Consider the following 72,089-nt stretch of genomic DNA (forward strand, 5'->3'; position numbering starts at 1 on the left):
AACTTTGCACATTCCACATTCTCCTTATTTTCTAAGGTATCAACAATTGGAATATCTCCCATTGGCAATCCATATGTCATATGAACATCAATTTCATCAAAGAATATTTCTTCTTCTCTTCCCGGTAGCATCAAGCAACATCTTTTGGGATCAAAATTCATAAGAAGTTGTTCTGTCAACCTAGATTCAAATTAAAGGTTTAGAATAAAAAATTCATATAGATTAGAATAGAAATAAAAATAAAAATTAACATAATAATTAAACTTTAGAACATTAATTAGAACCTTATAAGAATTAGAACATAATAGTCAATCTTTAAAACATAAAAATAAAAATAAAACTTAGTGCTAGTGCTTACCAAGAATCGGCATGATGTGGTACATCCAATTTCAAAAAAGCTCCAAATTCAATTTTCTTAATTGCTTCTTTATGCTTATCAGAAAGATTTACCAACACTTGTTTCATCACCTCCTTAGTTGTAACTCTTTGATAAGCTGTTCTCTTATTTTTTTCCTCTTTGATTACTTTGACATCCTCATCCTCATTTTATTTTTCAATCTTTCTTTTCAGAACCACCTGAAAAAAGTAGAACATTAGAAAGAATTTTAAGATAATAAAAACATGAACTTTAGAACATCAGCATAAAGTATAGAACATTAGCATATAATTTAGAATACATGTACTTGTTAAAAACTTATACTTTAGAACATAAGCACATAGTTTACAATGAGTGCATAGTATTAACATGAGCACATAGTTTTATAACATGCACAATTATATCAGATTATAAGAATACAAATTAGGAGAAAAAAGATTTAAATTAGAACATAAACTTTAGAACATAAGTTCATTGTTTAGAACATGTAACTTAGAACATAAGCATATAGGTTATTGTTATAAAAATAAAGTTTAGAACACATGTATATACTTTAATTTAAAACATAAACTTGGAAATGTAAGCATGTAACTTACAAAAATAAAGTTACATATTAATTAAATCATTTACTTTAGAACATAAGCATGAATGTGGAATGTAAACATGGTATTTTTGACATTAGCATATAATTTAGAACATCAACAAATAATTTAGAACCTTTTTTCTATCATCTTTCACGTCCTCTCTTTTATCTTCTTTTTCCTCCAACTTTGGTCCATCCATTTCTTCATTAGTATCATCTTTTTCCTCCAACTTTGGTCCATCCATCTCTTTATTAGTATCATCTTTTTCCTCCAACTTTGGTCCATCATCATTCTCATCATCGTCATCATCTTCTTCTTCCTTTTTTTTTCATTTTTCTAGGTGGTTGAATCCTTGATGGAAGCTTGCTACTTTTTTTTCGTTTTAGACTTTGCACATGTTTCTCAAATTCATCTTTGTTAATTACTTCCGCTTCATTTTCAACAACTTTCCTTTAAAATCAAATATAAATTATTTAGAACATATATTCAAAAGTACTTTAAAACATTGACATGTAATATAAATAATTTCAAACATATATAATAATATTTAGAACATAATAGAAAACTTTAGATCATAATAATAGAAATACTTTAGAACATAATAGAAAACCTTAGAACATAATAGAAATACTTTAAAATATAATAGATATACTTTAGAACATAAGGGAAAACTTTAGAACACAAGGGAAAAATAATACATAAACTTTAATTACCTTTTTCTTCCATAAGTAATTTTATCATCTGGTATAATAGTAATTTCTTCTTCTGTTTTTTCTTCATTTTGGCCTTCCATTTTGCTGCAATTTTAAGAAATCAAAAACATTAGTAACATTCCAACATTAGTAATATATTTTAAACATAGGAATAATTTAGAACATGCTGAAAAATAGTTTAGAACATGCTATGATAGTTATATCACTAACAATTAAGAACACAGCAAGAGGTAAATTTAATATTTGTTCTCTTGTTGCACTAAATTTATACATTATCCAAATAGTACTTGATTATTAATGGTCCACCATTCCCTTGCAGACACCACCATCTCCACTAAGCTACCACCCCATTTGGCCACAACCTAGCCCCACCACCTGATTTCACCCGAAACAAAAGCCCACCACCCAAAAAACCGGGCCACCCCCACTGCCTTAGCCCACCCCTTCACCCGAAACCAAACCCACCACCTGAAAACCCATTCCAACCACCTAAACTATCCCACCCCTTCTCCCGAAACCAACCACACCACCCAAAAACCCAGCCCAACAACCTAAACCGTCCCACCCCCTTCACTCTCTGGTACCCAAAATCCCACCCTAACAACCTAATTCGCTCACCCTCATCCCCAAAAACCACCTACACCACTTTGAAAACCCACCTCACCACAAATTTTTCCCTAAAGTAAGATACAACTTTCTGTATCAAACACCACATTGAGCTTGCTGGTTTCAATCAGTTTACTCGCTGACAATAAGTTGTGTTTAAATTCTTCAATACACAGTGTATTGCGAAGAATCAGTTTGCTTGACATCTTAACTTCTCCTATTTTCTCAACGAACTTGATAGTTCCATCTGGCTGGTTTCTTTAGCAATTTAAGACATAAAAAGGAAAAGGTGTTTTTGTAGCAAAAATCGAACTAATTCGAACAAAAAAAATTCAAATATTGATATTAATTTGCAAAAACGAACTAATTCGAACATAAAAAAATCAACAGATTTATATTGTTCGAACAAAAATCGAACTAATTAATTCGCAAAAATTGAACAAAAATTGAACTAATTAATCTGAAAAAAATTGAACAAAAATCGAAAAGAATAATTCGCAAAAATCGAACAAAAAAATTCGCAAAAATCCAACAAAATAATTCACAAAAAAATTCGAACCCTAAATTTGCAAAACTCGAACTCAAAAAAATCGCACTTGAACAATCATGCTAATTCGAACCAACAAAAATCGCACTTGAACAAAAATCGCACTAAAAAAATGAACCTTAAATTCGAACCCTAAAATCGCAAAAATCATATCGAAAAATCGCAAAATCCAATTTATCATCATGATAATTTCATGAAAATTTGAACAAAATTGAAAAGAAAAACATACTTGAAACGAAAATCCTTCAAATTGCAATTTCTATGGAGATTTTTGGGGGTTTGAGGAGAGAGAAAATGAGAGATGCGTGAGTAAGAGAGAGAAAGTTAGAGGAGAGAGAAAAATTTGGGCGGTGGGTAGGGGGTTAGAGGAGGATACGTGTTCTAATCTAAACCGTTTAAAATAACTTAATCCTACGGCTAAGATGGGTTCTTATATAAGTAGGGTTCTTACCGGATCCCTCCCATATATATATATATATATATATATATATATATATATATATATATATATATAATAGCCCTTATATATATATATATATATATATATATATATATATATATATATATATATATATATATATATATAATAGCCCTTATATATATATATATATATATATATATATATATATATATATATATATATATATATATATATATATATAATAGCCCTTAAACCCTTTTATTTTATTGGGAAATTCTCTTTGGTAAACCTCTAATTTTCTTTTATTTTATTGGGAAATTATCTTTGATAAACCTCTAATTTCCTTTTATTTTATTGGGAAATTATCTTTGATAAACCTCTAATTTTTAAAATTCTCAGTGGTAAATTGCAAAAAAAGTTATTATCCTTGGTAAACTCCATTTAATTAGACTAATCCATTGGTAACATATGATGGTTATTTGGGATTTTAAGCTTAACCATGGTTAACTAATGACCTAATGACAAATTTGACCCTATTAACAAACCTGACTTTTCCTCCAAATCGATTTCCTCCTTCTTATATATCCCTAATTGATTTCCCCCTTTTTATACAAACCATAATTTTCACAATTTTCCCCAATTTCTCTCTGTTATCATGAAGAACACTCGTTCATCTTCCTCGGTTAAGCCAATCACTATGGACGATCGGATTGCTTGGGTCAATCATGTGCGCTGCGATTGTGTTCCCCCCCCCCCCCAAGTTGCTGCAGTGATGGTTTCAGAGACCACGAAGAACCCTAGAAGACTATTTTCAAGAGCACCTTGTTCAACCTCGCGGCGGCACTGAATTCAGGGGCACCGCGCGCCTAGATAGGCGCATGAACACCCCCACCAGAGGAGGACTCACCTCTTTCAAACTGGCGAGGGTTGCGACCAGTCAATGGCGGCATTGCCTTCAACGGCCGATTGCGCCGAGGGACCGGCGGAGGAACTTCTTCTCCTTCCTCAAAATTCACTGGCCTTTTACCTCGATCTCCGGCCATCTCAGTCGTCGGAAAAGTTGAAGGGATTGGAAAAGGGGAAAAATTCGAAAAAAACAAGGGTACGTTGGAAATCAAAGAAAACCGAAGAAACTTCGGGGAAATTTACCTCTATCTAAAGCGGAATTCGCCGATCTTCAAGTTCGGAGCAACGAATTTCTGTTTCGGAGTGCTAATCTCGGACAATAAGCAAAAATTGGAAGTCACACAGCGGTTAACAGCGGAATTTCGTGGAGTTTAAATTAAGTTTGGCAAAGAAATGAGGAGAGAGAGTGGGAAGAGTGGTTTAAATATTTCCAGAAGTGGAATTCTGGGAGTCCGCGCCACTAAAACCCCCACTAACTCACCTTAAACAGCCGTTTAACACATTTCTCTCCATTAAACTTCCCACTAAACCTTCCAACTTCCTTAATTACTTTCTAAACTGCCGTTATTTCACTAATAAATGCCAAATTCAAATTTTAATTAAATCATTTACTTCCCTCCATTTTGCAAGTCAAAACCCGACCCGTCATGCTTCCAAATCGGGGCTGGGGAACAAGTTGTTTGGTTCCAATTTACTCCAATTGGGCCAGTCCATAAATGATTCAATTACAAAGCCCAAGGTCAAAGGTTCAACTCTCCAACCCATTCAAAGTCAAGTCAGAGGCCCGGTCAACGTGGCAAGCCTACTTGGCTTAAGGCTCATTTCTCCCATTATGCTAAGGTATAAAACCAATCAATCCTCTCTCTCTACATTCATTCACTTCAAGCCTCAAAGCAATTAATACTCTTGCATAGCTCTCTCTCTCTCTCTCTAAACACTGTACTGACTTCATCATCAAAGGGGCCTTCCTCGGCACAACCCCCGAGGCCAGTTTACGTGTGTTTGTTGTGCAGGTAATCCTCGGCCCAGTCATCACTTGGACCGAGTTCATTCTTCAGCCCACTACAAATGACCTATCCGAAGGTCCCGTTGTTTTCACCCGAAACAAGGGGTATGAATTAAAACTGATGTACTTGGTTATGCAAATGGTTGAATAAAATTGGTACTACTACTTTTGTGCACAATGAATGAGTTTTTGCAATGTCTTTACTTAATAATAATGTTGATATTTCATTGATTTGTCAAAAGCAAAACATTACATCAACCCATAAGCTGTCCAAAAAACACACCATATGAATGTGTGACGCATACAGTTAACTAAGAAGCAAAATAACTGTCTTAATACTTAAAAATCCATGCACTGTTTTGAACAATTTTTCTAAAGACACTAAGATACAAGATGTGATGCTGAGACACCTCCCTTAGCTTTCTTTGACCTTGGTGAGACTCTTAATGGTTGTGATGATGATGCCATTGTTGCTGGTTCTGGTTGGCTCATTGATACCCTTTTTTCTGCTTTTTTGCTTGCTTTTCTTTGGGGTGAGCAGTTGAGGTTTCACCTAAGGAAGCCTTTTCTTTTCCAGTCAAGCCACCATAGCATGTTTGTGAGTTATGCCTAAATTGTTGGCATTTTCCACACCTTACAGTCCTGGACCTCTTCCCTTTTGCTTGCTCACCTTCTTCCCTCTTCTTGTTCCTAGCAGGTCTTCCTATTCCTCTTTTCATTGCTGGTGAGGCAATCTCTGGATAATTGTTGTCAGGCATTGCTCTACATCTGGTATGCCCTTAATAGAGTTGGCATAAGCCAGTTTGTACCTTCTGACAGAGTACCACTCACTGATGTAGGTCCTAGGGTCTTGATTTTCATGAAAGATGGCCCTTATAGCATGTTTACAGGGCAATCCAGTCAGTTTCCAAGCATTACATACACATGTCTTTTCCCTTAGGTTGACAGGAAGCATAAATTTCCCATCAAGTACTTCAAATTCTCCATCTCTAGATTTCAAACACTTGCATGTCCTTGATTCATGGCTAATAACTTGCAGCCTTTTCATGATATTAGGGCAAACATCATCTCTCCAGCTCTCACATGCCTCCCTTCTGGTTGTCATTCTAACCATAGTTAGTCTTCTAATACCTGCGGTAACAGTGATGACAACAGATCAGCATTGGGACTACAAATTAACACTAAATCAAATTAGGCAGGGCTAGTTAATTACCTTTAAGCAGAGTCAGCACTAGTCTGCATCTATCAATGCCCATGGTAGCATTGAAGTTTTCAACAAAGTTTGATTCTTTGCTATTTGTAGACACCCAAATGTGTCTCCCCAAAACCAAACCCAGTGATAAATACCTTTCACGTCACTTGATTATCGAACGAAGTGAAAGTGTGAAAAGTCTAGTGATGCAGTTGTTTTTATTAAAATATCTCTCTTTCTGTTTTTGAAAATATTTCTTTTTATACTCTATTTATGAAAATAGCCAGTCCAATTTAGTTTAGTCCATGATAAGGGTCCAATAATAGTGTAGTTAGATCAGGCTCGAAAACAGTTTTCCAACGATATATTATAAGCCCAATTCCGATGAATAATGAGGAAGTTATGGCCTAAATACTAAATTGGGCTCGAAATAAATTTTATATGCGGCTCAATGATCTAGAGGAGGGCCTATTAATTATTATTCCTAAAGTTATTAGGATTGATTTTAATCTTCTAGAATATCTAGGAGGTTCTTTTAAATTCTAATGGAATTAGGATTGATAATTATTATTTTAAAGAGTTTTATTTGGAATAAAATAAGTGTTTTATGATAAATCCGATTTTAATTTGATAAACACGGAATTTGCTGCTCAATCATATTAAGAAAAGGATTCCGTACAAAGCGCGTTTTATCTTTTAATTAGCGCCAAATGTCAGAGTTTGTCGCCTGGCGCTAATGTATGTCGCCTAGCGCCGGTGCTTGTCGCATGGCGACAGATGCCAGTTTTATTCCGTATTGAACTTGAAGTATTTTCTATCGTTTTTGGACTGTTTTCCTATGAATAGGGTCCTAGACCTCCGTTTCTAATCATTCACAACCATCTAATTCTATTCTCTCTCTAAAAGCTAGAAGCTTTCTCTCTCTTCTTTTTCTAAACCTTCACTCATACAAAATTCCGCATTCACAAGCTCTAGACACACCTAGCCAAGTTCGAAGGTACCTTCGCCCTAGACGTGAAAGGTTTATAATTCCTGAGGGTTTGGTCCCAAATCCCTATTTCAATTATTTGATTTAATTGTTTGTTTTATTATTTTCCTTGAAGTTACTAACGCGTGTATTTTTTTATTAGAAAGAGATACGAGGCATCCAAATAAGTAATTTAATTGTTATTCTTTTGATATAGAAATCATGCTTTAATTATTTTGATTCCTAGTATCATGTTAGGATGTCTTTATGATTCCTAGTATCATGTTTAGGGTAATAACTAATATTTCTAATATCATGCATGTTTCTATGATGCTTCCTATTCTTTCCTAATATCATGTTAGACTCATGTTAGGGATAAAGATTTGATCCTTAATGTTTAGTGACATGCTAGGATTTGTTATTAATCTTGTTATTATCATGCCTAGGATCTTGCTAATAATATTATTATGCTTTAATGAGATTGAGGTTATTATTATGATGATGATTGTGATGTTGCTTGATATTATTATTGTTATTGCTTGATCACGCCCTTTCTTGCAGGATTAAAGGGAATTTGTACTTGTAATCACGCTTAATAAGATAATGAGGAGACCCCCATTATTCTTCATGAGAAACGAACTTTGTTTCTCTAGTGGCATTATTGAAAATTTCTCCAACTTTTTACCTTGTTGGAATGCTAACTGACTATAGCTGGGGACATGGTTACCTGGCAAGTAATGTTGACTTTGGTAACTTGACGAACGTTTTCTTCTCAACTGGGACCACGCAGTAAACCCAAAAAAACAAAAGAATGCTACTTCTCTATATCAATGGCGAGAGGAGATAACTCACATTCTCGTTGGTGATTCCAGATCCGGCTTAGCTGATGCTCTGTGGCGATTTCCAGTCTTAAATATCTGTGAATGGAAGTAGAGGTTAGTCAATTGGTTTAATGTTGGTCATTGTTTTATTGCAGTAATATATCCGTTCTAGGGTTTATGAAGTTGGGTTCTGCTAATTTGTAAGGAGTACCGAATGCAGCAGATTTTGTTAATTGAACTATAAATTGTGAATTAAATTGCAAATATTAGGGTTCGTTTGGCATCACCGTGGTTTTCTGTTTTTTGGTTTTTTGTTTTTTAAAAGTATATTTTATATGTCACATAATGAATTAAAAATTATTTAGACTTATTAAAATCATGATAATTTTGAAAACTGATAACAGAAAAGTGGAAACACCTTTTTCTTGTTTCCTGCTTTTGGTTTTTAGTTTTCAAAAAAACAGGAAACTGAAAACAAAAAATGATGCCAAACAAGCCCTTAGTTAGTGGTTGATATATTGTTTGGAGTTTGGTTGTTCGGAAATCGCAGATTTTTGTAATTGGACCTAAATTTGTGAATTAAATTGCATATATTATTTGGAAATTGGTTGATGTAGTTAGTGGTGTAATTTGTTCTCTGTGATTTTACCTGATTGTTCTTTAAATATCGATTGTGAAAATTTGGTTTTGATTTGTTTGTAAAATTGAAAAATATAGTGCTAAATATGTCAATTTGGTTTCGTTTGGAAAAATTGTGTTGCTTATGAATGTGAAAATTGAATTGCTGCATTGAAGTAACCTGGAAGATTGAATAGCTGAAAATTGAATTGATTTGAGGCTGTAGCATCTGTATTTTGTTAATTGGCTGGCATGTTAAGATTGCTACTGTTTCAGTTGCACCTTTGGTTATTAGAAATTGTTTGTTTCTGTTGCACCTCTGACATGGTAGAATTTGCTAGTTTCTTTGTTGAATCTGTCTTGTTAATTTTGCTCACCTGCACCTTGTTGTTAGAGTCACATAATTTTTGGTCTTGCTAAGATTGCTAAAGTTTAAGTTGGAATGTGAATCTATGTTGTTTTGTTGTGTGTGAAGGAGTAAAAGGTTGTTATGGGGACTGATATTTTTGACACGGAAATGGAACCGGTTATAGGGGGCATTGAGGTTGGTGTTGTTGATCGGGGCAGTGGAGTTAAGTTTAGGAATAGTATCGATGTGGAGTGGAAGATGTGGAGGTTGAAGATGTAGAGGGTGAAGGCATAGAAGATATAGTAGTTGAGGATGGTGTAGTTGACACTGATAATGTCACTGGGCATGGTGGTCAAACTGATGACTTGAATGCAGCTTCTGTTAGGTATTTATCCCCCATGAAAACAATTCATACGACACACACACAGTTGTTGGTAGCAACCAAATGATTGTACTCACAGTTGAGGAGCCTAAGCTTGGGATGGTATTTAGGTCTTGGCAAGAAATTGAAGCCTACTATAAGGAGTATGCTGAGTAGATGGGGTTTGGGGTGACAAGGGTGCAGGGATTAAATTCTAAGCAAGACAAGAGTAAGATAATTGCTACCACGTGGAAGTGTGAGTGTTGGGGAAAACCCAACATGAGGGCTAGGAGGGAAGCTAAAAAGAGGGCAAAGGCAATGGGAGTTGGAGGTTCAGGGGGATTAGTTGAAGGTGCCGTATATGAGAATGAGTTGAGTCGTGCGAAGCGGACTTTAAAAAAGTGTGAATGTTTGGCCCGAATTTATGCTAGTCTTAATGAAGATGGTGCTTGGGAATTGAAGACTGTGCACTTAGAGCATAATCACTTGATAGGTCCGGCTCAAGCAAAGCTTGTCAAGGACTATCGCAGGAAGCACATCACCTCAAAGGTAAAGAAGAGGTTGATGGATTAGTATGAACAAGGTGTGCCGATATCTCAAATACACGGGTGCATGGCAACTGAGCGAAATGGAGTGAATAACATGCCGTTCACTGTCAAAGATATACAACATGAGGTCTACAAGGCTAGGCGATTGAAGATGGTTGGAGGTGACGTAGTGGCAATAATGGAGTTTTTTGGAAAAATGCAAGCCGACAACCAAATTTTTTTCCATGCACAACGTTTAGATGAGGAGGGGAGGCTTAAGGATGTGTTGTGGGTGGATGCTAGAAGTAGAGTAGCTTATGAGGACTTTGGTGATGTGGTTTGTTTTGACACAACGTACCTAACAAATGAGTACGAGTTCCCTTTTGTTAACTTTGTTGGTGTGAACCACCATGGGCAAACGTTGTTGTTGGGATGTACACTTATTTCACATGAAGATTGTGATACTCTTGAATGGATATTCCGGCAGTGGCTAGCATGCATGAACAACCGAGCTCCTCAAGCCATTTTGACTGATCAAGCGGCAGCCATGCGGAGGCCCCTACTTGAAGTCATACCAAACACTATTCATCGTTGGTGCATATGGCATATTATGAGCAAGATCCCTGAAAAACTTGGCAAGTGTGCACGGTTAGTTTTTTTATTAACCCTGTTTAACTATTTAATAAGGATATGTTTCTGTTGCTTGTGAAATTTGATTGACTGTTCTACTGTGATTGTCATGATCAACTTGATAAATATGGCTATAGTTTGTTCTGCCTGACTGCATTTCAAATATCTTTAATGTAGTATGCCATTTCAAATATCTTCAATGTACACTGTCTAACTATGATTAGTTTATATGTGGTGTTGTACCTGCCATGTTGTGTTCCTGCTGTGTTTGTTCCTAGGATTAATTACAACTGACCCCCCCACCTATGATATGTATTTTCCTGCCTTGTCACCAATGATGTCATATCATCCTAGTAGTTCATGTAAAGATGCCTGTGTTCTTGCTCATGGCATATATTCCTGCATTTGTGTCTCTTGTGTTAAGTGCTTGTGTCTGCCCGGTCATATTTAATAAGAGGCGTTATTCTGTCTCAATTTGTATTTGATTAGTTACCAAGAATTTGTTAACCCTCTAAAAGAGGTGGTGTACGAGAGTTTTACCCCCGTGGAGTTCCATGACCAATGGGCAGAGCTTATATTCGAGTATAAGTTGGAGGACAATGAATGGCTGCAAACCCTCCACAAAGAGATTTATATGTGGGTGCCGTCTTACATGAAGGAGTTCTTTTGGGCTGGTATGAAGACCACACAAAGGGTAGAGAGCATACATCGGTTTTTCGATGGCTATGTGAACCGCAAAACCAAACTTCATGAGTTCCCTCAAAAGTATTGCATGGCGTTGGACAAATGGCTTCAAGATGAGGTGAGTGCAGATGACCGTTGCTCAAAGTATCTGAGAAGGTTAGTTAGTGGGTTTAAGATTGAAAAAATCTTTCGAAAGTTAGACACAGACAACAAGTTCTAAGAAGTTCAAAAAGAGTGTTCGAGGATGATGTATTGCAGCATTCGAGAGGAGAGGGTTTTGTCTGAAAGCCATATTCATTATTTGGTGCGGGATCGTGTATGGATTGTACCTCTCGGTGCTAGTGAGGATATAATTATAGATAGGCGAAGAATCTATAGTGTTTCATTCTTTCCGATCACAAAGGAGGTGCAATGTGAATGTAGAATGTTCGAGACACATGGCATACTTTGCAAACACTCCATTAGGATCCTCGATGAAAATGATGTGCAAGATCTTCCGGAAAAGTACATTTTATCACGCTGGCAGAAGGACATTCCCCGGAAGCACACAAGGGTCAAGGTTACAGATCATGATCCCGACGAGACGGATTATGTGAAGAGATTTGACAAGATGATGAAAAAATTTGAGCCTTTATGTGAAACCGCTGCGATGGTGAACGATGAAACGGTCCAGATCGTAATTGAAGCACTCTCGAAACTTCAAGCAGCAGTTAACGAGTGTAGGGACAAGAAGCTTGAAGAAAATGTTCCTGTAGTGAGCACACTCTCATCAGTAGGAGAAGATGGAACAACCTCCTAAGTTCAGAACTCTATTCATTCTGATCACGAAACTTGTCCACCTTCAATGGACCCTGTTATCAAAGATCCTGTTATTAAGAAAAGGCAAAAGGGAAGGCCAAAGGGTTCAAGGCACAAAAGAATGGCTGAAACCGGGTACAAGAACGCTAACACTAACAAGAAGCCCAAACATGTAAGTGCAGCCCTGAACACTGACAACTATTATACAATCTTTTACTAACTCTCTGAGAAATGTTGTTTTTGATATTTTGTCGTAGGGTGGTGTAGGAGATGATGCAACTGCTAATGCTGAAACTGGGAACAAGAAGACCAATAGTAAGAAGAAGGCCGGTCATGTAAGTGTTTTTGTTAACCGTGAACATCAACTAAAGCTATTACACCTTGAACCCTGTGGTCACTGCCTGAATATTGTAATTGTTCTGTAACTGCTAATGATCTGGAACAGGATGCAAATGGTAAGAATCAGGAAACAGGTTCTGGGGTAGTTGTGAGGGGGAAAGGCAGAAAAGGTACTACAATCAGGGGAAAGGCAAAAATTGCTAAGGGAAAGAGTAAGCATACTAAAGCTAAGGGACAGAATGCAACTAAGGGACATTCCAATGCATTCAAGGGAAAGCTACTGGTAAGGGACATAAGATAATATATTTAAGGTTTAAAATTCACATTATATGGTATTAATCTAATTTAAAACACATAACATGCCCGGGTGAAGCGAAAACGGCTCGATGAGTTGCTGGGATAATGGAGACCTGACAAATTTGCCCTTTTGAGGTTCTGCTGGAACGATTAGTAAATGATGTCCTTTTGTTAGCATGTGATCAGTTTGTGACGTTCTTAAGGTTATGCAACCAAGATCAGTTAGTAATGTATTTCTGGTTAAGCTAGCACTGAGTAGGTACTTGTATTATGCCTTGTTATTGGCTTTTTATGGTGATCAATTTGTGTTTTGTAAACTGAATGGTTATGTTAGTCATACCCAAACATTATAAGCTCTAGGTGGCGTGTTAGAATGCGTATTGTTTGATGGATTGATGTTGATTTTTTTTTTTTTTTTTTTTTTTTTTTTTTTTTTTTTTTTTATGGTATGTATTTATTTTTGGACAAATTTTTTTATGGTATTTATTTTTTTTTGGACAATGGTGTTTGTTTTGATTTTAAAGGTTTGTGTGTTATTGGTCATCTTTACAGGTTCGCAAATTTACAGGTTTTTGAATTTAAGGGTTTTTTAAGTAAAGGTTTGTGTGTTACATGTTATTAAAAGTTTGTGTGTCACATGTTTGTGCCTTTTTATAATTTTCACAAAAATTGGTTAGTCATTGCTTGAATGTGTCTTCATAATCAAAGTTTTATACGTATGTAGATCTCTTTCTTTGTAAATTACTTTTCCAACTAACTTTCAGAAGCAAGTAGGTTCCCTTACCCACATTATAAAGTTTTGTTATTGAGTTTTGTTTTTTTTTTTCGTGGAAATATTTAATTTGAGGAAAAACAAATAGTTTATGAGGAACGTTGTATTTAATTTTATTAAAAAAAGTCTTTTTTCACTTTTGGAAATATGTGTACTCTGAGTTAATTGAAGTAAATCCAAAGTTTTTTTTTTGTAAAAGTTTTTTTTTCTTCTTTTGGAACTACTGTGAGTACAATATTACTTGAAACTTTTGTTATGATTACTATTTAACTAAACCAATGTTTTGGTAAATATATTATTTGAGGAAAAAGAAAATGTTTTGAGGAACTTTTCTTTATTTTAAAGCCTATCTAATCAAAGTTTTTTTTCTCCTTTTTGGAAATTTGTGTGGTTGCATAAGTTATCGAAGTTCCTTTTCTTTTTTTTTTTTTTGGGAAATATGGGTTTGCTTAGCTAATTATTAAATTGGGCCAACCCATCTTTCATGTGCGTGGACTTATTAAATCAATATGGCAACCCAACTACTGTTACAATGCTTTTATAATCAGATTTATAATAGGGGTTATATCACATTTACTAATATAATACTAATAACAGCTTAAATAAAAAACACAATACGTGATTCTCACCTCACATTTATAACATAATACTTCATTCATAATTCATTAATCAACCTAATATATTACAAGAGTGGCTGATTATGAAAAACACCATGTCTTCCTAATATATTATATGAGTGCGATTGATCTTGCCCACCACCACTGGGGGTTCCAGTCCTACAAAAGACAATTGACAGCCCAATTCAACCTTCAAAGAAGACATGGACATACCCTTAACAACAGAAATTAACTTAAACAACCCTATTTAACTTAGACAACCTAGACAAACATAAACAACAAATAAAATGACTGAAAACTTCATAACACTTATCAACTTAATTGATTCTTCATGACTCCCATGACAAGGACAAAAAAACTCTTACAACAACTCGATTTTGGACTAAATGTTTGTCCAACAAAACACTTCGTCACCATTCCTTAGACCCACACCACTAACAGTCATAGTTGGTTTCACAAGCAGATTCTCATGGATCATTGTGATGTGGTCAGGTTCCACCTCAATTTCATCAGCCCAGGTCTTGAAAAGAACATCCATTTGCTCATCCACGTGTACAATCACCGTCTTCCTGCGAGGACGGGTTCGAACCTCGCGAAGGTACACCAGCGTCGTGCGCACGTCCATGTTGTCCTCCTCGTTCTGGACCATAACATCAAACGTAACCATCGTTGATAAATTTGTGTACATGGCACAAAACAATTACATTTTTATAAAAAAATACGAATAAATACATTTACCTGACCACGCACAAACAGGATAGACCCTGTGTGAACTGCGGCACGAATAGGAGTGTCACTCAAGCGAATGATGCCATGAACATTCCTTATAGTGATCTCATCAGTTGTGCGGTCCACCTTCTCTGCATAGTTGGAGTAAATTTGGCTGAAATCCTCATTGAGGGCAAGGGTGTACTCAACTCCTGGGTCCCTTACAACAAGCTACGAACCGTAAAAGTTATCCTGGGGATAATACACACGGGGAGGTTGAGTTCCTCATGAGCAACATGGGGTGGGGTTTGCCTCTCACCAGCCACCTCCACAGTTCCTTGTGGCTTGATTGTGACATCATCAATCACAACAGGCCCGTCATCTTCATTTTCCTTGAGTGTAGCAGCTCGTGCTTGAAGGGCCAAGGATCTGCCAACAACAAACATGGCCAGAAGACTATGACGACCGAGTTGGGTTCTTGCTCGCTTTGGAAAAGGAGGCATGGTGAGGATATGACTCGGAGGGGTTAATAGCGGAGAAGGATCTTTGTTAAGTGTTCAATGAGGGTTAGAAGATGGAGGATAGATGGATAGGGTTACAAGTTAGACTAGTAGTACGTCCTTTTATATAACAATGTGAGTGTGTGTGATTCTAGGGCATGCTTATTGGAATAAAGGAATTGTATATTGGAATAAATGGAAAACATACACAATGCAACAATGAATAAGTCCATTTTTAATAAAAACAAGTATTGAATAAGACAAAGATAAAATTAAAATATTTTATATTAAGTTATCATAACGTTTCCAATGAATAGGGTGTCAGTTATTGTTGACGAGTTAAGAGTAACATGATTCTACAATGTTACTACGTAATTTAAAATTTTATTGTCGAAAAAATTGTTAACCTGTTAACAATAATTTGAGTAGAATATCACACATGCAAGATTAAATGATGGACGAGTAATTGAAACCGTCACATAACTATGTTATTAAGTTATATTAGTTTAGTGCCTCACACAATGTTACTTTAAAAATATGTTGAGCGGCAAGGTTATTTTAATACAAAGTGCTTGATAATTTTTTTTTTTTTTTTTTTTTTTTTATTTATGAAATTAGTTTTACCCTCAAAAATAGGACAGTTTTCAAATAGCCACAATAAAATTGTGGCTATTGTATTAAATCAAATCGCAACCGTTCATTTTTATTGACTAATGTAAACCGTTGATATATTTTTAAAAAAATTTACTAATGTGAACCGTTGATATATTTTAAAAAAAATTTACTAATAGTAGATAAGAAGGGCTATAATTTAATTTAATACAATGGCCACAATTTAATTATGGCCCCTCAAAAGTCATCCCCTAAAATAATGACAATTATTTACGCACATAATAGATTGCTTCATAATCCTACAAAAATACAAACAAACAAAAAAAAAAAAAAAAAAAAAAAACCAAAACTTAACAGATCCATAACACCAACATAGTAACATTATTTCGTAAAATTATTTCTAAAAATCAAAAAGTACTTCTGATAGGGACAATTGGCTGAACAGGGGGACAGTTGGCTGAACAAAAAATGTCATTGGTTCTTACGAAAATTGTATGATCAATTTCTATTGAACAAAAAATATCATTGGTTCTTACACCATTAAGGTACCTGCATCAGCACGCTTATAAGATAAGGAAGAGCCATATTTATCTATGTTCTTTGGCCAATGACCAACGGATATTAATGGTTGATGTGTTATCGACATTTTATTTGCCTTATGTTGACCTATTGCAATTGTTCAAAAGCCAAGTCTTCATAATCACCGTAACTAAGGATTTTATCACAGACTTTGTAATTTAGCCTGCATTGTCAAAGCACGTAGCTGCATGTAGCTTTATACCAGGTTTCCTAATCCATCCTTTTTTATTCACTCTCCCAAACAGAAAAACTAAAGGAGAAAGTACTTATGCTATCAATATTTGATTCGATTTACCTTTTTCTATTTTAACCGTGGTAGATTGATTCAATTTCACACCAGAATCCTACAAAATCAAACAAATATATTGCAAAATCAGATATATTTAACTACGAATACAAGTGGACAATTAGGAAGGTTTAAAAGGGTTAATGATGTGCATTGTATATAACTCACTTTTAACCCTCATAAAATAATTTTAAAATTCCCAAATACATAAGTATTATTTCTTTGGAAACTTCCATAACAGCACTTTATAATATTGTTAATGAGGACCACCATAATTAAGGGCATGTTCACATTTACTTAATTTCAGTTCAGTTCAGTTCAATTCAGCTCTAATCAGTTCAGTTCAGTTCAGCTCCTAATTTCCCACTCTCATAAAATATTCATTTCAGCTCAGCTCAGTTTAGTTCAGTTCAGTTCAGTTCAGTTCAGCTCAAATCAATTCAGTTCAGATTAGTTCAACTCAGTTCAGTAAATGTGAACTGGCCCTAAGTAAGTTACAAATTATAGCCATGAAAACATTAATAGAATAAATTAAAAGATTTAAGTAGCAACATGGGTTTAGACATTGACCGGAACAAAAGGTTCTTCATACTTTGGAAACCAAAAGCATGAAGTTTGGGTGGCAAAAGGTTCTTCATACTTTACTTGCTAATTCGTAACATAATTGTTTGAGGTTTTCCTTACATACATAATGATTTTGCATTTTACTAAATATTACAACAATTAGTTTGGAATAGAAATTAAGTCTTCAATGAAATTAAGTCTTCAATGTTTACCTTTCGCCTAGTCGTACCAATCATGAATAGTCGGATCATCATCTAGCCCTACATTTGAGAACCAGTCCGATACATACTCCTCCGAGTCAGAACGGGCGTCTTCTAGAACGTAAATACTTTTTGAAACATACTCCAACACCGATTCTAATGTGGGCTTGGGCTGTTACAACAAACAATTATTAGTTATTCTGTAAAAAAAAATAAGTTCTTAATTTTCAAAAGAAAATTATCTAAATAATTTATTTAATTTTCGAAAGAAAACTCTCTAAATCATTACTTTATGCCAAATTATTAATGTCACAAAGAATACCTTCACATAAAATAATGAACTTTCAACATTTATCATACAAGAAAAGTAACCACAATGACATGGACATAAAAATTAAGTAAATCATTACTTTATGCCATATTATTAATGTCACATAGAATACTTTCACATAAATAATGAACTTAAAATATTATATTAATTTAAAACAATTATCATACAAGAAAAGTAATCACGAATGACATGGACATAGAATTTAACTAATTAATTACTTTATGCCAAATAACTATCACATAAAATAATGAACTTAAAATATTAAATTAATTTAAAATAAATATCATAGAAGACTAGTAACCATGAATGACATGGACATAAATGGGTAAGTACACCAAATTTAACCACATACATTACGATTGGATTACTGTATTTAATTAACATAAAATAAAACAAATAGATAATTAATTATTGATTTTGTACTTATGATGGTTGTCATGGACAATAGATGACCGTACAGGGTATCTTGTCGTTTCGTGAAGTACGGCTCCACCAATTTATTCCACAGTATGAGCACCCCTCCAAGACCAGAACTCGGCCCTATAGCTTCAACCTGGTATTGGTCAGTAATTTGAGTTCGAACGAAATCAAGCATGGGTCTGTTAGTCCTCGACTCGGTAATTACCCATAACATTGGCATGTACTTGGAGTGAATCTTCTCAAAATTTTCACCAAAAGATGGTCTGTGGATGCTACGGCCGTTCCATATAACCACGTGGTTACCGTTTGCAAATTTCAGGCCATTTTCAAACTGATCAACAATTTCAGACCGTATTGCAACATTGAAATACCTTGTTCCACTAAACTGAGTCACATCCGAGTTGACAGTAAACCAGATTGAAGACAAAGGATTCCGGATTTCCATTACATGGAGACCACCGTTATTAGCACCAAAAATAACTTGCCGAGATGGAAGAGGGACTACAAACGTCGGTGTAGAGTCCAAATCAACTACCGTCTTAAGATCGAATATTGGAACTATTTCGATTGGGACATAGTACGGCGAAGTAGGGCATTCACACTTGCAAAACCATTTCATAAAAGTAACCGCCCCCTTGTGCATGTAGGCGGCAGCATCATCAATCAAAGGCATATACGCCGGACGAAGGGAGTAAGGTAGTGACATATCCCGCATCATCCTAAAAGGGGTGCCATATGGAGATCCATACTCCGTATTGGAGCACAACTCATCGTGCAAGGCACCCAAGCTGACTTCATTGAACTCAATCAAATGTTGGTCATTGTGAAAATACCGGGTGTCATTAAAATCCATTTCTGAGATATCTTAGAAAGGAACCTTATGGAAGTACATAATTGGGTCAGTTGGGTGGTACGAGGGTTTTCTAGATGATGATGAAATTCGCATTTTATCAACCTAGCTGGTGATAGATAGGGGTTGTTGATTTCGTGAGCTCATGGTGAATTTTTTTGTGGAGCTTTGTTGACTGGAAATAATGGAGTAAAATAGCCTCGAATTCATGGTGGATCTCTGGTCAACTAGAATTACTCAATGACAGTACATGTGGTAATACAAGTGGTACCAAGTGGTTATACTCAATTACTGTAGAAATATGTACCAAGTCAATTAATAATGGTAATTGTAAAAATACAAAAATGAGGATATTAAAATAAAACAACCTCATACATTTAGTTTAGATGAAATATAATAATATGATTACTGATATAACCCACCAATGGTCGGATGAAGTTAGAAATGAAACAAATGATAATTAAAATCAAAACAACCACATGTAAAAGGTGCATTATTAGGTTTATGAAGTACAATGGAACAATACAAAATTAATTTTAGATAGTCAAAATCACAATATTAACGAAAAATAAAGATTTGCCAAAGGTGAGTACAGAATAACCCTTTTAAGGTAGTCAAAATAACCATTTTAAGATTATCGATCATTTATATACGGTAGAGTAATCAATTTAACGGTTATCAAAAAGATTGAAAATGATTATATTCACAATTGAAGGGATTAATAATTAAAAATGTCACGATAATGGATATGATGATGAGATAGAGGATAGACTAATAACACTAAATTGAGGTTACTGGTCAAATAACCCTTTTAAGATTATCGTTACACTACAAACGGTAGAGAATCAATTTAACGCTTATCAAAATGACGGTAAATGATCATTGGCACAAGGATAAATTGCAATGATGAGGTAAATGATCATAATCACAATTGAGAGGATTAATAGGATACATAATTAATGTCACAATAATGGTTATGCTGATAAGATAGAGGATGGACTAATAACACTAAATTGAGGTTACTGGTCAAATAACCCTTTTAAGATTATCGGTACACTACAAACGGTAGAGAATCAATTTAACGGTTATCGAAATGACGATAAATGATCATTAACACAAGGATAAATTGCAATGATGAGCTAAATGATCATGATCACAATTGAAAGGATTAGTAGGATACATAATTAATGTCACAGTAATGGTTATGTTGATAAGATAGAGGATGAACTAATAACACTAAAATTGAGGTAAGTGGTCAAAAACGCTTTTAAGATGATTAACGGTAAAGTAATCAAATTGATGGTAAATGACTAAATGATACTCCCTCCGTCCCCAAATGATAGTCCCTTATGGCCTATTTTTAGTCCCAAATTGATAGTCCCTTATGGCCTATTTTTAGTCCCAAATTGATAGTCCCATTTGCTTTTTTCAAGTACCATTAATATCAATTTTTTATCAAAATTCTCTCCAATTGCAACAATATTTGTGCAAATTTAACTTTTCAATGTAAATTTTGTTTTTCAATGTACTTTTATTACTTTCTCTCTCTACTATTTTACATACCCAATGTAAATTTATATTTCCAATGTAATTTTACTACTTTTATTTAACTTTCTTAATTCCCGTGATTTTTGCCCATAAGGGACTATCATTTGGGGACGGAGGTAATAATACGAACAAGGATATATTAAATGATAATATACCACTAATGATCATATAACACTAATGAGGTTAGTGCTCAAATAATCCTTTTAAGATTAACGGTCAACTTTAAACGGTTAATAACTATAACATAATCACACGATTAAAGTGAAATGAATGAAATAGCTAGGTTAATATTCCCAATCAATTGAGGCAATTGAGATAATCGATCACATGTATAATTTCAATTGTAATTAAATTTCTTCTATTATTAATTAAGTTACCTGATTACTATTATACAAATATTTCAATTATAATTAAATATCTTCCATTAATATTCAACCACATAGTGTTTCAATATCGAACCAAAAAATGTAACAATTTGCGATTGGAGGGTTTGAGGGTTAAGGGTTAGTAGGGTTTATAGGGTTGAGGGTTTGAGGGTTAAGGGTTAGTAGGGTTAGTAGGGTTTAGGGTAATAGGATATAGGGTTTACCAGTAAAGTACTTTTGTTGGGACAACACATGGCAAAGCTTTTACAGAGGTTGCGACTAGTTGAAAAAAAATCACAATGTCTTACATAAATTGCAGATGAATCAAATTTTGGTTCAACAAAAACTACTAACATAAATTGATTTGTCTTTATGTGCTTGGCATCTAGCAACAAATCCCTCTGTCTACATAAGGGGAACTAGAATAACAAGGATACCATCCCCCCAAATCAGTTTCTTTCATTTGTTTCTATTCTTTACCTTTCCCATGGCAAACCCACACACTCCTAACCCCTCTAGTTTCTACTTTGCGCCACCAACGGAGAACGTTGTTCACTGTTTCGAATACAACAAAAACCCTGTGCCGGAAATCAAATTTAATGACTATGTTTACTTCTACAGTCCGAGAGGTTTGCTGACTTTACATGTTGTAGAGACCATTCTGAGAAAGATTGTTGCTAAGCCCATGGAGGAGCAACACAGGATGGACAAATTGATGATGATGGATGAGTCCGGGGTCATTCTTCCAGCTCACTTACCCAACATAGCTGATGTCGTGGGTAAGCCCGAGGTTCAAGCCGTCATTCGAGAGTTGGAGAATGATGCAACTGTGGAATATGAGGGCAAAACTAAAATAATACCAAAGCGGTTGGTTGACAAGATCGACCCCAAGCCAGTGATCCCGCAAAGTGGCCCTATTTACTCACTACGAATGGGTGGGTTTACCATGGAATTCGGGAGCTACACCGATGAAATTGTCTTCCTTCAGGTACATTTATAACTCTGATTATATTGATTTGTGTGATTATTTTATTATTAACTTACTTGCAATTTTATTTACTATTTACTTGCATTAGTGTGTTTTTATTAATTACTTGCATTTTTGTATGTTCAAACAAAATAAATGTTGTAGTACTCTGATTTTAGGACTATAATATTTTAGTTTTATATTCTGTAAAAAAATATAAAACTAGTTAATTATTATGTTTCTGATGTATATATATACTTGACATTATTGTGGAATCATGGGCTAAATTACTGGGCTTAAAAAATAATTACCACTTAATTAATTTTTATTCCACATGTTATTTGTACTGGTGGGCTAATTTATAAATGTCCACAACAATCTTTCCATTGCTTTTGAACTTATTAATCCAAATGTCTCTTTTAACATGATCTATTTAACTGGGCCAGTAATTATTTTGGACTAGTGGACTAATTTATTTATTTTTTTTTTTGAAAGGGGGGAGATTAAATTCATTAATAAAAAGCCATACGGCACTTACATAAGAGATCGTAATCGAACAATACAAAGACAACCGAACCAATTACAAGTTCGAAATAAAAGAAACTACAATTGCACGCGCAGAATGACTTTCTTAAGTACCATTGACTCATATAACGCTGTCCTATGCAACCTCTTGCAAGGGGATCTGGCAATATGATGTAATTTCTGACGAGAACCTTCATTGGCTCAGAATCCCGTACTCCTCGACCTGAAATCAAAATTGGTGTCGTACACTTCACCATAGACAAGACAAACTCCGATTCAAACACAGATATCGGCATGGAAGCAAAACCCTTTAGCCCAAACCAACAGAAGATCAAACCGAAGCCCCATAGCAAAAAAACCCAGCTTAAATCCTGCACCAGAAGATCGGTACACCGATCTGCAAGCCCCATATCACCCCAACACACCACACAAACAGAAAAAATAATAAAACTAAATAGCACACAACGACTACGAACAGGAAAAACAGAAAGAAAACTAAAACCTAAAACAAAAAACGAAACCCTAACATCCCACCCCGCCGCCAAACCGAGCCCCACCACCAACGCACTGGGATTCACCGACCCAGCCCACGAACCGCCGGAAAGAAACGCACGGACCACCGAGGCCCGCCTGAGAAGCCAGAACCCCACACGCCCTTGAGCCACGGCAACGACAACCCTACACGAGGGACTTAGAACGGCCCTACACGAGGGACTCAGAGGGAGAAAACTCCCCCTCCCCGTTCTCGTAATCAACGTCGCGGCAACAGACAAGGGGGTGGGGCGAAGGCGCGGCGGGGAGGCGGTACAAAGAAACGACGGCAGGCCGGCCGCACGGTCGGAGAAGAACAACGGCGGCGGACGAAGAAGCGGTGCGGTGCAAGATGAAAGGCTGAAGAAACGAACAAACATAACGGAAAAAGAAAGAAACAAGCTAAAAGGGTAGATCGGAGGCTCGCCGACGCTGTGGCGTGGGCGGTGAGCCACACGCCCGCCGGCGAGCCCCATAGCCGGAGAAGAAAGAAGGGGGGCGGCGGTTTATGGGAGAGGGAGAGAGAGAGGATTTTTAGAGAGAGAAAGGGTTTTACTTTTACTAGTGGACTAATTTATAATTAACCAAAGGTTGCATCAACTTGGACTGTAAAATTGGACCATGCCATAAAAATTGATTTTGTTACTTTTATTTATTTGACTGAGCCAGTAATTAATATGAACTACAGAGTTGAACCATAAACTTAGTATGGGCCCTTTTAGTGGACTTTATACTGAGTTTTTGTAGCCCCTACATGTATGAAGTTGTTGTAGTGGAAACTATCTGCACATCATTTGTAAAGGACAATTAATTACTGTAATTAATGCGCAATTCTAATTCTTGACAACTTATAATGCTAACTGACAGGTGAAAGCCACAATGACCAACATCAACTTCACGTTGACCCAGGACCGGTTCTTTGAAGATGAGCCCACGAGTCGCTACCAACCTATTACGCTTCGCCCAGAGTTAAATAATGACAAGAAGACTCTCGACATTGGAGCTGTTGTTATCTTATGGAGTGGTCGTAGGATCACACAACCATCATTTGTGCCCCACTTTCAACAAGTGGTTGGAACTCATAACCCCATTTTCATGATTGTAGCCGAAATCAGGGGAACTTCCTTCAACTGTGAAAGGATTCTGCGCAAGCTTGGGACTGCTATGAAGTGAAAATTTGATGCGGGGAAGGGTATAATGGGAGGCAGTGTCTTGTTCTGGGATCCTAGTAGAGTTAATGCTACGGTGATGGTTGCAGACTCATAAACTATTGAGCTCCGAATGCTGGGATCAATCAATGCAAATGAGGTATATTCAGATCATATTTTTCCCAATATGTAATTAATTATTCATCAAATATTTGTATCAAAAAAAATTATTCATCAATTATTGTTAAAATGTATGAACTAACTTAAATTATGTATTGGGTCAACAGGAATAGGTGAACTGTTGTGTAGCTTGCTACGTTGAATGGGAGAATCCTTTTAATTCACTACTATTATGTCTGTAATATATAAGTGTGGTTAGACTTGTAATGGTACTTGTGTGTTGCTTTTAAATGTTTGTAATTCACAACTATTATGTCTATAATATTATGTGTTTATGTATGCTGTTATGTTTGAGGTTTATGTGTTCTTTTGGCTGATTTGAGGTAACAAATAACTAGTTAACATGCATGATTTTCACAATTGGACATGTTTATAATTCCAAATTTACATTGATAATCAACATGTCTATTAGGTGATTTAATTAAAAGTGATTTAACAACAAACATTCCTACATGTTATTACAAATTGCACACAACAATAAGTAAATTAGTTCACAACAAATCTTATGGCTCACTTAACACCAACGAATATTATTGCTCACTTAACACCAACGAATATTATTGCTTCATTATGCAGTTCGCCCCCTCCTTTGCCTAACATGGACACTAACCCCCGGTCCTGTTGACACCATCTCTTCCAAAAAAAGGGGGTAAGCCATCACCATACAACAAAACAGAGAATTAAAAGAAAAACGGATATAATACACACGTTATGTTCATCCAAGGGTCCAACACTATCCCTTGCATCCCTTGGATGTTGTTCCCCATAAGCTACATCCAACACCTACACCGAAAATACACCAAAAATATATATTATTCCAGCCACATAACTAATACCGTTTTTGACAAAAATGAATATGCTTACCCCTAACCTCCCAAAGTCCCCGTATATCAATTTTTCCAACTTCGAAGCTCTTCGAATATGCTGCATATTCCAGGCTTTGACTCTGGGGAAAACATCCCAATCAACAGCACCCCTATCTAAACGGTCCAAGTAAAAGATCTGAAAACAAGTTACAAGTTACTAATTACATATGTCATCAATAATCTATCAATAATATGCATGATAACAAAACTAATAAATACTAGCAAAGCCATACCACCGCAAATAGAGAACAACCCCAACATCCACTAGCAAAGCCATTAGCATAGAACCGTCGGGCAAAGATAGAAACACTCCTCATTAACTTTGATAAAACTAAAGCACACCAATCATATTGAACTGCCTCCATAGCACATCCAATTGCAGGTATAAGATCAGCTGCAAGCCGCGGTGACTGCGTAGGGCACAACACCATCCCCAACGAAATAATCAAAAACAACGACTTAAATTCCTCTTCCTCGGAAGCATCAAAGTACCCCTCTAAGCGATCCATCATATCCGAGCTCAACGGTATCTCGACTAACGTGTAAACACGACCACATTGTGCAGTGCACTCCCATGACTTTCCATACTTTAACAAAATTCTTCGAACCATTTCACGATCGTGTGGAGTCATTGTTTTGGTGCAAGGAACACTCCTTGATCCCATAGGAATCCCAAGAACCTAACGGATTTGTTTCTTAGAAAATCTAAACTCAACACCATCGGGACTTATCAACATTTTATTAATCGGATCTATACGAGTGACAAGCCAATACGCTAACTGCCTTGGAAGTTGCATATCAAATGCAAGATGCAATAGACCACTAAAACCCATTTCAATCACCCAACGTGTTCTCCTATCATCAAATTTCTGACAAATACGCCCAAACGTCTCCACACAACAACTCATGTTTGGTGGCTGTCAACCAGGCACAGATTATAAGTACACACCAACATCGTTATAAACAACTACACATAACAATTAATCTTACCCTCCTGCTACCCTTGGAAAGTTCCACCATCACCTGTGCTCTACTTTTCACGGCTCCTCCACAGTAGGGCTGTCAAAAGCTGACACGACACGACAACCCGACATGAACCCGACACGAACTCGACACGAAATAAGCTGGTTTGGGTCAAGAATTCTCGACCCGTTTAAATAATTGGGTCGACACGAACCCGACACAAAATTAAACGGGTTAGGTTTGGGTTGAAATTTTCAACCTGAAACCGGCACGCGTAACCCGATTATGTAAATGGGTTGAACGACAACCCGTTAACACGACCCGACACGCTTAACCCGATTATTATGTAGAAAAAGAAACCTGAATTTTTTATTATAAACCTTTTTTTTTTGAAACATTATTCTAAACTGGTTGTAGAAACTAGAAAGCATTGGCGATTTGGCGCTATACTTAAATTTTGGGAATTGTTATAATTTGGCGATAAATAAAATTTTTTAACTTTTTTACTTCACTTTTCCACTTAGAGGGTTCTAGATAGTGTTACTCTTTAAGACTTTCATTTCCTCAAAACCAACGCCATCTTCCAGTTCCATCTTCCACCTTTAAATATCCTTCATATTTTTTCTTTAATTTTCACTAAAAAGTAAATATTCTCTAATCTCCTCCTCTTGGTAAACCAGTGGGCATAACCATTTATCAACAAGGTAATCTTCATCTTCTGCTAATTTTTTTTTTTTTTTTTTTTTTTTTTTGTTTTCTTTGATTAAGCTCAAATGGATTTTCCTCCAAATTTAGATCTATAAATCTATTAATTTTTAGCGAAAAACAAAACACTTGGATTGTTTTTATATAAATTTAGATCTACATTGTTAATGAAGTATGGAATTCAATTCTTTTTATTCTAATTAGAATTTTGTTTACTAAAAATTTTCAGTGTACGAAAAGATATGGAGTCAGAGTATGTTTTTGTTAATCTTCCCGATTAAGATGAAGAGGTGGGCAATAGCATTAATGACAAGACTGAATCGACTACATACAAACCAACTGCAGGAGGTAAAAGGAAAAGGAAATTAACTTCTCTGGTATGGTCTTTTTTTACCTTTATTTCAACTGATAACGAGGGAAACTTGCGATGCAAATGCAGCAAATGTGGGAAAATATACAATGCTGATAGTAAACATGGCACTGGAAATTTGCAAAGGCATGTTAATAACTGCAAAAAAATTTCCACAAATGACATTGGTCAACTTCTGTTACAAAGAAATAATGCTGGTAATTTGGCTAATGTGTCACTTAAGTTTAATTCTGAAGTATTTCGTGAAATTATTGCTATGGCTATTGTGAAGCATGATTTGCCTTTCCAATTTGCTGAGTATGCGGGTGTTAGGCATGCCTTTAGTTATTTGTACCCTGATGTGAAGGTCTTTTCTAGAAATACTACTAAGTCTGATGTTATGAGGATTTATAAAAGGGAAAAGGATAGACTTAAGGATATGTTACAGTCTCTTCCTAGCTGGTAGAATTGCTTTGACCTCTGATTGTTGGACTGCTATTAACACTAATGGCTATATATCTCTTACTGCCCATTTTGTGGATAAAGATTGGAATTTGAGAAAGAGAATCCTAAACTTCTCTTTTTTGCCCCTTCTCACACTGGTGCTACATTGACTAAAAAAATCCTTGATTTGTTGAATGATTGGGGAATTAAAAAGAAAGTAATGGCAATTACTCTTAATAATGCATCTGTTAATGATTTGTGTGTTGGGTTGTTAAAGGACCAACTTGCTCTTTTGTGTGATGGTGAATATTTGCATAATCGTTGTTGTGCACATATTCTTAATTTAATAGTTCAAGATGGTCTAAAAGTTGTGGATGTAGTTGTGGATAAGATTACAGAGAGCATTAAGTATTTTAAGGGATCACAGGTAAGAAAACAAAAATTTTTGGACTCTGTTTCAATGGTGAGCATATAAAATACAAAAGGATTAAGGCAGGATGTACCAACAAGGTGGAACTCCACTTACCTTATGTTGAAAAATGCCTTATACTATAGAAAAGCCTTTGAACATTTGCAATTTCTGATTCTAATTATGTGCATTGCCCATCGTCTAAAGAGTGGAGTAAAATTGAAAAAATTCAATCTTTCTTAGCAGTCTTTTATGAGGTCACTTGTGCTATTTCTAGGACTAAATACCCAACTGCAAACCTTTATTTCTCTAATGTGGCTAGGGTGAGATTACTATTGAAAGAGGAAATGGAAAAAAACGGAGTCTAGTGATAATCCCTTGAAACTTATGGCCACAAAAATGTATGCAAAGTTTGAGAAATATTGGGAAGACTTCAACTCCTTGATGGCCATTGCTGTGATTTTGGATCCTCGCTTTAAGTTTCAGATTGTGGAATGGGCTTTTACCAAAATTTATGAGGTTACTAGTTGTGTAGAACTTGCATTGTTAAAAAGTAAGTTGTTTTTTCCTTTTTGAGGAGTACAACAAGCTTTATCCTTCCCCTACATCAAAGGAGGCAAACCATGCTTCTCATCAAATGTATGGCACAAGTTACACAACTAATCCACTGACTTCGAAATCTGATTTCATGAAGGTATGATATTGAGGTGAAACTAATATTTTTTATGTATGGTAATTGTTTGATCGTATATGCATGGAGTTGAAAATAATAATTTTTATCTCTTTTCTATTATTCTTAGGATTTTGATTCGTTTTCAAGCCAAGATTTGTCGTTTCTCCTAAGATTGAGCTGGAACTTTATTTAGAGGAAGCAAAGTTACCCTGAGATGCAAAAGTTGATATTCTTGCTTATTGGAAGAACTACCAGTTTTGGTTTCTTGTTCTCTCTCAAATGGCAAGGGATATTTTAACTATTCCATTGTCTACTCTGGCTTCCGAAGCTGCATTCAGCATAAGAGGGAGATTGCTTGACAAGTTCAGAAGTTCAATGAAGCTTGAAACAATTGAAGCTGTGATTTGCCTTCGGGATTAGGTATATGAGGAAGGAGGTAAATGGTTTTTTTTTACACATCTTAATTCTTAAACACTTTACATATTATTCTTTATATCTTTAACAGTTAGCAATTAAATCTTTTTTTTTACTTGTCAGCTCTTGAAGAACTCAAAGTCAATGAGATTTGTGATGATATAACTCAGTTGAAGTTAGATGTGGATGATTCTCCTCCTTCAAGCTCAAATGAAGCAAGTAGCAGTCGAAGACCTCAAAGTGGAGTAGCAAGCACAGTTAAACAAACTTAATCATACATGTAATCCATGAAATTAAGTACCGATGCATGTTTTAGAAGTTGTCATTTTGAAGGTTGGGACTTGGGACAACTCTTATGTATTGGTTGGGTTGCTAAAACCACTAACTTTATGTTCTTGTAGTATCTTTTGCCAAAATCAGTAGCTTTAATCTCTTGTAGTATTGTTAATGATGTATGTCTTTTTAATTATTATGTTCAATATTAATTAGTTTATTATATAATTTATGTGGGTTAAAAGGTTACCCGGGTAACCCGTTTAATAAATGGGTTAGGTTTGGTTCAAGGGTTTTCAACCCGTTTAATAAATGGGTTAGGTTTGGGTCAAGGGTGTAACACCCAAGAAATTTCTTTCTTTTAAAATACCTGTTTTGCCTTGTATAAAACTTTAAATAGGAATATCTAAGACATTATTGCCACCGTGAAAACGGCTAAGGCAACTATCAAAGACACACAGCGGAAGACTAATTTCAAAACCTTTCAAAACAAGTCAACTTGCAAAAGTCAAGCAACGAAAGTAAAGTCAAACCAAAGTCAAACGAAGTAAAATAAAATCAACCTACAACTTGGAACCATTATAGGCCCTTATTAAAACCAAACCGAACTCAAAACCTTTTCGTTAGTCATGCACAATAATAGTATCATAAATAAACAAAGCATTAAACACATCCTATACTTATGGAAACTAGCATGATTCGCTCTTCACTTATGTCCACTCATGAATATGCTTCATCACCTGAAAGCTTATCTCTACCTATTTCCACTACTCTCCATTAAAAATGGGTCATCATAGGGCCAAGATAAAGACAAAGCCAACAAACACACAAAAAACATAATCAGCAAAGGTGAGTACATAAGCGTAATTAACACACTAACATGCACTTACCTATCAACACACAACTTACCTTGTTGCATCTGTTTTTCAATCATACAACATCCAACAAAACTTCTCAACTAGACAACTACATAATTTATTTAGCATTGATTACGCATCGAACGGGTTTCCCCCTAACCTCCCCCAAATAAATTGAGGTTACTGACACGGGAGCTAACCGTGCCAGCATCAATAACCACACACAGGTGGCGGAATTCCTGCGCATAATAATAATAAAAGGAATGTACAGCGTCCTATACTCCAGTAGAAGTTATGGTTAAATATAAAACCCAATAACTCCCCCCATATGTTCATACTCAAGGTATATATGTTCCAAGAGCTTTGGTACGTAATCTCTTTCACTTTACGTTATTTACCGATTATTAAACTTAGTGATGACTCTCAAACCATAATCATTCAATCAACAATAATTATTCAAACAATCAAATATATCAATTTAATTCTTAAATAATTAGTGACCACATAATATTTAATGTTGAACCCTTTTTAATTCTACCTCGGTGCCAATGACACCTTAAACGCATAAAGCGCCACAAATTCTATCTCTCGGTGTTAAAAACACCTTAAGTGCACTAAGACACCAACATACAATTTATTCCTCGTGTACATAAACACTTATATAGCTCTTTCCTCATGCTTAAAGTATCAATAAAAATTATATGAACCATAATAAAATTCCTTTTCAATATTCCAAACCAAATTAAACATTCAGTTTAATTAAACATGCTCTCTAACATGCCACAAATAAATATGTGGTTCATAAATAATATTCCAAACTATTATTTTCCATCCAATAATCCATCACAAATAAATCATGCTTCATAATCCAATCACCAATAACATCCAAATCATAATTTCCAATCCAAATCTAGCATGATACTACTTGTAATCAATCAAACACATTTAGCATGTTATTACATCAACATAATTATGCTAAGTACGCGAACGTACATCAAATAAGCCCTTAAAGTAGCCGATTACACTACAACAATTCCCGAATCAAGTCTCCTACATAAAGGGACAATAATACCATATTAATTCTCCTTGTATACACAATTTCCAGCAACTTAAATTTACTTTAGACAACTTAAAAAAAAATCTGAAAATTATTTTAAAACCCCTAATTAAACTCCTTTTTAATGGGTAATCACACCCTTTCATTAAAATCACAATTATACTACTTTTAATAAAATTCCAGCATTTTAAACTAATCAAAAACCCTTTAAAACTTCATTAAAATACATCTTTATACTTAAATTATCCATAAAAACATTAAATTATCTCTTACCCTTTAAACTCAAGGATAAAATTTAAAGCATAAAAAAAAACTTCGTTAAAAATCAAAAATTGCTCGAAAATCATATTTAGAGGCTGAATTTGGCCACGAGAGGGTGGTGTTCACTACCATAGGTAGTTAGTCTTTCTTAAAACGTTGTTTCCACATGGAAAACACTACTTTTTTATCAAAATTGGATGAGTTCAGAACCTGATCGGGATTAAAACAGGATTAATATTAACGAACGGAAATCTAAAAATTAAAACACGAATTTACGTGTTCAAAATAATATGGAATTAAGTTAAACTAATCAGTAGTTATAATCACCAAAATTTCAAACATCATTACTATAAAAGCCCTAAATCAATTGTTCGTAAAAACCCTAAAATCGTGATTTTCAATAATTAAAAACCCTAGGTTATAAAATTTACAAAATCTGAAAATTATGACATTTATAAAATCTGAAATTATAAAGTTTAATCATCAAAATACAATTTGATACTAATTAAATTAATTTCAAACAATAAAATCAAAACCCATAAATCAATAATTATAATTACACAAATTAATAAAACAAAGGAGAAAGAAAATAAGACTAACCTTTTTGTGTGGGAAATTTTTGGGGATTCATGGTGTATTTATAGAGTAGAGAGTGTAGGGTTAAATTTGGGCTTATAAAAATGTGGGCTTAAGTTATGGGATAGGGCTTAAGTTATGGGCTTTGGAATGGGTTATTCCAATAAGAGTATGTTGGAATAATTTACATTGCCCAATAATTAATAAACATTTGGCCCAAAATATATTTTACTTTTATAAAAACATATATTTAAAATACTTTAACCCTTTAAAATATTTAATTAAAATACTTGAGCCCTTAACAATACATTTTATTAATACTTAAATACTTTATAAAAATACATAAAAATACGGGGTATTTCAAAGGGTTTTTCAACCCGTTTAATATTGACACGAACACGACACGACACGACACGTTTGACGGCCCTACTCCACAGGTTAAACTATCATCCTAAAAGCCATAACCAATTAACCAGTGTTACTAATAAATCAAACCAAATTCATTTCATATAACCAATATGATTAAGCGATTAAGCACCAACACAACCCAAAAGGAAAAAAAAAAATCCTTTACCTTGAACATGTAAGGCTCCAAACATATTGTTTTAGCCCTGCCTTAGGATACTTCCTGCAATTCATTTCAGCCATTGAGCACACCAACTAATTATTCAACTACAATTTCAATGAACAATCCAACATCATAACTTTTCTGAAAGACCTTTCCATCCTCCTTAACCTACAACAAGGCCAAGGAAGTTCAGTTACATCTCTCTCCAGGAAATTCTACCATTACTGAACAAAATACATACCAATTTTTCTGGACGTTTACGCTTAGAATTCCCTTCAGACATTTACACCTGTTAGTTGCAACAGTACCAATTCAACTACCGCACCACTCACCATAAATTCCCTTAACAAACACACTTCTTTCACTTATTTGAATTTTTGTTTACCATTCAATTGACCAAATAATCATCTTGCATTCAATTGCACAAATAATCAACTTGCATTCCATTGCACAAATAATTAACTAGCATTCAATTGTTCACTTAAAGGAACAACCTTAACATAATTACAACCTTGAATCCACCTAATTGGAACAAACATCGAACAAAAAATTAAAAAGTTAACCTAAATCTTAAACCAATTTCGTGCCAATAAGTAATTAACAAACAAATCAATTCATGTTCTTCCATATTCCTGGGATCTATTTCTAAACATTTTGGGCAAATAGTATACAAATCAGGAGTAAACCAATTCATTCTTCACACCACATCAAAAGCACTTCAATTCAATACAACAACAATATCAGATTTGTAATGGAAATCAGATGAGATTTACCTTTGAACTGGCGTCAGATCTAGTGTATCCTTGCGAATTCGGCACCTTAAAAAACTTCGTATCCCAACCTTGTTCTAGTTCTACTTCGTGGTCTCTGTTTCTTCCACAGTAATTTCATTACTTTTACTGAAGTTACAAACCCGACTCTTAACAGCAAGTTAACTCCATGAAGTATACTTTTACAACTGTCGAATATTGTATACCACGTCAAATAACGAAAATCCACTCATACCCCACAATATTACTGTATTGCCCCCAAGAGAAACAAGTTTGGTTAATCAATAAGAGAAACAGAGATTTTCCCTAAGATAATTAGTAATCTTGTTTGGGTTAATATGATTATAATTCAAGTGATCGCCAATAATAGATTTGCTTGTGCATTAATATTCAACCAACATAGATTAAACAGGTTTAGGGTTAATATATTGATTGTATGTTAGTCAGAAAACGCACATGAATATGAGAAGAATAAAGTAGAGGCCTATTTAGGGCAGGTTCAATCTCTTTTAGGTTGGATTTATACCTTCATCCCCGAATATCTAGTCATGGTTCTAGACCACTATAGAGTTAGCGATCTCATGGATCGTGGAGGGGTGTAACCTTCACCCTGTGAACGGTTTATAAGTTCCTAAAACTTGTTGGTGACTCTTTTGCTCTAGCTTCCCTCCCTTTGGACGCCACCATGATTAAGTGTATGATCACAGTGGGGCTCAAGTGTGGGATGCTTGAAATATTCCCTACACTATCACACTTCACAGCTGGATTGAAAGCATTCTTTGACAATCTTGATTGTGGTCTAAGCTTTGAGAGCCAAACTAGAGCTAGAGGATTGGCCTTTTCCAATGCCTCCATTGCCTTTTTGAAGGTGAATGGATTGAAAGCTCCAGCAGCCTTCCAAAATAGTTGAAACATCAATAAACCGGGATATTCTTTCTTAAAATTTTTCACCAAGTGCTTGCAGCAGTACCTTCTGCCCCCTTTTGGCCAAATTTCAGAAATGGCAATATTAATACCCTGCACAAATTAGCGTTTGTTATGGGTTACCATACATAAATGAAAGGTATTATAAAGTATCTCACAATTCAGAGATGGAAGGATCAATATACCTTTTGCCTATTACTGATGATGCACCAATCATCACCCCTGCCACTTGGTTGTAGAGCATTTTTCAAGTGATACAAAAAGAACTTCCAGCTGTCAGCATCTTCAGCTCCAACTATTGCCCATGCTACAGGAAATATCTCAATATTTCCATCAAGAGAAACTGCAGACAATAAGACCCCACTATAGTTGCCCTTGAGATGAGCTCCATCTACACCAATTAGACTTCTGCATCCAACACTCAACCCATCTATTGTAGCTTTAAAGGCAATGAATATGCTACTGAACACCATAGGTTTGTCAGGACCAACATTGTTCCATGCACAGAAAGCTAATCAGTTAGGGTTTAGCTCTTTGATAACATCATAGTATCTAGGAAATTCCTTGTAGGAAACGTCATGCTCACCATGAATTTCCACTAAAGCCTTTGTCCTTACCTTATACAATGTGCTTTGTGCCATGGTAACTCTATATCTCTTCCATAACAACTTATTCAGAGCCTTGGAAGGAGCATCATTGTTTGCCCTGATATCTTCAAGTAACACCCTCATAGCCCACTTAAATTTAACTGTACTGTTTCTTGTCTCAAGTCCTTGACATGTATGCTCTGGATTTTGTATGCTTTTGATTGCCCAAGTTGTACCATCTGGAAGCACAGATGCATGCAATCTCCGCCCACAGTTCACATCGGAGCACCTAGTACAATACCTAATGTTGATAGCATAGTCTATAACTATTGAAAATCCACACTGGATGCATTAATCCCTCACCACATCCCCGAGATGTTGCTTGTCTATGAACAGCTGCCAAGGCTTCAAAACTATCTTCCCAAATGTAATACCCCATATTTTGATACGTATTTCTAATTTAAATAGTATTTTTCAATGTATTTAAATAAGTTGAAATCAATTATTTATGAGGTTTTATTAATTTAAAGAGCTTTATTAAAAGTCCAATTAATTTATTTAATAATTTTCAAATACTTTATTTTATAATTTAAAAATATTGGGGCATATGATTTTATAAAAGGGTAATTTTAAAGTTAATAACATTTAAAGGAAAGTCAAATTGTAGTTAGAATAGGAAAGAGATCATTAAGGGTAGGAAGGGAATTTTAGGAAGGAGGGTTTTGAGAGAGGGTATAAATACCCACCTGTAGGCGTCGTTTGAAGTGCGCCTACGTTAAGCATGTTGTGAATATGCTTGGCACTCATAGGAAGTGGGAATTGACGTAATAAGATTAGGGACAAATAAAGTAGGGAGCCGCCAACAAGTTTTAAAGGAACTTGTAAATCATAAAAGGCAACCACGAATAAAGGGACAACGATAGGCAACAACGATTGACCCGTGAAGGTTACACCCCATTCATAATCCATGAGATTACTAACTCCATATGGTTCGGAACCACGAAAGGAGGATCGGGGATGATGGTACGAAGTGAGTCATGGAGTCACATTCGCCCATATTGGCATCTACTCGATTCTTAAAGTGAAAAGTGATTCCTGCGATCTCAAAAGCATGCAAACAAAGATTTAATTTGCTCCAAACTATTATTAAGCTAAATTGGTTGAATATTAATGCAACATATAATTCTAAATTATTGTGATCACTTGAATTAATAACAAGATTAAAAAGGAACCTAAACCGGTCGTCCAAATTATCTTATTAGGCGTGATTTTCAATTACATATTCCCTTTAAACATGCAATATGGTGATCAATAAATATAATAATAGAATAAACATTAATATTGGAAGCAATTTAACAATAAATCCAACAATATAAAATCGTTAGAAAAATAATGGAGATAAAAGGAACACGATTCCTTACTTTGATTTTGCTTGCTTGCAACTATAAAACAATAAACGAGTTAGTAACTTTAAGGAAATAAACAAACATAATAATTAAAATTAAATTAAATAGAGTTGATTTGGGGCCAAACCCTCAAACAGTTCTACCTTTCACGCCTTGGTTTAAGAATAGAACCACGGGTAAAGTACGGACTCCTTGGAGTGCTTAAGGAATGTATTTTGGAAGAATAAGGTAGACTAGTGTTTAGGCTAGAGCATAGAAAAGAGAAGAGAATGTTAATTGATGCCCCGAACAAAAGAAATGAGGGGGGATTTATAGGGAAAATGAGCAGAGGGAACACACGGAACCCTAAAAAGATAAAAACCCTAAAAAAAACAATGTCACGACACGTCAGCAGCATGCCGCGACACGGCAAAATATGCCGTGACACGGTACACTTTAGTGTGACGCGGGGTACTTTGGTGTGACGCAGGACAAAAACAGACTTACAGAGGATAAAACGCGTTTAGGGATTACGCGAAGAAAACACGGAGCAATCCCGTGTCACGGTATATGCACCGTGGCACGGGAAAATATGCCGTGGCGCGGCAACAATTCCCGTGACGTGGCGGATCCTACTTCCATTTTTACGTCCAAATACATTTTAACCCTAATTATAGCATTTTTAAGTGCTGCTTCATAATTTCGGGCTATTTAGGTTTATTATTTATTAATTGGGCTAAAATAATTAATAATATGAAATGAATAAAAAAGGTTTGGGCCAAAATAAAAATTGGACTATGCTTTGACTTAACATTAGGACTGATTTTATGAACTAATTTGATTGAATATGAATTTTAAGCACTCTCGGGATTAAATACTCAACCCGACCAATAATATCGATGAAAAGTTGTTCATCATCGGGTTTGGTTTCGGGGAGACATTTTTAGGTGTCTACAGAAGCCCCCTCTTTGACTGAGTTTGTAGAAACGTCAGTTTCGAAAACGATAGTCAAAGTAGTCGATAGGGACGGAGAATGATTTAAGACGTTCTGCGATCCTAAATCACTCTGTATACGTCGTTACTTGCAGAAAAATGTTAGTTCCACATATAAAAGAGTAAAGGAATATAATGCTTATCTGACACCAGTGTACCGGTGACAAATGAGTTTGGTAGCTTCCTATGCTTGAAGGAATCCACCGGATGACCTTTCGTTGAGATACTTTCCATGCCTGAGGATAGTCGACTAATGAGTTTGGTAGCTTTCTATGCTTGAAGAAATCTACCGGATGATACTTTCCATGCTTGAGGAAAGTCGACATACGAATTTGGCGGTTTTCTATGCTTGAAGAAACCCACCGATAATACTTTCCATGCTTGAGGAAAGTCGACAATGAATTTGGCGGTTTTCTATGCTTGAAGAAACCCACCGGTTGAGATACTTTCCATGCTTGAGGAAAGTCGATAGACGATATAATCGTTGACTTCTCCGCCTTGAGAGGTGGCGACGACCAACAATTTTCCATGCTTGAGGAAAAACTTGTCTAATTATGAGATTGCAAGTCTCTGTGTATCGAGAACCTTGCGCCGTAAAAAAATGGTGGTTCGATTGTCCCCGAACGTGGGCCGCAGATGATCAGACCTTCAAGTCGGTTATCCGGCCATATTAGGTGTTTTGAAATATGACTTTGATATTTGCTAAGGGCAAAATGGTAATTTTGGTACCATTTAAATATCAGTTAGAATTTTCCGCGAGTTTTCGGTGAGAAAATAACTGTCCAAAAGCTATAGAAAATCGTCCAAACCTGGTCAAAGATGCCATGAATATTCGTTGGAAAAGGGCGAGACACGCATAAACACCGTACCACGTGGCAGTCTGCCGTGACACGGCGTAATCTGCCGTCAGACGACATTTTTTTTATTTTATTTGTGTTGCTGAATTAATCAAAGCTACTGCTAACAGATTGCAGGGGTGCAGGTCACGCGTCTGTGCACCGTGTCACGTGACTGGGCGCCGTGACACGGCAATATTTGTCGTCAAACGGTATAAAACTGCGTGACACAGGATTCTTTTTCTTTGCTGAACTGGTCAACGTGCTTCGATTTCAGCGCTTTTGACCTGCAATTACACCGTGCCACGTCATCCGTGTCGTTACACGGTAGGGGATACCGTGACACGGGGCATAACGCCGTGTCACGACGTTTTCTTCGTCTTTAAATTTAGAATTTTTGCATGGCTTTCTTCCTCATTTTATTTCTGCTGCTGCTGCTCGATCTTGAGTTCACCATTTTCACCCTTCTCGTTCTTCTATTTTTTCTTTTTTGTTTTTTTTCTGAATACCGTGTCGCGGCGGGCTTTTACCGTGGCACGAATTTTAATACCGTGTCGCGGCGTTATTGACCGTGCCACGGTGAATCTGAGAAGGTTTTCGGCTCCATCGCTGCTGCTGTTCGAGTTTGCCGTCACCGTTTTTGCCCCGTCGTGTAGGTCAAGACCGTGCACGTTAATTGTTACCGTGTCACGGCGTAGAGTACCGTGTCACGATGGTCTCTCTGCTCCCACTGCTGTTGTTTGACTTCCTTACTGCGGTTTTTCGAGCTCCATTCACTCGTTTCTTCACCATTTTTACTCAAAACTCTTGCAAACTTCCCCATTTTCGAATTCCTACAAGGATCCATGTAAGTTTCTTTGCTTTTTGTCTCAAATTTTGCTGTAAATGAGCCATTTTTGCTTGAAACCCTTAAAAATTCAAATAGGGGGTTTTTGATTTCGAGCTTCTCTGTCGAAATTCTTGCCATGAATTAGCTTGTATATGAATAAATGTTGGTTTGTGAGCAATTTAAGACCAAGTTTGCATGATTTAGTGAACAAATGAGCAAATCACCATTTTTGGTGCTATTTTATGCGTGAAATGGTGTTCTTGTTGCTCATGTTGTTTCTTGCACTTGGAATGATGATAGAATTGTTGTAGATTTTGTAAAACATGCTATGATGTGTCGACTTATTGTTTTTGTGCAATTTCGAAACATGCTATGATGTGTCGACTTATTGTTTTTGTGCAATTTCGAAACATGCTCTATTTTTGTGTATGTACTACATTGTCATGGAGAACATAGTATCATGCGATTAGGAGAACTGTAGTATTATTTTTTCATGGAGAAACTAAGTACTAGAAATAACTCTATTATTTTGCTAATTTCTAGCCTTGAAGTAAAAATTTAGCGCATAACAGAAAATGCAACTTGAGGTTAAGCTGTTTTTGAATAAATAACTAAATAACTTAGGAATTGATGCTAAGTATTTAGATTTTTATTTTTTGTTAAACATAATAGCATGCCTAGACAACGAGATCGAGATATTTCTACTCGTGGCCGGCGTCAGGCTTTCCGAGAGGACACTTCCACGGTTCTCGAGGATATAGACAATGCTTTAGAGACCGAGCCTCGCCCCTCTACGAGTAGGGGTAGGTGGACTCCACCTTCGTGGACACCAGATAAGTTGGTTTTCTATCGTGAGAACCATATTTCTCACCGTCCGCTTTCCAGAATAGTCGATGGTGTGCTTCGCCATCATGGTTCAGGAGTTGGAGATTTGATTCCCCGGCTATACAGGATCGTCACAGGGGATCCTACTGATGGGCGTTAGAACGGTCGCACATTCCACACTCAATCAAACACATTTATTAACAAACACCTTACAAACCAAGCATAATGACAAGTAAGAGTTTGGTCCACAAGGAACAGGATATGGTTGCCAAAGATCTTAACACTTAAGCTAATTCGAAGTCAATGGTGAATTGGGGTTCGTCAAGAAGACAAACAAACTATGGTTCTAAATCAATGGATTGAGGACACTAGGGAATGGGATCCACTCGACCAAGGCAAATAGACAAACGGGGAGTGAAATTGATAAGATATAGCAAGGACAATATGTAAGATCAACCTCATGCAATTAGGAAACAACTCACACTACTAAACTTAGATTCCTCATTAGTTTAGCAATAGAAGATACATAATCAAATTGCAATAAGTAATGCCATGCTTCATTCACATTTCCATGTCAAACTAAGCATATCATGCTATCAAGCTCCTAAATCAAGGGTAGCTAATCCTATCATTGAAGAACTAACAAGCAATCTCATATAATCAATTTAATTGCAATACAAGCATCAATGCTTCTCCCACATTTGCATAATTAACCCAAAAGGTTGAGTTTCACCCAACCCCTAGCAAGTAGACTACTCACAACTCATATTTATCAACATGCAAACAAGTATTAGGGTTCTAACTTCTTCAATAATTGGGGAAAAATGATTAACAATTGAAATAACTATCATCCAATAACAAATTATCAAGAACTAAGAAGATCTAAATATCATGCAACAACAAATAAAATAAAAAATTAAACGGAGAAAAGTAGAAGGAAGTTACTAATTGAGGCTTGAAATTGTTGAATACAAAGTGTCAATCTTGAGAAACAAACTTGAAACCAACTATTACAATGATTGAATTGATGAAAATTAAGCTAAATTAATTAAAAGGAATGTTTCAAACTAAGAGGAGTCTCTAAAAACTAGGCTATATCTGTCTGGGATACAAATGAATAAAGGAGGAAGTATTTATACTCCCCGTAACACATAGGGAAATCTGTCAAAGAAAACGGATTTCCCAGCGAGGAGCGCCCGCTCCGAAAGTAGGAGCACCCGCTCCACAGCCAGGAGCGCCCGCTCCTCACAGGGTGTGCAATTCTTGAAGCTTTGGCAGAAAGTTGGCAGAAAGATCGAAGCGCCCGCTCCTGAGGGGTGCACGCCCGCTCCTGCTGGAGCGCCCTCTCCATTCTTTAATTCTCTTGCCTTAAACACAAACCATGCACCGAAAGCTTGCCAAATTGAGTCCATAGACCTGTAAAACATGGACAAACACAAACCAAGAAGGGGAAAGCCGAGACAAAACATTTTCATTCAAAATTGTGTTAGAAAAAGGGGAAATGATCGCAAAACCGGGTTTAAATTAACACAATAAGTGGTCAAATAAACCACTTATCAAATCCCCCCAAGCTAGCCAAATGCTTGTCCTCAAGCAATTCACATTGCCCAAAAACAAACCCAAAGATCAATTTGCTCAAAGAAAAGCACATGCATAGATATAAGAATACTTAAGCAATAAAACTCGAGCATGAGGTATATGCCTAAGATCAACCACGGTCATGACTAGCCAAAGCCTAGCTAACCTTCCCGAAAATACTCAACTCAAGCCTATTCAACATATCTTACCGCGTCCCTATCAAAAAGTTCAAATCCCCCCCCCCTAATGGTAGTGTCTCGTGACTCCACGAAGGAGCCGGAAAAACATAGATAAAGCGGGTTTCGAACGCTCGACATCTCAATGATAGAGTACCCTCTCCATATGCTTGCGAATCAACTCCCTCCACCGACAAAGGCATCCACTACTCTCCTAATCATTACAAGACTCAAGGACTACGACACAAGGTTAAGGCATATATATAAAACTAGAAGTGTTTTGCAATATGAGCCGACTAAATTGTATCATTTATAGCAAACCCAAAAAGGCTTCTAACCTTGAACCAAGTTGCAACTATGAATGAACTTTTTAGAGTACACCCCCAAGCTTATTTGGTTGCTAGGGCAGCGACAATACATTCCTTCTTCGCACTATTTCCCTTTTCTTTTTATTCTTCATTCATCCCCTTTTTTTCCCCTTTTTTTTTTTGTTGGTATATACATCACTAACTACTAATTATAGAGAACTAAAAATTAAACTATGGAAATGGTAATAATAGAAATAAGGAAAATGATATGCCTTAACCCTTTGTGAATAAACATTACATGACACCTTTTATCAATACTAAGAGTAGTTTAGGCCACGGCCTTGGGAGTTGAGACTCAAGTTCTCGATCTAGGTACCAAATCAAAGAGGATCCTTGCCACTCATGCAAAATGTAATAGGCTTGAAAAATAATAAAACCTCACCTTTTTGAAACAATGCGGGATCAAATACTACCATCCGGGGATCAAATTCCTTTGAGATAGGCGACTCCATCTTACCATAAACCTAGACTTTAAGTCTCGTACATTCGGGAAAGTTATTCTCACACTAGCCTAAACTAACCAATTCTATTTTCAACCAAGGGCATCTAAACCATGCTCGAAATTTTATTACGAAAAGAAAACAAACATCCACCACATACAATTCAATATCATCATTGCAAACCGATCAAAGGCAAACAAAATCCCTTTTTTTTTAGCTCATTTTTTTTTCATTTTTCATTTTTTTTTTTAGAAAGCTAAAAATGGGGGAAACGAAAACTAATTAAAGAATTTGGATATTAGGGAATTTGGATGTTAGAGGGGTTAGAGGATAAGAAAAAGAAATTTGGATATTAGGGGAAACCATCATCATAAATCCGCACAAATCATCATCAAAATTCATCATCAAGAAAAACCAAGGACAATGCCAATCAACCCATGATACCAACCAACAAGCAAACCAACCAAAGCATAATCATATCAAAGCCATAGGTAAGATGCTCCAAATAGCACACACATAAGGAGAAGTGAGACAAAAACATCAATATGCAATTGTTCTAGTCTAGGCATGCCATAAAAACGTGAAAAGGGCAACAACCAACCTAAAATAGACATGCAAACTAGAACATAATACCATATGAATCCTACCACAAGTCCCAAAGGCTAAACTAAGCCTTTCATGCCAAACATTCCACATACAAACTCAAACTTCTCCATACATAGCACAAAAAGCATCACAAGAAGGCACACATCCTACCAAAACCAAAACCTACTCATAGGCATAAAAACCCCAAGACTACCCCCCAAGCTAGACTTTTGAATACCGTACCCACAAAAGATAGACACGAAGAGGACAACTCTCCCCCCCCCCAAGCTAGAACTTGACACCGCCCTCGGTGTCACAAAAGACGGGAAAGAGTAAAAGGGAACGGTAAATACAAAAGCCTAAGCCTACTCCCGATCACTCCTCCCTACTCGGCGATGGCATGAAATTGTAGTTAGGATCTACATCGCCGGAGTAGGAAGGTTGATCCACATAGGGAGGGAGATCATAGTTGGGGCTACTACGGTAATGACCGTAGTCCGGTACATCACTAGTGCCCCAACCACCATTATACCCGGGTGGGAACCCAAAGTATCCCCTTTGGGGGTGGTTATCGATCTCCTTCAGAGTCATCCTACCACATGTCTCGGGGACGTGGTAGTAAGAGGGGTCCCCCCCTAAAATCACAACCCCCGGGTTGTGTATAATCGTAGGGAGGGAAGGAACGAAGCTCCGAAATGGAACTACGGGGTCCTTGCCAATAAGAGTAGGTGGGTTGGTTGTTGTTCCAACCCGCAACCGGCCCTTCTTGAATGGGTCGGTGAGGATAGTTGACATAAGGGAGAAAGTCTCCCCTTTCAACGAGGTTTTGGTAGGACATTTGGGAGACATAGCTTTGATATTCATTTTCTTGGAGAATTCTTTGGTTAGAAAGGTTAAGGTGGTGGAAGGCCGACTCGAGGTTGAAGGAGGAAGATGTGGAGGAGGATTGACCGCCCATGAAATTAGGAATGGTAGAAATGCTATGGCGGCGGGGTTGAGATGGTTGATCAAGGTTGGGAACATTGTCGGGGAGTGGCTCATTTGGCACTTGCCAAGTGGTTCCCACGGTGTTCATAACCGCCGCAGTAGGGAGAATGCAACGGTGTTTCCCTTTAACCAACCAAGAGTAGGTGGTCACATTTCCCCGGATTTCCACAATCATATTCATTGTGGCAAAACCGGCAAGGTCAAGAGCATTTGGGCCTTCAATTGGGGTTAATTGGTTAACCCAACCGGTGAAACCCAATGCCTTGGCGATGATTGTGATCATCCCACCACACTTAATCTCACCCATCAACTCCGTGCTCATCTTGATATCGTAGCACCGCTTTATGAATATGTACCCCATATTCACGTTCCCCTCAAGATCCCCCTCAAATCGGGAAGCTATAAAGAGGCATTTAATCTCCTCTTTTGTTAGCTTCCCGAGATCTTGCTTTGTGAAGCAAGCATACCCCATAATTCTCATGAATATACGGAGTACGGGGTGGATGATATGGCTAGCGTGACTAGACCGGGATGTGAATGTGGGGTACCTCGCGATAGTGTTCCACCAGTTACACTCGTCGTAACTGGTGAGCTTGTAACTATCGGGTCTGGTTATTTGGTTGCTAACGGGCCACCCGAATATCTGATTGAGGCGAGTTAAGCTTATGTTTTGAGGTCGATTGAACATGTTAAACTTAATCTCGCACTCAATGGGCTCTCCCTCACCATTAGTTTTTCTCACGGTTAGGGTGGATAGGAATTCGAGAGTGAGCGATTCGAATGTTTCCTCCCTCTTTCGAAGGAAGTCTAACCATCCGAAATTTGCAGCCACTTGATGAATTCCGTCTTCTATTCCTAGCAATTGGCACGACTCTTGGTCATAGAATCGGGTTGGAAGCATTTTTCGTGCGGATAGCTTTTTGTGGTAACCTTTGGATTTTTCGGTTATTTTTATTAAAGGGGGAGGATTTGATTGATCTATTGTTTGGTTTGGGGTTTCAGTTGGGCTTTCGGAATGACGATTTTCATTTATTTGGATGCCGGAAGTAGTCTTCCTCTTCTTCCCTCCCGCACCTCCAAATAAACGAAGAACCATTTTGGAATTTAAGATTGGACAGGAAAGGTAACTTAAAACACCACAAACACACTCACGACACAACACAAACAATCTCCGAAACTTCAAACCCCCGATAAAATCCAAGTACCTGCTTACAATTCAATAATATTCCAACACAAACAACGAACAATTCCAACACAATAATTCCAACACAACAAATTCACAATTCCAATAGAATTTAACCAATTTTCGTGCACAAGTTCATCAAACTTAAGCAAGAAACAAATCACAATTCTCTCACTCCATAACTAATCACAAAATTCTACAATTTAATTATCAAAGGCAAGTAAATCTGTTTAATTCACCTAATCATGCAACTAATCACACAACAATCATGAAATAAACAAATTAGAAAAGATAAGGTTTAAGAGGGAAAGTGAAGTGGGGAAGAAGATTTTACCAATTAGAGTATGAAAATACTCTAAAATCCTCCAATTTACCCAAATTTCCTCCTCCTCTAGCAAACTTTACCCCTTTTCCTTGCTTGTTCTTTAATTTGATTTCGTGGGTCTTCAAAATTTTCGCCCAAATTAGTGAAAAATTATGGTTTTTGGAGAGAGAATTTGATGGAGAATAAGAATTTGTGAATTTTGATTGAAGAAAGTTGAGATTTGATGATGAAAATGAAGAGAGAAGTTGGAGAAAGTGAGGGTTTTTAGAGTGAGAAGTAGATGGGGATGAGGAGAGAGAGCATGAATGTTAGAATGATTGGTTAAAATAGGTGAAGGAGATTAAAAGAAGGAGAAAGATTCCCCTTTTTTTTACCCGGATCGGCTGGAGCGGGCGTGCAGGGAAGAGGAGCGCCCGCCCCGATCCTGGGAATTCACTTCTGTTTTTTTTCGTTTTTTTTTAATTTTCCTGTGAGGAGCGGGCGTGCAATTTTTGGAGCGCCCGCTCCTGCTGGTGGAGCACCCGCTCCAGGTTCCGGAGCGCCCGCTTCGAACTCTTCTTCACCCTTCTGTTTTTTTGAATTTGGTTTACCCTGTGAGGAGCGGACGTGCAAAATTTGGAGCGCCCGCTCCTGGCTTTGGAGCGGGCGTGCAGATCATTGGAGCGCCTGCTCCAATTCTTTGGAGAACCTTCTGTTTTTTTAAATTTGGGACACCCTGTGAGGAGCGGGCGTGCAATTTTTGGAGCGCCCGCTCCTTGTTCCGGAGCGCCCGCTCCGAACTTACTGGAACTTTCTGTTTTTCTTCTGTTTTGGCTGAAATTAATTTCCTGTGACTAGCGGGCGCGCAAGGCTGAGGAGCTCCCGCTCCTCACTGCTTAAAGCTTTGATTAAATCCTTCCTTGCTTTTTTTTTTTTTTTTTGCTTCCTTCTCCTACATTAAAACCACAAGGACATAATTCAACAAAATTAGCCAAAATCAGATATTCTCAACACTCTTATTCTTTTCTTCTCTCACTCATTGTTTTATTTCTCACTCCTTTTATTTTCTTGACTCTCTTTTCTCTCTTTTTTTTTCTTTTTTTTTTACTCGAGTTGCCTCCCGGAAGCGCTTCTTTAACGTCAATAGCTTGACGACCTCCACACTCAGGAGGTAAGATTACATTGAGTTGATTCTAAAACACCTACATGAGCACCCTCGTAGTAAAGCTTGAGGCGATGCCCATTCACCTTGAAAGATCTCTTGCCGTCCATATCCCAAACTTCCACGGCTCCATGAGGAAACACTTCCTTAACAACAAAAGGTCCACTCCACCTTGATAAAAGTTTCCCGGGAAACAATTTCATCCTAGAGTTGTAGAGGAGTACCTTATCGCCTTTTAGAAATGATTTCTTTTCAATGTTCCGGTCGTGGCAATCCTTAGTGCGATTCTTATAGTTGCTAGCACACTCATAGGCTTCCAATCTTAGCTCTTCAAGCTCATGCAAATCAAGCCATCTTTGCTCTCCCGCGCTAGCCAAGTCAAAGTTAATCTTCTTGATTGCCCATTGAGTTCGGTGTTCAAGCTCCACCGGTGGATGACAAGATTTTCCATACACAAGACGATATGGAGTTGTGCCTATTGGGGTTTTGTATGCCGTTCTATATGCCCATAGAGCGTCATCAAGCTTTTCCGACCAATCCTTCCTATTACTTGCAACCGTCTTCTCAAGGATTAATTTAATTTGACGGTTGGACACTTCCACTTGCCCACTAGTTTGTGGATGATAGGTAAGGCCGAATCTTTGGTGAACCCCGTGCTTTCTTAGCATCTTTTGAAAAGCACTATGAACGAAATGTGAACCGTTGTCACTTACCACTGCTCTAGGAATTCCGAATCTTGGAAATATAACTTTCTTGAACATCTTCATGACTACCTTGTGGTCATTAGTTGTGGAGGCAATGGCTTCAACCCATTTTGATACGTAATCGACCGCCACAAGGATGTATTGATTTCCATAAGAAGTAGGGAATGGCCCCATGAAATCAACACCCCACACATCAAATACCTCAAGCTCAAGAATCGGTTGTTGAGGCATCTCGTTTCGCTTGGATATATTTCCGGTTCGTTGACACCGGTCACAAGTCTTCACAAACCCCCAAGCATCCTTAAAGATGTGAGGCCACCACAACCCGCTATGCAAAACCTTCAATGTTGTTTTGTTTTCTCCCATATGCCCTCCACAAGGATCGGAATGACACATCTTGAGCACATTTTGCACTTCTTCATCCGGAACACACCTACGGAGCAAACCATCTACTCCTCTCTTGTAGAGAATGGGGTCATCCCACACATAGTGTCTTGCTTCCCTTTTTAGCTTCTTCCTTTGATTTTTTGAGAAATCGGGAGGGAATTCTCCACAAGCCAAATAGTTCACCAAGCCGGCAAACCATGGAAGCTCCTTCTCATTCAAGATATAGAGCACATCATTTCTCAATTCATCGTAAATGGGAATTTCATCATCACTAGCTTTCACATTCTCTAATCGGGAAAGATGGTCCGCAACCATATTTCGGCCCCTTTCTTATCCCGGATTTCTACATGAAATTGTTGGAGAGACAAGACCCATCGAAGAAGACGAGGTTTGGACTCTTTCTTTGCCACAAGGTACCTAATAGCCGCATGATCGGTATAAACAATAGTTTTGGAACCAATTAGGTAGTTCCAAAACTTCTCAAAAGCATGCACCACGGCAAGAAACTCCTTCTCCGTTGTGGTGTAGTTCCGTTGAGCTTCGTTCAAGGTCTTGGACATGTAGTAAATGACGTGAAGTTTCTTCTCAATTCTTTTTCCCAACACCCCTCGAATTGCAACATCACTAGCATCGCACATAAGTTCAAACGGCAAATCCCATCTTGGCCCTTGCACGATTGGAGTAGAGATCAAAGCCTCCTTTAATTTGTTGAAAGCTTGAAGACACTTTTCATCAAAAATAAAGATGGCATCCTTTTGAAGAAGAGCATTTAGGGGTCTAGCAATTTGTGAGAAATCCTTGATAAATCTCCTATAGAACCCGACATGCCCTAAAAAGGATCTTACTCCTCTCACATTAATTGGAGGTGGCAATTTTTCAATCACTTCAACTTTGGCCTTGTCGACCTCAATCCCCTTGCTTGATATCTTGTGACCAAGGACGATTCCCTCTTCAACCATGAAGTGACATTTTTCCCAATTTAGGACCAAGTTGACCTTCTCACATCTTGCTAAGCATTTGCCCAAATTGGACAAACAATCTTCAAATGAAAGGCCCCCAACCGAGAAATCATCCATGAACACTTCCATTTCGGCTTCAAGCATGTCTCCAAATATACTCATCATGCACCTTTGAAAGGTTGTCGGTGCATTGCAAAGTCCAAACGGCATTCTCCTATATGCAAAAGTACCATACGGACAAGTAAAAGTTGTCTTCTCTTGATCATCCGGGTTTATGGGGATTTGAAAGAAACCCGAATAACCATCAAGAAAGCAATAATACTTGTGCTTTGTTAGTCTTTCAAGCATTTGGTCGATAAAAGGAAGAGGAAAATGATCCTTATTAGCGGATGCATTTAGACGTCTATAGTCTATGCACATCCTCCAACCGATCACCGTTCTAGTTGAAATGAGATCACCATTCTCATTTTCAACTACGGTCATTCCTCCCTTTTTAGGGACCACATGAACGGGGGAAACCCATCTAGAACTCGAAATGGGGAAGATGATGCCGGCATCAAGGAGTTTGGTGATTTCTTTCTTCACCACCTCCCCCATTTGAGGATTGAGTTTCCTTTGCCTCTCAATGGAAGGCTTAGCACCCTCCTCAAGTTTTATGTGGTGCATACATAAAGCGGGACTAATACCTTTGAGGTTATCAATGGTATAGACCAAAGCACCTTGGTGGTTTCTTAAAATACCACATAACATTTGAGTTTGGCACTCGTTCAAAGAAGAATTCACTATTACCAGAAAAGTTGAATTAGGACCCAAAAAATCATACCTTAGGTGTGATGGTAGAGGTTTTAACTCTACCATTGGAACACCCTTACCTTCTCTTGAGGTGGCTATTTTCAAAGCATCAATGCTTGTGATTCCCATGCATACTTGCTCAATGCTTTCTTCCGTACTTCCTTCAAGCATTTCTTCATACAATGTCATCTCCTTGCCTTGCTCACCTATCTTTTCCTTATTCAAAAGGACATTCTCAAGGGCATCGTTAGTAGTGAGCAAGTGCTCATGCATAGAAGTCACAATAGAATCAATAGTATCAATCATCATACAATTATTAAGACTAGAGCTTGGATATTTCATGCTCTCATTCAAATCAAATTCTATCACCTCATCTCCTACTTTTAGTGAAATTTTAGCACTTTTAACATCTATTAAAGCACCCGAAGTAGCAAGAAAAGGTCTTCCAAGAATTATTGGAATGTTAACATCTTTATCCATCTTTAACACAACAAAATCCACCAGGATTACAAACTTCCCCACCCTTAGAGGAACATCCTCTACCTTACCCTTTGGGAATTTAATAGAGCGATCGGCCAATTGTAGGGTGATGTTGGTGGGTAGAAGTTCCCCTATCCCAAGTCTTTGTTATACCGAGTATGGAATTAGGCTAACACTAGCCCCTAGGTCACACAAAGAATTATCAATTTGCACCTTGTATATTGCACATGGGATAGAAAAGTTACCGGGGTCTTTCAATTTGGGTGGCATCTTGTTCATGATAATTGCACTACAATTCTCGGTGAGACTCACCGTTTCAACCAATTCACACTTTCTCCTTCCACTCAAAATATCTTTCAAAAACCTAGCATAGTTAGGCATTTGCTTGATAGCATCGGTAAAAGGAATTGAAAGGTGAATTTGTTTCAATGTTTCAAGAAATTTTCCACATTGCACATCTAATTTGTTTCTAACAAATTTGTGAGGATATGGTAGCTTTTGCAATTGTTTTGTTTCTCTCTCTTTTTCTCTTCTCTCTTCACTCTCTTTTTCAAAATCTTTCTCTTTCTCGCATTCTTTCTCTTTTTCATTCTCATGGTTTTGCTCTCTCTCTTGTTCAAAATCACTTTTAAGGGGAGGCTCACTCATGTTCATTCTCTCATTGCTTTTTTTAGGAACACTTTCTTCCAACACTTTACCACTCCTTGTTGATATAACATTTACGGGCCTCTTAAGATCTAGTCCTTGGGGTGGTAGTTTAGAAGTGCTAGTCCCTTCCTTCAAAGCATAGGCCAATTGAGAAATTTGTGTCTCTAGCATTTTATTATGGGTCATCACTTCACTAAATTTCTTTTCACTAGAGGCCATGAAAGTATTGAACATTTTAGTTTGATTTTCCATCATTTCCTCCAAGCTAGACCTACTATGTGGTGCTTGTGCATAGTAGTTGTCTTGGGAAGCCCTATTACCTCTAACATTCGAATTGGACGCATTTTGATTAGAAGAACCTCTATTATTATTGTTGTTCCAATTGTTCCGATTATTAGAGTTTCCCCCTTGGTGAAATTGCCCTTGATTCCCATAGTTTCCTTGATTATTATGATTATGGTTACCATAACCACCTTGTTGGTTGTAGTTACCTTGGGGATTTTGGTCCCTTTGGTTCCTATTTCCCCATTGATTTTGGTTATGGTAATCGTAATCATTTCCTCTTTGGTTATAGGAATTCCCCCCTTGTTCTCTTCTATTTGGTGGTAAGTATCTTTGATTGTCATTCCTATGTCTATTATCATAAGATAAGGCATTGACTTGTTCATTTTCATTTTCATTACCATCTTCGTATTGGGGTTGGGGTTGGGAATCATAATTACAAGAAGAGGTATCATGGTCATATAACCCACAATTTTCACAAAACAAACATCCATGAGGCATGTTATTAGAAGTAGAGGGAGAAGAGTTAGAATTCATACCACTCCCCTTAGATTGGGAGGGATGCTCTTGTGTTGAACTAAAGGTCTCTAGTTTTGCCTTAATGGACGTCATCTCCTTTCCAAGGTTGGCGATTTAGGAAGTCAAATTGTTGATGGCATTAAGGTGATCGACGGAGTAAACCGCATTTCCTCCCTTGTTTAGAGAATCTCTCTCTCCTTCTTGCCAATCCATGTGGTGCCTCACCACATCCTCAATTATCTCTATGACTTGCTCCTCCGTCTTGTTCATAATCGGGCCACCCGCTCCCGCATCCAAGCTAGTCTTTCCTTGTGGGCTCAAGCCCCCATAGAAAATTTGAAGCACTTGATATGACAGAATTCCATGATGAGGGCACTCCCTTTGATATTCCTTGTATCGTTCCCATGCTTCATATATGGTTTCACTAGCTTTTTGACGGAAACCTTGGATCAAAGCCCTTGCCTCGGCCGTCTTCTTTTGAGAATAGAATCTTCCTAAGAAAGCCGTGGTGACCTCGTCCCAAGTTCTCAAGGAGTTAGGCCTCACCTCCTTCTCAAGCCATTCAAGAGCCCTTCCTATCAAAGAAAAAGGAAATAGCTTTAGTCTCACAAACCCTTGAGTTACCCCATTTACCTTGATCGTGTTGCAATATTTTTCAAATTTGTTCAAGTGTGCAAGAGGGCCCTCATGTTTTGCTCCACTATATTGCCTCCTTTCAATCAAATTAATCATTGTGGGCCGAATCTCGAAGTCATTGGCTTGAGTAACGGGTGGAGCAATGCCGCTTGAAGCTCTATAAGCTCCCGGAGTTCCCAACTCCTTTAAAGGTCTTTGAGGTGGTGGTTCCGCGTCACCCATTTGATCTCGATCCTCCTCGAAATTGGTCTCTCTAGTTGGGGGAGTAGTAAACGGCCTAGAACCGGCTCTCTTTCTCCTTCTATAAGTTTGCTCAATCTCGGGATCGTAAGGTACCAAGATCCTGTTATGAGTTCTGCGCATACACTCTCAACAAACGCAATTAGTAACAAGGCTACAAGTGTAGCCAAAAAGAAACAATCTTTTTGAATTTTTTTTTGTTTTATGGTGAACTAGACTCAAGTAATCAATTAGCAATCAACAACACCGTTCCCCGGCAACAGCGCCATTTTGATGGGCGTTAGAACGGTCGCACATTCCACACTCAATCAAACACATTTATTAACAAACACCTTACAAACCAAGCATAATGACAAGTAAGAGTTCGGTCCACAAGGAACGGGATATGGTTGCCAAAGATCTTAACACTTAAGCTAATTCGAAGTCAATGATGAATTGGGGTTCGTCAAGAAGACAAACAAACTATGGTTCTAAATCAATGGATTAAGGACACTAGGGAATGGGATCCACTCGACCAAGGCAAATAGACAAACGGGGAGTGAAATTGATAAGATATAGCAAGGATAATATGTAAGATCAACCTCATGCAATTAGGAAACAACTCACACTACTAAACTTAGATTTCTCATTAGTTTAGCAATAGAAGATACATAATCAAATTGCAATAAGTAATGCCATGCTTTATTCACATTTCCATGTCAAACTAAGCATATCATGCAATCAAGCTCCTAAATCAAGGGTAGCTAATCCTATCATTGAAGAACTAACAAGCAATCTCATATAATCAATTTAATTGCAATACAAGCATCAATGCTTCTCCCACATTTGCATAATTAACCCAAAAGGTTGAGTTTCACCCAACCCCTAGCAAGTAGACTACTCACAACTCATATTTATCAACATGCAAACAAGTATTAGGGTTCTAACTTCTTCAATAATTGGGGAAAAATGATTAACAATTGAAATAACTATCATCCAATAACAAATTATCAAGAACTAAGAAGATCTAAATATCATGCAACAACAAATAAAATAAAAAATTAAACGGAGAAAAGTAGAAGGAAGTTACTAATTGAGGCTTGAAATTGTTGAATACAAAGTGTCAATCTTGAGAAACAAACTTGAAACCAACTATTACAATGATTGAATTGATGAAAATTAAGCTAAATTAATTAAAAGGAATGTTTCAAACTAAGAGGAGTCTCTAAAAACTAGGCTATATCTGTCTGGGATACAAATGAATAAAGGAGGAAGTATTTATACTCCCCGTAACACATAGGGAAATCCGTCAAAGAAAACGGATTTCCCAGCGAGGAGCGCCCGCTCCGAAAGTAGGAGTGCCCGCTCCACAACCAGGAGCGCCCGCTCCTCAACGCTGCACGCCCGCTCCTCACAGGGTGTGCAATTCTTGAAGCTTTGGCAGAAAGTTGGCAGAAAGATCGGAGCGCCCGCTCTTGAGGGGTGCACGCCCGCTCCTGCTTGAGCGCCCTCTCCATTCTTTAATTCTCTTGCCTTAAACACAAACCATGCACCGAAAGCTTGCCAAATTGAGTCCATAGACCTGCAAAACATGGACAAACACAAACCAAGAGGGGGAAAGCCGAGACAAAACATTTTCATTCAAAATTGGGTTAGAAAAAGGGGAAATGATTGCAAAACCGGGTTTAAATTAACACAATAAGTGGTCAAATAAACCACTTATCACCTACCACCAACGCCTTGTGGGATTCTGCTGGTTTGGAAGATTTTTATTCAGCAGTTGTGGGATTTCGCAGCCCCCGGGGTTGTGGTTCGATAGTCGTCCGAGCCCTGTTGGAGTATTTCTGGGATACTACCTACACTTTCCACTTTGCTTGGGGGGAGATGACAATGACTCCTCTTGATTTCAGCATGATCAGCGGCTTGCGCTTCACCGAGCGGCCCTTCCGGCAGATTCCTGACCTCACTTGGGGGGCGAGTGAGGCAGCGGAGTTGTTAGGTCTTGTCGTTTAGCATATCAGGATTCGACCAGTGCCTCGGGGTGGTCCTAGGAGTGGGCGATCAGAGTTAGCTTCTATTCTTGCCCATGGTTTTGACATAGCTGAGACGACATCTGAGCAACGAGTATGGATCTTTATCTTGATCCTTATTTCCGGGACTCTTTCTCATGATAGGAGTCCTCGTGCGCTTGTTTGTTACCTGCCGTCTCTGGTCAGGATTGGTGAGATAGGATCCTTCAGTTGGCTAGTATAGGATATGCTGATCTACTCTCGTCGATGCGTCATGGCTGCAAGCAGCTGAACAATCAAGCCCCTGTTGTTGTTTATGGTCTGTAGAGAGTCGTAGAGTTGACGATCTTTTCCTCTTCATGTTTTGTTTTTACCGGTTTAGCTCATATGCTTAGAGATTATTCTTAATGCAGTTGTGGTTCTATGAGTACTTTTTAGGATTAGCCCCTCGACGGCGTCGCGGAGCGGTCCACGATTTTCCCGTCGGTACTAGCTGGCGTGACCGAGGCGAGTCACGAGTGGAGTCCGTACCGAGTCTTCTCGGGCTGCTGCGTCGGGGCACCTCTACTGTTGGTGTAAGGGTCGATTTCACAGTGTATTATTTTTTACTTTGATGTTATTCTTCGGCATTCATTGCAATCTCTTATGGTTTTTAGATTGCTGTTGAGATCCAGTATCGGCCTTGGGCTGGCATGGTCGACCTTCCCGAGGCTTTGGAGCTTTCGGCGTGCCGTACTGTCTTCTTTGGCACATCACGCTTTGTTTGGTACCTTGGAGAGCGTGTTATTCGTCAGCACAGCACTGATCGCTTTGTTGTGCCATTGCCTCCGCCTGAGTCTATGTTGCACTCACGCTTGTTGGGGGAGCTGTTGGACAGCAGGGAGCACTACCATTTTCCTTGGCAGGAGTTGGTGCGCATGGACTGCGATTATTCTCAGGACTTGCTTCCTTACTTGGCTCCTCCGCCCCATCTTCCTGAGGTTTGCTTTTCTCTTAGAATTTTATTTTGCTTAGTCCTTGTTTAAACCGTCGAATAACCTGATTATTCAATCGTGTTTTAGACGACTGTTCGTCGTAGGAGGAAGATCGAGGTCCCGCCTCAGTCCGTTCGTTACCCGGGGCTGATTGGCGTGATTGAGGATCATATTGCTAATGCACTGGAGGGTTTCAGACAGGCGCAGGAGTCCCTCCCTGATGAGTTCGAGCCGGTAAGCTTTCTGACATATCTTTCATTCTTCTTATTACTGCTTGTTACTGACTTTTTGATTTCAGGTCACGCATTCGGATATGATGGGCTTTATGAAGCTGATTGATGCTTTGAAGTATTGTGTCATCAAGCTACGACATGGTGCTAGTTGTCAGAGTGGCTTAGACGATGCTCATGAGGTATATTCATCTGTTTTCTCATGTTTACCTTTTCCTGCATCACTAATATCTTTTCATTTTGCGTCTTTCAAGAGCGACGGAGGTCTCGCTTGCGCTCGAGGCATAGAGGCTCAGACGAGGAGGAGCCTAGTCACCGCAGACGATCCCCTGAGGTTCGTCAACATTCTCAGACGCAGCGGCAGCAACCTCAGACTTCTCAACCATTTCAGGGGCTTCAGACTCGGTGGCCGCAATCTCAGTTTTCTCAGCCATTTCAGGAGACTCGGTAGCAGCAAACTCGGCCTTCTCAGCCATTTCAGGAGACTCAGTGGCAGCAGTCTCGGCCTTCTCAACCATTTCAGGAGACTCAGTGGCAGCAGTCTCGGCCCTCTCAAGCATTCCAGGCTGAGTTTAGGCCGGTCATTACTCCTATGGACCAGGGCTTATTTTCAGTTCCATTGTTTGGGACGATGCCTCCATCGACGCTTCCTACATCTTGGAGTCAGCCTACGCAGCTTACCAGCTGGACAGGACCTGCTTTGAGTACGTCTTCTTTTGGAGCTGTTGGAACTAGTAGGGACGCTACTCCTCGTACTCGGATGATGCAGAGTCTTTTTGGTCTGCCATTCTCTTACTCGTGGTCTCATGATGACACTGATCCCAGTTTTGGATCTGAGCAGTTTTGACCGAGGGTTTTCATTACGTACTTGGTTGATGACACTTGACGCTATTTATGTATCATGACTCACTTTGTATATTTTATTCACACTTTATGTATATGACGTTGTTTACTCAATTAGAGTTCATGTTAGTGTGTGCTTGAGACTGACTGTGTGTGATTGTATATATATTAATGACGCAAAAAAAACGTTATTTTTCGTAAGTGGAGGGTACCGACCTTCCCCAAAAGAAAAAGAAAATAAAAATGGGACTAGTTTTACAACTTCCCTAAAAAGAAAATAAAAAATAAAAAAATGGGACAAGTTTTACAACTTCCCCAAAAAGAAAATAAAAAATAAAAAAATGGGACAAGTTTTACAACTTCTCAAAAGAAAATAAAAAATAAAAAAATGGGACAAGTTTTACAACTTCCCCAAAAGAAAAAGAAAATAAATATAAAAATGGGACAAGTTTAACAACTTCCTCAAAAGAATAAAAAATAAAAATGAGACAAGTTTTACAACTTTCCCAAAAGAAAAAGAAAATAAAAATAAAAATAAAATAAAGGGAGAATTTTATTAGGCATAAAATTCTCGAAAAACGAGATTGAAGGATAAACGGTGAAGGAAAATACAACAAAAATCCAGAAAAAATAGGTCAAGGATAAAAATTAAAAAGCACGTGACTACCGTGACATGTTAGAATATACCGTTCACGGTAAAGTTTGTCGTGTCACGGCGTTCTGTCCCGTGACACGGTGGAATTTCCCGTGTCACGGGGTGCAAATATTACAGCGGTGCGTTTTGCGCTCGTAACTGGATAGATTTTTCGCGTTTCTAAACGCTTTTGGCTATAAATTACGACCAGTTAATTCGTGATATGCATAATTACGAAACATAAAATAGCTAGAATTTCATATTTCAATAATAATGTCTTAGAATTTTGATAATATATTGCGTGACTGGTCATATTCTTTGACTAATGCAGACAAAAAAGAACTAGAATTGTTTCATGTCAGAGGTTTATTAGCATTAAGGCATGTAGCAATTGAACATGATTTTCTGAGAGCAGCCTTAGATTATTGGAGTCCGGAAACTCATTGTTTCAAGTTCGATTATGATGAAATATGTCCGCTGTCGGAAGAATTTGGTGCTATCTTTGGCTTTCCTGCTAGAAATCTCATTGCAATGCCTACTCTGCGTGAATATTATTACCAGGATTTTGAACGTCATCTAAATCTGACAGATCCATATTTAAATAGAATTGTGTGTGGTAATGAAGTAGATCTAAAAAAGCTTGCAAATTTATATTTTAATCGTCCTGTCTCTGAGTCACATCATGTATATCGTAGAAGGGCTTATTTTTTTGCATGTTTAGCAAGCTTTTATTTGCAAACGGTGAGTAGGACATGCTAGTTTAGCATCTGTGCTTGAACATGTTGAATCTGGAAGATCCCCTATGCCTACTTGCCTTGGAGAAACTTTGCGTGGTCTCGACGAAGAAAAATCTGACCGGAAAGCCATCAGGAAGGGCTCTCTAGTACTATTGTAGGTAAAGACGCACTCTGGTTAACCACCGTGACACGTGGCTTGACATGTGGCTAGCACCGTGTCACGGTACTGCTTGTCACGACACGGTGCTCCTTGTCGCGTCATGGCGCTCCTTTTTTTTTTTTTTTTTTTTGCTCGACTGACCATCTGCACTTTTTTTTAATTTGCAGATTTGGTTGATGGAGCGGTTGGAACTCTTTGAAGCCCCCGACGATATTGAAAAATATGGTCCCAATGATCTAGTTCGTAGGAAGAAAAATTACTCTGCAAATATGTCATATGATGATTGGAAGGTATTCTTTGAAAAGAGAGAATTTTCCATTCGATGGGTAGTGCCTTGGTGGAGGCTCACTAGGATGGTTGGGACGAATGATACACCGTATTTTCGTGTTCCTAGTATGTTAAAGTTGACTTTTAATGCCCTTCCCGATTGATGCGACAATATGGACTTGAACAAGTAGTTCCACACTATAACGATAGTCCCCGTGAAGTATCATTGCATGAAAGTAATGTTCACAAGTATGAGACCTATTGGATTGGAAGGCCTATGTGGACTGTTTCTACGAGCAACCAAGCTCCTCCCCCCTTATCTAGTGCATACAAGGCATGGTTGAATCCTCGAAGTAGGAGGGAGCGAGTCGAATCACGTAAGTTTGACGTGAAGGGACGACTTGGAAGTAAGAAGGCGCCTCCTAAAGATCGTCTAGGTCCGAGAACACAAGGGATTGAATTTAAGACTCCTATAATGCCTAAGAAGAAGAGTTATGTGAAAGGAAAGGGTAAAGAAAAGATGGTTTATAGGGAGAAGCAACCTAAGAACTATGAGAGGGGTGAAAGGGGTGAAAGTTCAACTAAAGGTGTGACGGTTTGAGCTACAAAAGATACACTAATGGTGAAGGCCGACCTAGTTGAAAAGAAGGAAGTTTCGAAAGTGAAGAAGGATTAGACCAACATTGCTTTGCTTTTATGATTTAAGTTTTAATTTTTAAATAAGGTGTATGATGCTAATAGTTGTAGTCACATTTATTTCAATAATAATAGCATATTTATTTTTGCCTTAATTAAAAATTATAATGACCCTTTTTTTTTTAATCCGAGTCAAGAAGTCGGATGCAATAGGAGAATCGAACAAAACAATTTATAAAAATCCTGGAAGTACTGTCGTGCCACGGTGAATATTGCCGTGTCACGGCAATTTTTGCCGCGTCGATGTAACATGCCGTGACACGGTATTTCTATGCGGTATTTTTGTGCCAAAACTCCGCCGTGTCGCGGGAATATCTGTCGTTGCGCGGTGGTTCTTGCCGTGTCGCAGCGTACCATGCCGTGGCACGGTGCTTTTGCTGCTGCATATGTCTGTCGTTTCGCCTCGTTTTCTGCCGTGACACGGTGGCTATAGGTATGTTGACGAAGAAAGAATTTTTATTTTTAAAGTGGTCGGGCCCCCTTGAGGGGTTGCCTACGTATCCTTAAAAGGAATCAGGCCAAACGTAGCTCTATTGGGTCTAGAACCCTTGCAACTAGGCATAAAATTTCTTGAGTTGATCCATATTGGTTAAATTGTGGAAACCGTTTCCATCCATGTCTACTAATTGTGCCGCCCCGCCAGATAAAATAGACTTGATAATGTATGGACCTGGCCAGTTTGGTCTAAATTTTCCCCTTGGATCTAACACATTTTTACGAAGTGCCTTAAGTACTAAGTCACCTTCTTTGATATTCCTAGTCTTGACTTTTTTTGTTGAAATGTCGTGCCATACGCTGTTGGTAGATTTGGACATGATGCAAAGCTACCAAGCGTTTTTCGTTAAGTAAGACTAGTTCATCATATCTCGCCCTAATCCAGTCTTCATCTAGTTGGCTTTCCAACACGATTCGTAGAGAAGGGATTTTGAGCTCTATTGGTTGCACAGCTTCAATTCCATAGACCGAAGAGAAAGGGTAGCCCCCATTGATGTACGCTCAGAAGTTCGATAGCCCCAAAGAGCGAAATGTAGCTTGCTCGGCCAATCTTTGTAATTTTCCGTCATCTTTTCGATAATAGTTTTTACATTCTTATTGGCCGATTCAACCGCACCATTTGTTTGTGGTCTATAGGGTGACGATCTGTGATGTTTGATATGATATTTTTGTAACAATTCTGCGCACTCGGCTTGGAAATGTGTCCCATTATCACTGATCATTTCGTGCAGTACACCATAGCGACATATGATATTTTTCTCGATGAATTGAGCTACATGTTTTGCCGTGAGTTTAGCATATGAAGCTGCCTCAACCCATTTGGTGAAGTAGTCGATTGCTACAAGGATGAACTCGTGTCCCCCTGTCCTGGTGGTGTTATCTTCCCAATGATGTCGATTCCCCATATAGAGAAAGGCCATGGAGAAGTATATGTGTAGAGAAGCGAAGGTGGAACGTGTTGCAAATTTGCGTAGACTTGACACTTCATACATTTCTTTACATATTCATGACGGTCTCTCTCTATGGTAGTCCAATAATAACCTTGTCGTTGAATCTTTTGGACTAACATTTTAGCATTCATATGCGTTCCACATATTCCGGCGTGAAGGTTTTCCATGGTTCTGTATGCTTCTTTCTTAGATATGCATAAGAGATTTCTCCCTTTGGCGGTCCTTTTGTGGAGTTCTCCCCTGATGAGCACATACTGTGAGGCCAGGAGCCTCAAAGCACGGCGTGCCCTTTTATCAGTGTTAGGAGGGTAATCTCCCTTCGTTACATAGTTAAGGATATCTGTATACCATGGCTCTTCATCTTCTTCTTGTGATTCTTGTTCATCATCAAGCACATGAACATAAGCCAGTTCATATCTTCGTTCTATGGTCAATGGCATTCGAATCGTATCTCTTGGAATTCGCACCATTGATGCCAACTTAGCTAGTGTGTCGGCAAACTAATTCTCTTCTCTAGGCAAATATGTGTATTCCATTTCATCTAGTTGCTCCGTGAGAGTTTCCAGATGAGCTTGATACGTAGCGAGACTTTCACTTCTCACTTTCCATCTCTTGGAGATCTAGTTGATGATTAGTGATGAATCGCCGTAGATTTTGAGCTTCTTAATTCCAAGGGCCACAGCTGTTTCTAATCCCAAGATGCATGCTTCATATTCTGCAGCATTGTTGGTGTCTTGGTGACATCAAAGTCGAGCTTCATGGAAATTGGGATGTGTTCTTCGTTGGGCGATACGAGCAAGACTCCTACACCACAACCCTTTTGGTTCGAAGCTCCATCGAAATAGAGCATCCAGCTATCATCCTCAGTCATTAGTAGATCCTCATCAGGGAAATCATACTCTTCTTCTTCGTTCTCATCTTCTTCCAATGGAAAGTCTGTTAAGAAGTCATAAACTGCAGAACCCTTGATGGCCTTTTATGGTACGAATTTCAAGTCAAACTGAACAAGGTTGACTATCCATCTTGATAATCTGCCATTGAGTGTTGCCTTTTCGAACATGTACTTGAGAGGATCCATCTTTGACACAACATGAACTGTATGAGTGAGCATGTAATGCCTTAATTTCTGTGCGGCCCACACAAGTGCGAGACACAACTTTTCAAGTGGTGTGTACCTGGTCTCATAACCTTGAAGCTTTTTACTCAAATAATAGATTGCGTTCTCTTTGATCTCGATTTCTTGTGCTAGCATTGCCCCCATCGTTTCTCTTGTGACCGTAAGGTAGAGTCGAAGAGGAAAGTCAAGTATTGCTGGTGCTAGCACTGGTGGATTTGCCAGGTATTCTTTGATCTTGTCGAAAGCTTTTTGGCAATCGTCATCCCATGTAACTAGAACGTTCTTCTTTAGCTTCTTGAATATAGGTTCACATATCGCAGTGAGTTTGGATATGAACCTACTTATATATTGCAACCTTCCGATAAAACCTCGAATCTCCTTCACAGTCTTGGGTGGTGGCATGGCCATAATTGCCTTGACTTTAGTGGGATCTGTTTCAATCCCTCAAGGACTGATCACATAGCCAAGTAGTTTACCTGATGTAACTCCAAATGCACACTTTGTTGGATTTAATCTCATGTTATACTTGCGGAGTCTTTCAAAGAATTTGCGAAGTGCAGTGATGTGGCTTGGCCGATATTTTGACTTGACGATCATACCGTCAACATAGACCTCCACCTCTTTATGCATTATATCATGTAATAATGCTGTGGCTGCTCTTTGGTAGGTGGCACCCGCATTTTTCAACCCGAATGGCATTACCGTATAGCAATATGTTCCCCATTGTGTGATGAATGTGGTTTTCTCCATGTCTTCCTCGGCCATCAGTACTTGATTATATCCAGCGTAGCCGTCCATGAATGATAAGAGTGCATGGTTTGCTGTGTTGTCGTCTAGAATGTCAATGTGAGGTAGAGGGAACCCATCCTTTGGGCTTGCCTTGTTGAGATTCCTGTAATCAACACACATTCTGACCCTTCCATCTTTCTTGGGAACTGGAACCACATTAGCTATCCACTCTGGATACTTGGACACTCTGATGAAACTTGCAGCCAGTTGTTTTCTGATTTCTTCCTTGATTTTGAGAGCCACATCCGATTTCATTTGGCGTAGCTTTTGTTTGACAGGCTTCATACCAGGAATGAGTGGTATTGTATGCTGAGCTATATCCCTGTCAATCCCTGGCATATCTTGGTATGACCAAGCAAATACATCAACAAATTCACTAAGCAAGTTAATTAACTCTTTGCTTTCATCTTAACTTAATGTTAATCCAATTTTAACTTCTTTAAGAGTCGTATCATTGGAAATATTAACTGATTTGTATCTTCAATAATTGCAGTTTTATTTTCGTGTTCTTCCATTGCTTTTATTATTTCTTTGTCATTTTTATCATTAGAAAAGCAATATTGATCAGGGTTAGGGGAATGACACGCATCATAAGCAAAGGTACTCATTTCATTGAATTCATTGGTCATTACATCAAAGAGGGCAAGGTCAACTGCGACCTCGCCGGAATTATTTGGGATAGAGGGAAGAGACTCGTCAAGAGGCTCAATACTAGGAAGAACTACAGAAGAAGACTCAATAGCAGAAAGGGGGTTGGCCTCAGATCCTAAAGACCCATCAACAGACTTAGACTCGGACCCAGACGATTCAGATTCATCAAACATAGGACCTTCGCCAGTGGTCACTTCCAGCTTTCCTCCACTCGGCGTGGTGATCTTCACCGTCTTGCGCCATCCCTTTAGAACACCATCAGCTGGGACAATTAACTCAGAGGGGTCGAAATCTTTGCTCGATATGACAGCTTGAATGAGCTCAGAATTGTCATTGCTGATAGGCTTAGGTTCATTCTTTTCCAGTCCAAAAAGAAGATTAATATTCATATCATCAGAGCTCGGACTAACTGGTTTCTCAACTGTTGAGAACTCGCCTTCGTCGATGAAATCACAATCTAGGAACATCTGGAAACCTGGCTCACGCTTCCCATTGTGGACGAAAGGCTCGGTGAATTCATAGCATGGGAAGTTTTCCCCATCTTTGATATACTAGCCATTGAGAGTGAAGGGATAAGGATCCATGGCCATTTCCGTCTTCATGGTTCGAGCATTGTTGCGAGCTTTCATCTTCGAGAAAGCTTGTTTCACATCTTTCTTTGTTGGTTTGAACCCCAAGCCAAAGGTGTCTCTCTTGGGTGCACCAGGGTGACCCTAGAGTTCAGCCATCTTTTTCTTAAGTCCAAGGGTCATTCCAGGGAAATGCCCTTGCTTCTTCTTAATTGCATTGATGTTGGTATTTGAATAGGGATCAAAGTCGAGGTGGCACTTCTCCTCTTCTTCAATCATAAGAACATCGTCTAGCGAAAACCCCCAGAGATCCTTGTCTTCTTCATCATGTTCGACATGGACAATGGGAGTGTTAATAACTTGAATACGCATAGGAGAGGCATCAATAGTGATTGGAACCCCTCGAACTATGGCTTTACTTCTTGGTGCAGTGATGATGGAACGCCTTTAGCTCATGAAGCCAAGGACGACCTAACAACAGATTAAAAGAAGCCTTAATGTCCACCACCTGAAACTTGGTGCGACGTTTAATGGCTCCAGTAGTTATGTTTAACATGATAGTACCCACGGCTTGATGGCGAGTATTATCATTAGCACGAATCCCTTGAGTGGAGGGGATCAATTCTTCATTTTTTATGCCCAACTTCTTTGCAGTGCGCAGTGGGCATACATTGATTGCTGAGCCATTATCAACTAGGCTCATGGGAACATTCATCTGCCTACACACCACAGTAAGGTGTAAAGCCTTGTTATGTTGATCCCCTTCCGGGGATAGATCCTTATCAGAAAAGGAAATCAGATTATTAGTACTTGGCAATTCAGTAGTGAGAAAGCTGACTAGCCCTTGAGGAGTCATGTCACTATCAACTCTTATCTTCACCAGAGCATTCATCACAGCCTTTCGATGCTCGTGGGAGGTAGCCAAAAGCTTCCATACATTCATTTCCACCTTAGTCTTTTGTAGTTGCTTGATCACATCGTTGCTCACAGGGTCGATGGGATCAACTATTGGTTGTGCTTGTGGTGGAGGTGGAGATGGACTAGGCTGTTGCAACCTCCCATTCCTGGTGAGAACATTGACCTCAAGGTCCCCCCAAACATCTTCGCTAGTGCCAAGAGATGAACAGGCTATATCTTTGAGATAAACGTCTTCATCGTCACTATCCCAAATTCCAATAACTTCTGGTAGAGGTTCATTCACAGATTGAATGAGTAGTGACGGATCAAAGGAGACTTCATCTCCCGTGATAGCCAAAGCATTAGAAAGAGGACCTGTTTGAATATTGGGCTTCTTTCCCCTTGGAGGGACAGGAAGCTGATTAGCATCAATCAGGTCTTGGATCGCATCCTTCAACCTCCAACATTTCTCAGTAGTATGACCTTTGCCTTGATGAAACTTGCAATGAGCATTGGGGTCATAGCTAGCGGTTCTGTTCTCTGGTTGAGGTTCTGGAAAGGGCCCAATAGGCATGATCAATCCTTGACTATGCAGACGACCAAAAGCAGCGTCATAGTTCATTCCCAAAGGCGTGTAAACCCTCTTTTGCCTTTGGAATATCTGAGTAGAAGCATTAAGAGCTAACACATCATTGAGGTTAACGTTGTTGATAGCATTGTTGGGCTTGGAAGACGAAGAAGAAGGATTGTCGTTCTTCTTGTTTTTCAAAGTGTTGTTGTTGTTGTTATTGTTGCTACCAGTAGTCTTCATCAACTCATCCTCAATATTGATCCCAATATCGTACACAGCTTCAAAGGTATTCAAAGGCAGAAACTTCAAATGTTTCTTGAACTTGTGAGTTAGATTGGAAATAAAGAGGCGAACCATCTCCTTCTCTTTAGGAGGATCCACCAAGAGTGCAGCTGTTTCCCTCCACCTGCTCAGATATGTAATGAAGCCTTCATTCTCCTTCTGTTTGAGAATGGAGAGTTCACGTTCAGAGGTCTTAGCCTGGATGTTACATTTGTAACGGCTCATGAAACTTTCAGTAACATCCTCCCAACAGTATGCTTGGAATCCAAAGAGTAAAACCACTATTGACAAGCGTGCTCCAAGGAGAGAGGGAACACAGTAAGGAAGAGTGCTATATCTACTCCCTTGAGAGCCATAGTTGTAGAAAAAGCCTTTAAATGAAACATAGGGTTATTAGTAGGCTTAAATTTTGGGATGTTAACAATGGAAAATTTCTCAGGAAGCTTGTCCTTGACAGCCAAATAAGTGACAGGTTGCTTCACGTAGTTGAAGTCCTCAGAAATTTTGCTCCCTTGTTCCTTGATCTTGCCCATCGCAACCGTAGTGACATTAGTTTCCTCCATGGTGTGGACCTTAGTGGTGAGTGTTTGCACCATAGCAGCAAGTGTCTCGATGGTCTTGTTGAGACTCTCAACTAGGGATGGCAGTGGATCTGGACCCGACCCGGATCCGTGGATCCAGATCCGTTTTTCACGTATCCGGGTCCTCAAATTTTGGACCCGATGGATCCGGGTCGGATCCGGGTCCTGCCTGAAAAAACGGATCTGGATCCGGGTCTAACTCCCAGACCCGGACTCAGATCCGTAGATCCGTATTAAAAATTTATTTTTTAAAAAAAAAATAAAAATTCTAATATAAGACTCACAAGTTACAACTTTCGGCCCATATCAGAATTCAGAAACAAAAATCAAAACAATTTACAAACCCTAACTTTCTCTCTCTAGTTTCCATTCTCCACTAGACCACAACTCAGCCTACTCTCTAATCTCCACCGGACTCCCAGTCAGATCGTTGGCAAACGAAACGGCATCAAAGACCTCCGTTCAGATCTGTAAGCCGTATAGCCCGTACTCCCTTCTCTTTTTAGTTTATTTTTGTTTACTTTTTATGAGCAAATAAATTAAGGTAGTAGTTCATATTATTTTTTGATGTTTCTGTTAAAGTTTGCATTTGATTTGATGGGTTTATTTTTATGGGTTTCCAGCAATTTTATGGGTTTATTTTTTATGTTTCTTTACAAGTTTGAATTTGATTTGATGAGTTTATTTCGTGGGTTTGCTGCAAATTCATGGGTTTATTTTTACTTGTTATTTGTACATGTTTTTGCTGCGATTTTGTGTGTTTAATTGTATGTATTTATGCTTGCAATTTGTGTAATTTATGTAATTTTTGTGTATTTGTTTGATTTATTTGTAATGTCCAACTGTGAGTTCGATTAGGAGCTGCATATAGTTACTTATTAGCAATTAGTTTCATGATTAAACCTTTATTACTTCCTAAAATCAATTATATTACTGATTTTTTTAATAGAACTATATTACTGATTTTATCCTTTATAATAATTTCAGTTTATGGAAGCACAATCAAATTTTAAAGATAGTAATGATGAACCATTTACGGTCCCTTCGGATAAAGAGGAAGAAGAGGAAGGAGAATTTGAGGGGTTTGTTGAGGTCGAAAATGATACTACTAAAGAAAGTGAGTCTAGTAGTATTAAGAAAAGTAAGAAACTAACTTCTGAAGCATGGGACTATTTGATTTGACTACAATCAATGGTATACAAAAGGCAATTTGCAAGTGTTGTAAAAGTATGCTCTCTTACTCTGGAAATTCAGGAATATCTCACCTTCTTAAGCATGCTAAAAAAGTATGCTCGGGAAAGCATTTGAAGCTTGCCGCTGGCCAATCACAATTGAAGATTAAGACTGAAGTTGATGGGACTACTTCTTTGTCCGTTAAGGAAAAGCAAAAGAAAGTTCTATTTGATCAAGAAGTTTCAAGGCAAAAGTTGGTTAAGATGGTAATAATACATGAGTATCCTTTGTCAATTGTTGATCACATTGGATTTCGGAGTTTTGTGAAGAGTTTAAATGAAAATTTCAAAATGATTTCAAGGAACACATTGAGAAGTGATGTGATGAAAATGTACTGCAATGAAAGAGTTTCTCTTAAGGTTTTTTTAGAGGCCAATGATAGTAGAGTGGCAATAACAACTGATATGTGGACCGCCTCCAACCAAAAAAAGGGGTACATGGCTGTGACTTCACATTTCATTGATCAAAAATGGAATTTGCATAATCGAACACTAAGGTAATTGTCTAATTAATTTATTTCTAATATTAATGTATATATAATGCAATGTCCATATTTATCCTTTAGTTTTTGGCTATTTGAACTATGCTATTATTTGTGATAATAACTAAATGTTATAGCTTTTATTCATGTATTTGGTATGTTTATTTTGGTTGTAGATTTTGTTTTGTGCCTTGTCCACATACAAAGGGGGTTATTGCTAAGACTCTATTGGATAGTTTGTCTCAATATTCTTTGGAAAACAAAATTTCATCCGTTGTTGTTGATAATTGTACCACAAATGATGCAATGATTAATGTATTGATGGAGAAATTAGAAAGTAGTTGCTTGGTGTTAAATGGAGAATTTTTGCACATGAGGTGTAGTGCTCAAATTCTAAACTTAATTGTGAAAGATGGTTTAGAAGTGATTGATCATGCAATTGGAAAAGTAAGAGAGTGTATAGCATTTTGGATGTCTACCCCTAAAAGAATTGAAAATTTTGAGGAAGCTTGTCGTCTTTTGAATGTGAATAAACCTAAAAGAGTGGGTCTTGATTGTAAAACTAGGTGGAATTCTACTTACTTGATGCTTGAATCTAGTTTGCCTTTTAAGGATGTCTTTCATAAGTTGAAGCGTTTAAATAAAAGGCTTAGGTTTTCTATTCCTAGTGATGATGATTGGACTATGGCTACTCTTGTTTGTCAAAAGTTGGAAATATTCTACAAGGCCACTAAGGTTTTTTCTATAAGAAATCATCTAACTGCTAATTTGTTTTTTCGAATTGTTTGTGAGATAAGACTTGCTTTGAATCGGTGGGTGCAAACTGATAATAATGAGGTTACTAGGACAATGGCTAAGAGTATGGTTGAAAATTTTGACAAATATTGGTCACAAATTAATGGGATTTGGCTATTGTTGCCATTTTAGATCCTAGAAATAAAATGGATTGTGTGGCTCATTATTTTGGAAAATTGTATGGAAGTGATGCTCATAGTGAAATGGCAAGAATAAGAAGGACCCTTGATAATCTTGTCCACGAGTTTCAAAATAAGAATGAGGTAGTAGTAGAATAATCACCATTAAAGAGAGGCTTTAATGAGTGTGATGATGAAGATGATTTTGCTAGATCAAAGAGACAAAAAGTTAGAACAACACCTTTGAGGAGTGAGGTAGAACAATACTTGGAGAGTGCCACATTGCCGGAGGATAATGAATTTGACGTTCTTAAATGGTGGGGTAGAGATCAAAATTATCCAACTTTGAAAAAAATTTCCAAGGATATTCTTGCAATTCCCGTATCTTCGGTTGCATCGGAAAGTGCATTTAGCATGGGTGGAAGAGTGGTTAGTGCTCACTGTTCTCGACTTCATTCTCAAACCGTAGAAGCTTTGATGTGCTTACAAAGTTGGATGGTCGATGATGTAAAGGGTAGTGTTTTACTTATTTTTTTTCCCTTACTTTATTATAGATTACACTTCTAATTCTAATACAAAGTAAATTATTTTATCTTATTTATGATAGGCTCTTTTGAAGGATCACTTTCATGTTCAACTATGACCGAAGATCGTGAGGATGATAATGATAATGATGTACAAGAGGTGGATATAATTGATATGGTAAGGTTTATAAATTATTATTAATTATTATTAAGACATATGATTGATACGAAGTATAATTTAGTTTTTGCCAATTACTAATTCTTTTCTTTGTTTGTTTTGTTTCTTTATTTTAGGATGTTGATGATATTAGTAGTGATGAAGATTAGTCCTTTCGAGAGATGGATATTGGATGCTCAAATCGGATATATCATTGTTATTTTTTTTTGCTTGGTCATTTGTAACATCGTACTTTTTTTTTTATGTTTGGATTTTTTTTTTCAAAGACAATATGTGTGTTACATTGTATTTTTAGTTGTATAACTATAATTTATGTATTGAACTTGGTTTAAATGCGTTTTTTATTACATTTGTTTGAAAAAAGTAGGCAAAATGTACAAGACCCGTTTTGGACCCGAATCCAGACCCGGATCCATTGGATCTGTCGGATCTGGATCTGGGTCCTCATTTATGGACCCGACGGATCCGGGGCGGATCTGGATCCAAGGTTGAAAAACGGATCTAGATCCGGGTCCACCTAGACCCCCAAATCCGGCCCGTTGCCATCCCTACTGTCAACTTCTTCCTTAGTGGCCATTAGAACAATTCAAAATGAACTGAAGATGAAGGTGGATTATGTGGAGATGATTGCGATTGTTTTCTTGTACGCCTCTTAGGTTTAAGAGGTTGTTGAGGTAGTAACTTAAACCGTAACAATCTACCCCTGCTTCTTGACCAAGTGCTGTGACATTAAAACAAACACAACTTAAATGACCAGACTTAACCTTGACCCATCCGGAAAAGAAAAGGCACGAAATTTTTTCGAAATTTTTTTTTAGAAGAATAAAAGTATGTATGGGAGGATACCATCTGACTTACTCCTAAAAAAACAAAAAAAACGACACAAGACCATCCTAAAGTACGGTTATAAACAAAATGGTGCACGACTCAAGGAAAAGTGTGTGAACTCGACATGACTTGTGAGTGATTAAGCGAGGTTATGGACGCGTGTTATAACCTTACAGCTAGACATGACATCAAACCGGACATACGAACCACATAAGTACGCACAAAAACCAAAAATAAACCAACAGGACACTTTTCCTGGGCAGGGTGTCACGATGCTGAATGTCGTGACACGGTGCAATGCACCGTCAGACGGTACAAAGCGCCGTGTCATGGCACTGTACGTCGTGGTGCGGCAGAGCTGCCATGACACGGTGCACAGTTCCAGGTCCGATTTTGTGAATTTTCTAGGTTGTATTCAATTTTAAATCCGTACTAATTACTATGTGGAAATAAAAACCCTCGGTTATAGGTTAGAACAAAATGAACAAACACATGTGGGGTTAGCACCAAATAAACCACGTAGCACTTAGTCACGATGATACAAAAAAAGTTCGCAACCTAAGGTCAAGATCTATGTTCAACTATGGCCAAGCTTTTTTGGTGTTAAAGGGTACCATGGTTAAGAGTTTGGACGCGTTAACAAGGCAGCCTCCCTTGAGGGTGTATGCCAATGGGCGGCTCCACGAGTTCGTGATGAAATCGAACTCGACTCCATGGTTTGGGTGGATTTAATAACTCAGATGAACCCTTATTGCCATGAGCGTTTTTAGGTTGATAGAGCTTAAATCCCTCAGGGCTTAGACGTATGTAGAACACACACGTTTTTTCAGAAAAATCGAAGGAAGCTGACTGTGAGAAGAGAAATAAAGCTACTGGAAAGATTTCAGGATTGCCGTGACACGGCAGAATGTACCGTGTCACGGTGCTGAACACCGCGTAACGGTGCACAGCGCCGTGACACGGCAGGATTTGCCATGGCACGGCAGTCGGAAAATCTGACTGGTGCCTTTTTTCCTTCGTTCGCAATCAGGTTATTCAATTTTTCCTACGGGACCGACCTGAATGCGACGTTAAAACGTCTATGCATATGCAAAAAAAATGCCAAATTAATCACAGGAATACTTTTCAAGAATCTTTCAAGTCTCATCCACTCATCTTAATTAAATACCGATCATTCAAACCGATAAATAATCAAGAATCCTCCCTAGTGGAGTCGCCAAATTGTAGGCGTCGTTTGAAGTGCGCCTACGTCAAGCATGTTGTGAATATGTTTGGCACTCATATGAAGTGGGAATTGACGTAATACGATTAGGGACAAATAAAGTAGGGAGCCGCCAACAAGTTTTAAAGGAACTTGTAAATCATAAAAGGCAACCACGAATAAAGGGACAACGATAGGCAACAATGATTGACCCGTGAAGGTTACACCCCATTCATAATCCATGAGATTACTAACTCCATATGGTTCGGAACCACGAAAGGAGGATCGGGGATGATGGTACGAAGTGAGTCATGGAGTCACATTCGCCCGTATCGGCCTCTACTCGATTCTTAAAGTGAAAAGTGATTCCTGCGATCTCAAAGGCATGCAAACAAAGATTCAATTTGCTCCAAACTATTATTAAGCTAAATTGGTTGAATATTAATGCAACATATAATTCTAAAATATTGTGATCACTTGAATTAATAACAAGATTAAAAAGGAACCTAAACCGGTCGTCCAAATTATCTTATTAGCGCGTGATTTTCAATTACATATTCCCTTTAAACATGAAATATGGTGATCAATAAATATAATAATAGAATAAACATTAATATTGGAATCAATTTAACAATAAATCCAACAATATAAAATCGTTAGAAAAATAATGGAGATAAAAGGAACACGATTCCTTACTTTGATTTTGCTTGCTTGCAACTATAAAACAATAAACGAGTTAGTAACTTCAAGGAAATAAACAAACACAATAATTAAAATTAAATTAAATTAAGTTGATTTGGGGCCAAACCCTCAAACAGTTCTACCTTTCACGCCTTGGTTTAAAAATAGAACCACGGGTA

The 72,089-nt window shown here is 37.9% G+C and overlaps 2 protein-coding genes and 1 non-coding gene across 3 annotated transcripts; 2 read left to right on the top strand and 1 right to left on the bottom strand.

The window, feature by feature from the left end:
- Positions 1–5,647: 5,647 nt before the first annotated feature.
- LOC145577818 (uncharacterized) lies at positions 5,648–6,415 on the bottom strand. The gene is made up of 3 exons (XM_081635255.1): positions 6,373–6,415; positions 5,969–6,290; positions 5,648–5,927 (listed from the first exon to the last, which is right to left on the bottom strand). Exons 1-3 carry the CDS (start codon positions 6,413–6,415, stop codon positions 5,648–5,650), a joined length of 645 nt encoding a protein of 214 aa, XP_081491381.1.
- Positions 6,416–10,079: 3,664 nt separating this feature from the next.
- LOC145577819 (protein FAR-RED IMPAIRED RESPONSE 1-like) lies at positions 10,080–12,107 on the top strand. Its single transcript, XM_081635256.1, has 3 exons — positions 10,080–10,642; positions 11,114–11,464; positions 11,567–12,107. The coding sequence occupies exons 1-3, from the start codon at positions 10,080–10,082 to the stop codon at positions 12,105–12,107; spliced, it is 1,455 nt and encodes a 484-aa protein (XP_081491382.1).
- A 39,814-nt stretch (positions 12,108–51,921) lies between these two features.
- On the top strand, positions 51,922–52,027 carry LOC145580555 (small nucleolar RNA R71). Its single transcript, XR_014099573.1, has one exon. It is a non-coding gene; the product is annotated as a small nucleolar RNA R71 (small nucleolar RNA).
- The last annotated feature ends 20,062 nt before the right edge of the window (positions 52,028–72,089 follow it).

Source organism: Chenopodium album, chromosome 14 (assembly GCF_948465745.1).
Source record: "Chenopodium album chromosome 14, dcCheAlbu1.1, whole genome shotgun sequence".
NCBI classification, from domain to species: Eukaryota; Viridiplantae; Streptophyta; class Magnoliopsida; order Caryophyllales; family Amaranthaceae; genus Chenopodium; species Chenopodium album.

What these genes read in the sequence shown, in the direction of transcription:
- LOC145577819 (XM_081635256.1), top strand. Translation starts at nt 10,080, where the DNA reads ATGGCAACTGAGCGAAATGGAGTGAATAACATGCCGTTCACTGTCAAA. An exon ending in AAACTTGGCAAGTGTGCACG is followed by an intron (nt 10,643 to 11,113) that starts GTTAGTTTTTTT and finishes GTATTTGATTAG; the next exon opens with TTACCAAGAATTTGTTAACC. An exon ending in TGCTCAAAGTATCTGAGAAG is followed by an intron (nt 11,465 to 11,566) that starts GTTAGTTAGTGG and finishes GATGTATTGCAG; the next exon opens with CATTCGAGAGGAGAGGGTTT.
- LOC145577818 (XM_081635255.1), bottom strand. Translation starts at nt 6,415, where the DNA reads ATGGGCATTGATAGATGCAGACTAGTGCTGACTCTGCTTAAAG. An exon ending in AGTGCTGACTCTGCTTAAAG is followed by an intron (nt 6,291 to 6,372) that starts GTAATTAACTAG and finishes CTGTTACCGCAG; the next exon opens with GTATTAGAAGACTAACTATG. An exon ending in GAGTGGTACTCTGTCAGAAG is followed by an intron (nt 5,928 to 5,968) that starts GTACAAACTGGC and finishes AGGGCATACCAG; the next exon opens with ATGTAGAGCAATGCCTGACA.